Source organism: Erythranthe guttata, chromosome 13, assembly GCF_056151865.1.
Source record: "Erythranthe guttata isolate IM_541 chromosome 13, IM_541, whole genome shotgun sequence".
Lineage (NCBI taxonomy): Eukaryota > Viridiplantae > Streptophyta > Magnoliopsida > Lamiales > Phrymaceae > Erythranthe > Erythranthe guttata.
In genome coordinates this window covers 12,116,470-12,185,653 of record NC_142545.1, presented here as the reverse complement: position 1 = coordinate 12,185,653, position 69,184 = coordinate 12,116,470, and the positions used below count along the sequence as shown (strand labels likewise).

Here is a 69,184-nt window from a genome sequence, read left to right as displayed (position 1 = left end):
GTTTTCTGAATTAATCTCTACTCGTTTTCCAGGTCTAATTTCAAATTACAGGGTAAATTTATGGTAAGCGGGTTAAATTACAATCACTCGTTAATTATAAATCTTCTTATAGTTCACTCTTATATGATGTCGAATTCCACATAATCTTGTACTCGTTTTGTGTGAAAATGAAGTTTATGATACACTGCAATCTGATATTTATAAGCCAATAGCCACATCTTATGATCATCTTGTATTAAATTGTGGAGCTCGAATATGGTGAAATGGGTACAAGTTGGAGAAGATTCTACTAAATTTGACACAACAAGGATGGACGTGTAAAAAGATTCATAGTTGAGGGATATAATTACCAAAACATGAGTTTTTTCCGTAATTTAACTTGACCTCAGAGGATAGCCCATAATTTATCCCAAATTAAATAATCACTCTCATAAGTTAAAAGTATGTTAGTATTTGTTAGCTCAAAGATTTTCAACTTCCTACTTGTAACTTTTGCTTTGCTTTTCATTACCGGAGCATAATAGTCGGGACAATCGGACGTTTCATCTCTAAAATCTCTCATCCGATACCACACCACTACTTAAAAAAGAATGTCGTCAAAAAAATGCTAAAATTTTCATTGATTTAATATAGTAAACATAATATTGGGATGAAATTCGAAAGTTTTGAACACTTTGGCCGCTATGGTGCTAGAAGACTTTACCTTTAATCATATAATCATGTAACATCTAAGTATTTTTGATAGTTCGACATATGGTGTTGGATCGTTGATATAATTTAGAGTGATAAAAGAGTAGTGGACATATATATTAAAAACACTTGGCCAATATTTTTTATAAAAATAATAACTCGTAACAAATTATATTAAGTAAACATGGACGCTTGTACAATAATTTACAAACCACATGAGAGAATGCAAACGACATGCATAAATTATGTGTGACAAATAAACCTAACCTAGAAAATCTTGAAAATGCAGACTTGGTCATTTAACACCGTGCTCTTTTGCTCTACCAATATATAAATATTAATTAATTAAAAGGGTATTATTATTATTATTATCCTGCTACCATAAATAATTCAGAAGTTGTTTGACAATAATTCATTCTACGTTTCAGTAATTCAGTGTATGGAGCGTGACATCCAACCCATGGCTGTAAACAAATGACGTTTTTTGGTCCTTCAAATTGGAATATTCAAAAATTATTGAATTGCTTTTTTTTTTTTAATTAATTAATTTCTTTTGATATTTTATATATACAATGAAATTTGCAAGACTGCAACACAGCAACTCATATAAATTATAAAGTTTAATAATATATGTTTTTATTGTAAAAATAGATAATTTCTCGCGTTTTTTGTCTAAACTTCTCTTCATTTATTCATCTCAACATGAACTAATAATATTTTCTAATAAAAATCCAAATCAAAATAGCTTTTGAAATGACAGTGGACCTCGTTGACTCCTTAATATCTCCTTAACAGATAACAATAAGGTTTTAATATACATTACATTATGATTAATATATGAAAATTAAATTATAATTATATCCTCTCTTTTTTTAATCCTTATTAATGTTCGAATAGTGTAGTTCAAAATAAAATAAAATAAAGAGTAAATAGCACTAATCCCCCTGTGGTTTAAAATTTATGCACTTGACTTCCTTGTACTTTCAATATAAGCATATGACCTCCTTGTAGTTTGAACTTTGTGCACATAACTCCTTTATACTCTTAGGCCCCGTTTGGTTGGCAAGATAAGATTAGCTAAGATAAGCCATGATTATATAATTTTGGCGGGTCGACCCGATAATTTATTGATGATACCAAACATCAAATTAAGTTCAACTATTTAGTTAATCAAAGCTTATCTTGGCAACCAAACGGAGCCTTGATATAAACACATAATCCCCCTATTGTATTCCACTTAATAAGTATATCATGTTCATTAGGAAGAACGTTTTTTGTTAAGTATAAGGGGGTTATGTGCTATATGAAAGTATAAATGGGTCATCTGCACAAAGTTCAAACAATAGGGGAGTTAAGTGATATTTCCCTAAAATAATAAAATATAAAAAGTGGAAGTCCAATGACAATTTTTTTACTCATCCACGTCGACCATTCAAGACCATAGTCGACATCCTCGTACATTGCATTTAGTTATGACCTTATAAAAAAAAGAAAAATAAAACATCATTCAAAAATTTTTAGTAAAAGTGCAAGTATTTTAGATTTGCAGTGTTCGTCAAAACCTTTTACAAGCAATTAATGGGAAAAAAAAAAAAAGACAACTAAAAAAGGAATAATTTGAAAGTGAATAATACGATAGTGGGTGAGTCAAAGAGAAACAATCACGCGCACACAGATGAATAAAACTTATTTTATTTCAATTTTTATTTCTTAAAAGTCTTAATTCAATGCATCATCACAAAAAAGTAGAATATAACTGCAAGTGATTGATGTATGTGCTTAGATATATATATGATGACCAAATTAATCAAATTTGACGGCTATTTTTCCCAAATAAAACATTCCTCTACTTTTAAAATATAAATTCGTGTTAAATTACCTTCTTATATTGACATCTAACAACTCTCTTGGGGGAATTTTTTTTAAAAACGGCTTCCTGATTATTTCCAATTTATGTAGCACGAACACAGAAATGGGGATCGGATACGAGAATACGAAATATCCTAAAAATGGGGATACGAGAACTTAGGAAAAATGTATAAATATTAAAAGTATGGGAGTGTATTTATAAATATGCTTATAAATTATTTTCATGCATTTTCATACAATTATATTCAAAATAATTTTTTCTATCAACTATCAGTTTGTAATTGATCAATAAAAAATATAAAGAATCAGAGAAGCAACAAAAATATTTGAAATTTAATATCCAAACATGTTCTAACTTTTTAAAAATTGCAAAATCGTTCATAAAGTGTCCGACATGTGTCCTCAAATGTTGGCCTCAAAACGTATCCGAAACACAAAAGCATTACAAAATTGAAGTTTTTGTGCTACGTAGTTTTCAATATTTTTCTAAAAATTATTAGATTGCTATGTAGTCTAAATGTCTTTTCTTAAGTTATAAACAAAAAATACTTTATTACTTAGATTCTTCCTTTAATTTTTTTATTCCCAAAAAGAAATGGAAGCACTAGTTCATTGCATTGAATATTGATCAAGATTGCACTTTCTACCATTTCTTTTGAATACAATAGAATAATATTTTAGTTTCTTAATATTTTCTTCAAATTATTTGAAAAAACTAAGATATTGTAACTCCCACAAGGCCATAATATTCTTATATTTACTCAAAGCTTCCACTTGTATGTTAAAATCGGCCCTAATTGATTAAAACAAAAATTAACTACTTATTAAGTGCAGAGTAGATGTTATAAAGATTATGTAAGGTAACTCATACTTCCTATAAGATGGAAATTCAAAAGTACAAATTATTCTCAGTCTCACCATTGCAAAATCTCTTCATTTATACACTTAACAATGCATTTATATTCCGAAAATAGAATACAATATACTTCTTAAATTGTTCCTCCAGCTATTTTGTTTTACAAAAATACCCCCACAATACAAGCGCTGTAATTTAAGCATGTACCAACTCATTTTTTCCAATCTAGTTGACTTGAATACAAAAAAATAATTAACAAGAAATCTAAGATCGAATCGGGACTTTAATCGAAACAAAAACTAACATTCCGGTGAACATAATTTTTATCTAATTCTACATATATAATATAAAAGATTTTATTTCAATTTTAGGTTGATTGACTTGAGGAGGTGATCTCTATCCATTGATAAAATCCCAAATGAAAAAAAGTTATATAAATTAATGTCCATGTTTAAAAAGTTGTGTCATAAATGTTCAACTTTTTCATGATAGAAATTAATGATCTAGTTCCCACATTTGAGCAAGTTAAAGAGATTAGAAGATAAGATATGTGTCTCATCTTCAATCATGTCAAATAAAGCATAGGTGTTCAAGATTTCCTTCACACATGTTATGCTTATCTAAACCCCACCCAAGAAAAATAAAACTTTAAAGGCTTTCACTTCACCTTTTTTGCAGGTGACCTAATAATGAATCCCATTTAAGTGTTTGAAACTCCGCAGTTCCTTTGGATAATGCAACAAGTCATTACTATGGCCCATTGACATAGTGGCGAATTCAGGATTTTCGGCTAAAAAATTATTGGAGATCGAAGACAACAACTCTAAATATTGTTTTAGAATTATTTATTTAAAATACGAGAAAGACAAAAAATGCATAAGTATATCGGGCTAATCTATCTTGGATGAAATAAATAAATGAATGATAAACTATTTAGTTTAATAGATTTGGATTGTGTGAGTCTATTGAATATTGATGTTCACCATTGCTCAGTGTTAGATATGTCGGGTGATTTTAACCCATTGTATACAGTAGTGGAGTCAGGAATTCGAGACATGGTGGACTTAGCATTTATGGGGGTTTGGGGGCACCGCCCCTCATTTTTATTTTCCGATGCATTCACATAAAATAGTATAAAATAACTACAAATATATGAACTTAAGCAAATATAGCATAATTATTTTTGGTAGATCTGCTAAATTAAATTACTTGGGTGAACTAAATTAAATCTTTGGATGAGCTAACTATATATAGGTATAATATATAGTATACATTTATAAAAATTCAGAGTGGCTGGAGCCCACCCCATTATATTGGATAAGTACTTTAGGGCCGATCCGACATATTTGGGAGCCTGGGACAAAATAATAAAGTCCCCCAAATATTAATGGAGATAAAAATTTACTAATAAAAGTCTCATTATAGAATAAATATATTGTGTGGCGACAGCCGTGGTGTGGGAATTTCAATCCCAATGAGGGTTGGTTTCTTGTGGGCACCAAGTCAGGCTCCACTACCCTAACGGGTCGTTAAGTTACCATAATTTATATTCCTCCATCAAATACTTGTCGGGCCAAGGGATGGGAGCCCTGAGGGCGAATGATTTTGTCTTTTGGTACAATATACTGCGTATTTGAATTACAATTTAATATTTTTTTTAAAAGTAAAAGATTAGTAAAGTATGTAATAATTATTTTAATTTAAAAAATATATTCATAAAAAATATATTTATTCTATTGATAAAATAAAAGTACATTTTTTTAATATCATTCTATAACTTTGTTACTATATTCTAAATTTTAATTTTGAGAAAAAAATATTTAGTAATCTTTTATATGATAATCTCATATTTATATAGTATAAAACAAGTAATATTCTACAAAAGTTAACTAAAAAATCACAAATAAAATGTAAAATATCCAATGATATAGCTAACATTACTCTTTTTCAAGATTATAATTTATTTTTCATGTCATATTCTTCCAGACTATCATCTTCTTCTTCTTTCTTTTTTTTTTTGTTTTTTTTTTCTAATTTATTTGTGGTTAATCTTTAACTCAATCATGTTTGCATACCAATGCCTTAAAGAAAATTGTGATAGAATATTTTGCAATGAAGTCAAATTCATGCGACCTAAATTAAAAATAGACTTCAATGCTACATGGACACCATAGTGGTTGGTAAATCAATTCCATCACCTAAAGAACCAAATAATCATGAACATTTGATTGCCACCAAATCAAATTTAATTTCTATGTTTTTAAAATCTTACGAGCATTAAGCATACTTTGAAAACTTAAATACATTATTATTTTATTAGTTCCAATAGACTCATCTAAGACCCATCTGATCTGTCCAAATACTTGCTGCTTTGGGATGGGCATTTGCTAAGATCGAATGTGCAAGGAATGAAAGAAAAGTTCGGAATTAGACTGGAGTTGGCACTTCGACAGCCAAGTTGTTGGAAAAGTTGGGCCCAAATGGTCCATATATTGAGACTGGCCCAATACCTCAATTAATTTTGTAGCCCATTCCCCGGAGACAGCCCAAACACAAAGCTGGCCCAGTAGCTTAAGTCATAAGTTCATCTGGACCGTCAATTTTGAGAGGTAATTGAAAGACTTTTATTTAATTTTATGCAGAAAAACCTTAATCACATAATCTTGAAATCAAATTCATCTTAAGAATATAATCACGTAATAGAGATTATCGACATACCGTTCGCCATGGATTTCGATAGAGACGATGAACAATAGTTATCTACAAGCCGAGCCTAGTCAGGCCTCCTTCGAATCTCCTTGAGAACTTTATTCGTAGCACACCTTCTTCTCTCTATCTCTCTAATATCACAACTCACTAAATATTTCTGTAAGTGATGGAATTCTCAAATTGCGTCTGATGGTTGAGAAGAAGAGTTGTGGATTTCTTTTATAGACGAGAGAAGAGGGCCACGATTGATTTGTAATGGCAGAAGACAAATCCCACCCATCATGGTCTTTTATTGTCTTTAACGTTACAAATCAATTACCATAAAATCACCTTAATACCATAATTGAATTACCCACAATTAATAAATTTAAATTCAAAGGTTAATGGGCCATTAAATAAAAATAAAACTTACATTCTCCCACTTGGCCCATTGAACCGTTTAAGAAAAACAAGTTTTAAAAAATTATTTGACTCGGTGGGTTCTTCATACAAAACATTTGACACGTGACCACGATTTTAAAAGAAAATTAAGGTGATTACCATAATAGGTAAATAGAGTACTTTAATACTAGAACTAGTTTGAGTTATTAATGTGAATCATAGCGGTTATGTGATTCACTCATCATATTCCCTTTTATGTATCACGCCACTAATAACCCTTACTATTCTAATCCATAATTGCCCCTTTAATTTTGTCTTGTTAGGACAAATCCTGTTAAATCCAAGTATAATATGTGCACACATAATAGGAAACAGGAAAAACAGAAATATTTGATTAAATAAATTAAGTGTCAATTACATATTCATAACTCATCAAATCATGGATTGCTCAAAAGACCCATTCTAATAACATGTTCCTCATATGTCTTTATAGGCAATCCCTTGGTTAATGGATCAGCAACCATAAGAGTTGTACTTAAATTTTCTATTGACACTTGTTGTTTCTGGACTCTTTCTTTAACAACCAAGTACTTAAGATCCATGTGCTTGGATCCACTTGAATACTTTCCATTCTTAGAGAGGAAAACTGCTGCGGTGTTATCACAATATATCTTCAAAGGCTTAGCAATTGAGTCAACAGCCTTAAGCCCTAAGATAAAATTTCGCAACCATAGTGCATGACTCGAGGCCTCAAAACATGCTACAAACTCATCCTCCATTGTGGAAGAAACAATAATACTTTGTTTTACGCTCTTCCAAGAGATTGCTCCACCAGCTAGTTGGAAAACAAAGCCCGATGTGGACTTTCTACTATCTACACAACCAGCAAAATCAGAGTCTGAATAACCAATAACCTCTAATTGGTCCGATCTCCTATAAGTAAGCATGTAATCCTTTGTTCCTTGAAGATAACTCATAACCTTCTTTGCTGCTTTCCAATGATCTATTTCTTTGATATCTACCAAGTACTCCCACTGCATAACTAATATCTGGTCTAGTACAAGTCTGTGCATACATCAGGCTTCCAACAGCTGATGCATATGGAATCAATATCATTTTCTCCTTTTCCAAATCATTCTTTGGACATTGCTTTTCATTTAATTTATCACCTTTCGTGATAGGAGCATTAATGGCTGAACAAAACTGCATATTAAATCTTTCAAGAACTCGATTGATATATCCTTTCTGAGACAAGCCTAACAATCCTCGAGATCGATCTATAAAGATCTATATCCCAATAACATAATTTGCCTCACCCATATCAACCATCTTAAAATTTTTGGAAAGATAATTCTTGGTTTCGTGAAGTAAACCAAGATCACTACTTGCTAGTAAGATATCATCCACATATAAGACTAAAAAGATAAACTTGCTCCCACTGACCTTTAGATATATACACTGATCAACAATGTTTTTTTTAAATCCAAAGGAAGTAATGGTATCATTGAATTTTATATACCATTGTCTAGAAGCTTGTTTAAGTCCATATATGAATTTCTTTAATTTACAAGCCAAGTGTTCCTTTCCTTGTTTTGCAAATCCTTCAGGCTGGTACATATAGATATCTTCATCTAAATCCCCATTCAGAAAAACGGTTTTTACGTCCATTTGGTGTAACTCCAAATCATAATGAGCTACAAGAGCCATAACGATTCTAAGAGAGTCTTTCTTAGATACTGGAGAGAAAGTTTCTCTATAATCAATGCCTTCCTTTTGAGTGAAACCTTTCGCCACTAGTCTAGCTTTAAATCTTTCGATATTGCCTTTAGAGTCACGTTTGGTCTTGAAGACCCATCTACAACCGACTTTCTTACTGTTCTTAGGCAATTTGACAAGATCCCAGACACCATTATAGTCCATTGATTTCAACTCTTCATTCATAGTATCAATCCATTTACTAGAATCTTTACTTTTCATGGCTTGTGAATATGAAACTGGATCATTTTAAATACCAATATCAAAATCAAATTCTTGTAGATACACCACATAATCATCGGATATGGCAGATTTCCTTTCTCTTTGAGATTTCCTCAAAGCTACCGGTTGTGGTGGCTCTACAATATTGCCAATGATGACATCTTCATGAAGTGGTGAATGGAGTGGAGAATCATTTGTTTCAACCTGCGGTGTAGGTTGAAGAGTAACTTCATCTTGAGGGAAATAAGATGGTAAAATATCCACCCTAATTTCCTCAAGTTCTACCTTTCTTGATTCAAGACTCCCACTAACTTCACCATTCTCTAAGAATTTGGCGTTTCCAGTTTCAACTATCCTCGTAGTATGGTTAGGACAATAAAATCTGTACCCTTTTGACTTTAGTGGATAACCAATAAAATATCCAGAAATTGTTCTAGGGTCCAATTTCTTTTCATTTGGATTGTATATTCTAGCCTCTGTTGGACAACCCCCAAACATGTAAATGTCTTAAACTAGGTTTCCTACCTGTCCACAACTCGTAGGGAGTTGTTGGGACTGCCTTACTGGGAACCCGATTTAAGATATACATAGCGGTTTTCAAGGCTTCATTCCAAAGTGAAATGGGTACAGTTGAATTACTTAACATACTCCTAACCATATCCATAAGAGTACGATTATGACGTCCAGCAACTCCATTATGTTGTGGTGTTCCAGGCATTGTGTATTGAACACAAATACCACGCTTTTCTAAGAATTTAGCAAATGAGCCAGGATTTTGTCCCGACTCATCATATCTACCATAGTATTCCCCACACCGATCTGATCGTATAACTTTAATTTTTCTATCTAATTGTCTTTCGACTTCCGTAACAAACACCTCAAGCATGTCAACGACTTGAGATTTTTCATGAATTAGATAGAGATAACCATAACGAGATAGATCATCAATGAAGGTGATAAAATATTTTTCTCCACTAAAACATGGAATATGTAGTGAGCAGATATATGTATGGATTAACTCAAGAAGCTATTTACTTCTTGTGGCACCTCTTTTATTGTGTTTGGTTTGCTTACCCTTAATGCAATACACACACATTTGAAAATCAGTAAAGTCTAGATTTTCCAAAATTCCAGTTTTTACCAATCTTACGATTCTTTCCTTGGAGATATGCCCCAATCGTTTATGCCACAAGATAGAAGAATTTTCGTTATTTAGGCTTCGCTTTACGCCAACTTCCGAATGAGTGGTTAATAATGATTTTTCAAACTCATGATTCAAAGATATTTTATATAAACTATCACATAAAATACCGGAACCAATTATTATTGAATTAAACATAAAACTGAGTTTTCCACAACCAATTAAAGCTGAATAACCACACACATCCAGTTTTGACAAAGAAACCAAATTCCTAGAAAACGAAGGTACATAAAAAGTGTTTTCAAGATCCATCTTGTGACCCGTCTCTAATATGAGGCGATAAGTGCAAACAAACGCCACTTTAGATTTGAGACGGTTCCCCATATAGATGTACTTTTCACTTTCCTCCGGTTTCCGAGTTGTAAGGAATCCCTGTAATGAATTTGTGATATGAGTTGTAGCACCAGAATCAAGCCACCAAGTGTAAGAAGGAACTTCAATAAGATTTGATTCATAACATACAAAAGAAAGATGAATACCTTTCTTTTCGAACCAAGCCTTACGTTTCTCACAGTCCTTCTTTACGCGTCCCTTCTTGTTACAAAAGTAACATGTGACAACAAAAGCCTTTCCATGACCCTGACTACTTTCACCAGGTTCATATCTTTTGTTTGGTGCGAATTTCTTTCCACTCTTCACAAATTTCCCTTTCTTCTTCATACTTCCATGAGTTACAGCCAATGCAAAGTGATTTCCTTCCTATTTTAATCTCACTTCCTCTTGAATACACATACTAGTCAGCTCATTCAATTCCACTTATCTTTTTGAGTATTATAGTGAATTTTGAATGGGCCGAACTTTGATGGAAGTGAGTTAAGGATAAATTGCACAAGGAAGGACTCTTCCACTTTCATGCCAAGAGCTCCAAGTTTGGCAGCCTTATCAGTCATATTCAGGATGTGTTCCTGAATTCCCTTATCACCGCCATATTTCATGGTAGTCAATTCAGCCATGAGTGTCCCTGCTAACGACTTGTCCGCTGATTTAAAGCGTTCTTTAATAGCCGTTAACAGTTCCATAGCATTGTCAACCTCGGGAAGAGAAGTCTTAATGTTATTAGCAACAGTCATTCTAATAAGCATAAGACTAAGCCTATTAGACTTGGTCCAGGCTTCAATTAGGCTAACTTCTTCCTCACTGTTAGCATCCGTTATTTCCCCAGGTTTTTCAGTAAGCAATGCTAGGTCCAAATCCATAACACCCAAGGTGAATTGAATTTGTTCATACCATTCGGAGAAATTTGACCCACTGAGAGTCTTAATACCAGAAGCATGCGAGTATAATGAAGTAGGAATAGCAACTGAATAAAAATAGCAAATATAATAAGGTAAAGATAAAAGGATGCTCACATAAGACCTTGAGTCAAATAAGATGAACTATTGATATCACTATAAGTTCGCCTTTGGTTGAAATACAATATGCCTATTGTTCACTCTATGTTGGTGTAAATAATCTTTTATAACACCTAAGTAGGGTCTAACATAATTTATCTCATTCGTCAATTAGTCATGTTACCTTTACGTAAACATTTCTAATTGCTAAGTAATATAAATTATGACACCCTACCCAGTTCATAATTAATTAAAATCGACTATCCTTTGAGCTAGTCTCAATTTCTTAATTATGACTGTAATTTGAGAATATTATAATCTTTAATATCATGTAAATGATTAAACTTTCATATAGTTCTTATATTTATTAGATTTTACTAATCTAGGTCACTTTAGCAACTACAAGATTAGTAAATTTCATAAATATAAAACTAATAATATTGTCGTTATTTTAATTGAATGGTGTTTATGCAAAATAATAATGAACAAATTGTACAAAATATGTACCGTCATATGGATCATATAATTCAGCACATACACCTTCATATACGGTAATTATAAAACAATTTTCTTTACATTCACAGAATACATACAATTCACGTGCTTCGATAATGACAAAATTATTTCATATACATCTCATTATTTCATAATCTGTACATCTCAACAATACATGAGGCATGTAATACTTCATTTCTATTATAATAGTCTTTACTACCCACAATAATAAAATAAAATAGTCTACCATTTTGTCAGGTAATTGGATTTGACCGAAATAAGAAAAAATTAAAATACGGTAACTGAGTACAGAGTCTACAGACAATCAATCAAAAGTTTCGGAACCGACAAAAATAAAAACTAGTTCGATTGGTCTGTAAAAAAAAAAGGATAATCACGATTTTCTCGCAAAATTTGAAATATTTGTAATTGCATACAACAAAGAAATATTCCATCTCAAATATTAATTTCATGAAATCAAAAAATTCGTATAATTAACATATAAAATACTTGTGTTCTAAGATGAATCGATTTCAAAACCCTGCTCTGATACCAATTGAAAGACTTTTATTTAATTTTATGCGGAAAAACTTTAATCACAGAATCTTGAAATCAAATTCATCTTAAGAATATAATCACGTAATAGAGATTATCGACATACCGTTCACCATGGATTTCGATAGAGACGATGAACAATAGTTTTCTACAAGCCGAGCCTAGCCAGGCCTCCTTCGAATCTCCTTGAGAACTTTATTCGTAGGACACCTTCTTCTCTCTATCTCTCTAATATCACAACTCACTAAATATTTCAGTAATTGATGGGATTCTCAAATTGCGTCTGATGGTTGAGAAGAAGAGTTGTGGATTTCTTTTATAGACGAGAGAAGAGGGCCACGATTGATTTGTAACGGCAGAAGACAAATCTCACCTATCATGGTCTTTTATTGTCTTTAACGTTACAAATCAATTACCATAAAATCACCTTAATACCATAATTGAATTACCCACAATTAATAAATTTAAATTCAAAGGTTAATGGGCCATTAAATAAAAATAAAATTTACAGTAATCTCAGCCCTCCATACGACACATAAATACTCCGTCTCTCTCCCATTTCTCCTCCATATCAAACCCCAATCTGCTGCGCCTCTCCCTCTTTCTCTCTCGATTTTTCTGCAACAAATCACCGCCTCTCCCGCCGATTATGGCGTTGCTAGAATCGGATGCGAAGAAATCGCTAAATCTGTTGTTCTTTGGGTTTATTTATACCCCTCCTTGAGAGATGAGGGAGACACGAAAAAAAAAACTAAGTTATACAGCCCCTTTTTCTGTTCGATATTCCCATTTTTCCTTCGTGATTCAAGTGGGTTAAAGATCTGTGTGATCTGTGAGAGTTCTTTGTGAGTTCGGTGTATTTCTGTGTGAGAACAAGAAAAAGGGGTCTTTTGTGGGTTTTAGATCTTGGATACCTCCAAGATCTGTTCTGGGTTCGGGTTGAGAATAGAGTGAGGAGAGAGTGAGTATTCTCTGTTGCGTGTTTGGGCTAGTCATCGGAATCGTTGGATGCCTCATCCGGGATCGGTGTGTAGCTCGTGGGAACTGTGAACAGAGCCGTTGGATTCTCCTTCTCAGATCTGAAAGTTGATCTTTTGGGTTAGCATAAATAATAAATATATTGTGTAATCTTTATTATTTCTGCTTTATTCTTAGAATTGCTTGTACTACCGGACCCCTTATTCCCATAGGATTTAATCTGTAATTTATTACAGTTTATGCTTATTATTTGGTCTGTAATAATTATTGAGTTCAACGGGTACCCAACAGTTGTACCAGAGCAATAATTTATTGTACCCGTTGAACTGGCGTACAAAACTCTACCATGGGTTTTGCTCAGGTATTGTATTCTAAACCCCCTATGGTTGGTTTTAGTTTTCTTGTTTATTTGTTGGTTGCGTTTCTGGATCTGTGTGTCCAATTTTATTAATTGTTGGATCTGTGTGTCCATTAATTGTTGGATCTGTGTGTCCATTAATTGTTGGATCTGTGTGTCCATTTGTGTTAATTTAGCTGAATCTGTGATTCAATCTGTGTGTGCTAAATTTTCGTTTATTTATTCCGCTGCTTACTTGAATCGTCTTAACGATACCAAATATAGATTTATTTTTCGATTTGGTTTAACCTCTCTCTCTACACAAAAACCCAGCTTGCGGGAACCGCTAGTGCTTCCTGATCTGGTTGGGGTAGTTGAGGGAGGACTGCCAGGTCTTCGTTACTTGCTTTACTTTAATTTTGGTGTTGTTTACTTGCGCAATCGCGATTTTTTATCATGTTGTGTGTTCTGGATAATGGCTTCTATGACTGCTTATTATGTGGCTCATTTTGATGGAAAATGTGATTTTTCAATCTGTGTGTTTATGGCTAATGTCAGACGTGAAGAATTTGATGAACTTGCTTATGCCTGTATTATTCTGAACTTGAGTGATTATGTGATTAGAAAAGTAGGAAAGTATGATTCTGCTAGAAGTCTATGGGATAAGTTGGAGGAACTTTATACTGAAACTTCCTTGGCCTCAAAATTGTTTTTGCTCGAAAAAATTTTCACATTTAAACTTGACTTGAACAAAGAGATTGATGTCAACATCGATCAATTTACAAAACTTGTTCAAGATATTAAATTGACTGGAGATAAAAATATTGATGATTATACTCCAATTGTTCTTTTAAATGTCATACCGGAGTCTTACAATGATTTAAAATCTGCCATTAAATATGGTAGGGACTCTGTGACTCTTGATGTTGTTATAAATGCTTTGAAAAGTAAGGAGTTGGATTCAAAAGTGAACAAGAGCAACAAATCTTTTGGTGAGGTGAACTTTGTGAAAGGGAAGCAACAAAATCGTTTTCAAAACAAAAACCCGGCTTTCAATCAAAATGCTCAAAGTTCTTCAAATTTTCAAAACAAGAAAAAGGGCAAGTGGAATGGAAAGTATAATGTGAAACCAAATACTCCTAGGAAGTGCTATAATTGTGGTGATCCAAACCATTTTTCTAATGTGTGCCCTAAACCTAGGAGAGATCAGAAAATTGCTAATGTCAATCAAGTTTCTGATAATATTGGTGATGTTTTTATGCTAAGTGGTATGCATGCTTCTGTGAATTTTGTGTTAGCCTCTCTTAGTGAGAATGAATGGCTTCTTGATTCTGCATGTTCATATCATATGACTCCACGTAGGGAAGTTTTTTCTGACTATGTGCAAATGAAAAACTGTGGTGTTACTTTAGCTGATGGCACTAGGATAGTTGTGAATGGTAGTGGAACTGTATGCTTAAAATTTGTTTCGGGCTATGTGTTAACCTTGAAAAACGTGAGGCATGTTCCTACCTTAAGTAATAATTTGATCTCGTGTGTTGTACTTGAAGATGATGGTTTTCGTGGGGATTGGGGAGATGGTTGCATGAATATTATGAAGGGTAGCCGTTATTTGTTTAAGGCTTTGAGAATGGGAAATATGTATGTTTGTTCAGCTGAATCTTCTGCATCTGTGAATGTTGTCCAGAATGATTTATCTGAATTATGGCATAAACGGCTAGGTCACATGAGTAATAAAGGGCTTAGTATATTGCATAAAAATCAGTATTTTGGAAATGATAAAGTGTCTTCTGTGACTCTATGTGATTCATGCATTTTAGGTAAACAAACGCATGTTCGTTTTCTTGAAAATCCTTCTCCCGATCCATCTAGATGCAAGGAAATCCTAGAATATATTCATGTTGATGTGTGGGGTCCCGCCAGTGTTCCTACACATGGTGGGAACCGTTATTTTCTGTCTATTATTGATGATTATTCTCGTAAAGTGTTTGTTTTCCTGTTAAAGCAAAAATCGGATGTGTTTGATAAATTTAAAATGTGGAAAACGCTGATTGAAAATCAAATAGGTAAACAGATAAAAACACTTAGGACACAGATAACGGTACTGAGTTTTGCAACCTAGAATTCGATAATTTGTGTGCTGAATCAGGAATTAGAAGGCATAAATCTGTTGTGCACACCCCACAACAAAATGGTGTGGCCGAACGAATGAATAGAACCCTTCTCGAAAGAGTAAGGGCTATGTTAACTAATTCTGGACTGCCAAAGTTGTTTTGGGGTGAAGCAATTTTGACTGCTACTTATCTGATTAATCGTTCTCCATCCGTGCCATTAAATGGCGACTTTCCTGAATCTGTGTGGTGTGGCAAGAAAGTAGATTTGTCAAACTTGCATGTTTTTGTTGCGCTGCTTTTTTTGTTCACCATAATGGTGATAAACTTGAACCTCGTTCCGTGAAATGTGTTTTCTTAGGTTACCCCGATGGGGTTAAGGGGTATAGGCTTTGGTTGAAAGGGGATTTTGGTTATAAAACCATAATTAGTAGGGATGTTATTTTTAATGAATCTGAATTTCCTTGTCTTGTTGTCCCTAATGTGGTTATTCTTCAATCTACTCCAAATGAGGTGGAGCAATTGCCTATTAAATCCGATGATGTGAGTGATTCTGAATTATCTGAAAATCTGCAAGATCAAACTGTTGAAATTGATTTGCCTAACGTGGATGATTTGTCTGATTATCAACTTGTTAGGGATAGACCTAGACGTGAGCATGTCAGGAAACCTAAACACTTTGATGATTTTCACCTTGCCTCACATGTTTTTAATATGTTTGAATCACTAGATGGAAATGAGCCTAAGTCGTATAAAGATGCTTTAAAATATGATAAATCTACCGAATGGTTAAATGCTATGAATGATGAAATGAACTCGTTGCATGTTAACCATACTTGGGAACTTGTGCCTAAACCTGCTAATTGTTCTGTGGTAGATTGCAAATGGCTGTTTAAGGTGAAAAACGAGGTAGATTCTATTAGGTATAAAGCTAGGCTTGTGGCCAAGGGCTTTACTAAAAAAGAGGGTGTCGATTACACCGAAATTTTTGCCCCTGTTGTTAAACTCACTACTGTGCGTATTATGCTTGCTTTAGTTGCTCATTTTAATTGGGAATTGAAGCAAATGGATGTTAAAACTGCGTTTTTGCATGGTGAATTAGATGAGACGATCTATATGAAACAACCCGAGGGCTTTATAGATCCTAATAAAGGTGAACATGTGTGTTTGCTTAAAAAGTCTTTGTATGGCTTGAAACAATCTCCTAGGCAATGGAATAAGAAATTTGACTCTTGCATGCTTTCTTTGAATTTTAAACGAAGTGACTTCGATTCTTGCCTTTATTTTATGGAGAATGCTCGTGTTCCTATCTTTCTGTTAATTTATGTTGATATGCTCCTAATTAGTCCTTGCTTGAAATCTATTGATTATATCAAAAAGTGTCTAAGTGAACAATTTGTTATGAAGTATTTAGGAGATGCCAAGAAGATTCTTGGAATTAATATTGATAGGGATCGTAGTAATAACACCTTGCTTCTTAATCAAATTTCTTATGTTGAAAAGATCTTGGAAAAAATTTCAATGAATTCTGCTAAATCTGCTTCTGTGCCATTAGCTGCCCATTTTTTGCTAAGTAAGACTCAGTCTCCTTCTACTGAATCTGAAATAAATGATATGCAATATGTGCCTTACTCCAATGCTATTGGATTTGTCATGTATCTTATGGTTTGTACTCGGCCTGATATTGCGTATGCAGTTAGTTGTTTAAGTAGATATATGTCTAATCCCGGTATGCCGCATTGGGAAGCGCTTAAATGGCTTCTTCGTTATTTGAAAGGTTCGTTGAACTTGGGATTAAATTTTCCAAATCTAATAATGGTGTTGAATTAATCGGATATGTGGATTCTAATTTTCCTAATGATAGAGATAATAGGAAATCTACTACTTCTTATGTTTTTACTTTGTGTGGCTCTTGCATTAGTTGGAAATATCAGTTGCAACGTATAGTAGCTTTATCTACTACTGAAGTAGAGTACATTGCTGCAACCGAGGCTATAAAAGAAGCCATGTGGCTTAAAGGTCTTCTTAAGGAAATTGGTTTCTTAAATGGAGAAGTAGTTGTCTATTCAGACAACCAATGAGGTATTCAACTGTGTAAGAACCCGGTTTTCCAGGAGAGAACTAAACACATACAAATTAAGTACCACTTTATTCGTAACATAGTGGATCGTGGCAAAATTAGACTTGAAAAGATCCCATCCGAATTTAATCCTGCTGATATGGGTACTAAATGCCTACCCATCGAAAAATTCAGATCTTGCTTGAAAAATCTGAATTTTGAGACGAAAGGTTGATTTACTTTATGTATTTCATTTTTTTTATTGCTTTCGTAGTATAGGTTATTTATTTATGCTAATAACTTATGCACTAACTGTTTTTCCGTTGAGTGCTGGTACAATAAAAACGGCAATGATGATCACATACATTCCCTGTACCATTTGATCCCAGGTGGAGATTGTTGGAAAAGTTGGGCCCAAATGGTCCATATATTGAGACTGGCCCAATACCTCAATTAATTTTGTGGCCCATTCTCCGGAGACAGCCCAAACACAAAGCTGGCCCAGTAACTTAAGTCATAAGTTCATCTAGACCGTCAATTTTGAGAGGTAATCTCAGCCCTCCATACGACACATAAATACTCCGTCTCTCTCCCATTTCTCCTCCATATCAAACCCTAATCTGCTGCGCCTCTCCCTCTTTCTCTCTCGATTTTTCTGCAACAAATCACCGCCTCTGCCGCCGATTATGGCGTTGCTAGAATCGGATGCGAAGAAATCGCTAAATATGTTGCTCTTTGGGTTTATTTATACCCCTCCTTGAGAGATGAGGGAGACACGAAAAAAAAGCTAAGTTATATAGCCCCCTTTTTCTGTTCAATATTCCCATTTTTCCTTCGTGATTCAAGTGGGTTAAAGATCTGTGTGATTTGTGAGAGTTCTTTGTGAGTTCGGTGTATTTCTGTGTGAGAACTAGAAAAAGGGGTCTTTTGTGGGTTTTAGATCTTGGATATCTCCAAGATCTATTCTGGATTCGGGTTGAGAATAGAGTGAGGAGAGAGTGAGTATTCTCTGCTGCGTGTTTGGGCTAGTCACCGGAATCGTTGGCTGCCTCATCCGGGATCGGTGTGTAGCTCGTGGGAACTGTGAACAGAGCCGTTGGATTCTCCTTCTCAGATCTGAAAGTTGATCTTCTGGGTTAGCATAAATAATAAATATATTGTGTCATCTTTATTATTTCTGCTTTATTCTTAGAATTGCTTGTACTCCCTAACCCCTTATTCCCATAAGATTTAATCTGTAATTTATTTACAGTTTATGCTTATTATTTGGTCTGTAATAATTATTGAGTTCAACGGGTACCCAACACAATCAATGATTTCAAATATCTTCGGATTTCAAATTATCCTTCAATTACTTTTACTATGACTCTTCAAGTGAATAATAAAATAGCCGCACATGTTAAAAGTAGCACACATTCTCTGATCATGTCAGTTGATTGATGCCACATGGCTTAGGCGACTGAATCTCTCACTAGCTTGTGGTCGATCATTCTCTCGCTACAGAAGTTTCCAGTGTTTGTCTCGCTAGTGGGACTTTACTCAGGGACACCTGGTTTTGTAGAATATTAAAGACAATTGTTTCATGTGAACTTCGTATCTTACATGACTGGTTTTGTAGAATATTAAAGACAACTGTTTCATGTGGACTTCGTCTCTTACAGGCCTTTTTAGGGTAGACCTGCTTAATGGTCATAATTGTTGAAATTGATGCGGATCACCATCTATATTCTCCTCTTTCTAACATGCCTAGAGCAGAAGATGTCCTAGTGTCGACAACTAAACTATTTTTATACTCGTCATACATATTATACTATATTTTTTGCCGTTAGTGAAATATATCATTTAATATTAATATCTTCATTACGCCCCTTCAAGTGCAGACGAATTATATGTGAAGCTTTGTACTTGAAATATTTGAAATGTGTGGTGGCAGGATTCGAAACGAAGACCTTTTCATTTGGCCTGGCTCTAATACCATGTTGAATGATCATCTCAATCAAAAGTTTAAGTTATTAGTGAAATGTATCATTTAATATTAATATCTCCAATAATTTCAAGTTGGAGCATAGTTGGACTAAAATTTATAATTTTCTAGTTTTAACTTGAGGATCGATAATTGTAACGACCATAGTTATGAATCCATACGGGTAGACACTTTACGAGGGTGGGTGTCATCTAATGATTCAAGCAAGCTTAGTTCGATGTCGATATATTTAAACTTTTCTTTGACCGACGTTGGCGTTTTAACTTGAGGAGAATCGAGGTCAAATTCCACCAAATGCTTCTCTTTTACATGAACCATAATCAGTTGCCAGTTCAAACTTGTAAGTTTCTATAAGAAGAAGAGAAGTAGACTTAGTACACAATTAAAAAAAATCTACAAATATAGTTAGCTTGCAATACTTGCATTATGTTTGGATTTATGAGGGTGTGAGTTGTTTTTTGTCAAAATAAGTAGAAGAAAGATTTTTTTACGGACACTTTTTTGGAAATTTGGAAACTGAAAAGAATACCAAAAATTTCTTGCAATATTGTAAACTAATAAGAGAATTGATACCTGAGAATTGAGAGAGTAAAAAGAATTGCGAGTGAATTATTAGTGAGAAAATGAAGAGTGACGGTATATATAGGTAAAGATGGAAAAAAAAAATTGAAATCTGAATTTTTGAAATTTGAATAAATAATTTTTTTTTAAACCGGATCAATCGCCGATTCCCCCGACCGGTTCGCTAGTTTGACTTAACGGTTTACGGGGTAAGAATATGAGAAACCAGAACCGACACATAATTCTCGGGTTCGATTCCAGGTCCGGTACAGTTTGACAGTTAACGGGCCAGTTCTGGGCCTAACACAGCCCGTGGCTACATATCGGTATTACGACACGAAGATGAACCAGCCCACCACTGTAACAGTGTTGAGCCCTAATTGTTCTTTAGGGATACTCTTTCCTTGGTTTTAACGAGGCTCCATTGTAATCGTTTACATCAATTAATAAAGCTTTCTTAGTTGCCGAAAAAAAGAAAAGAATTTCAATACATTACCTACCATTGGTGATAGACAAAAGACAGCAGCGTATCATTAGATCAAAACCAGGGAGCAGTCTACATTGATTTCGTAGTACATCTAGAATATTCAGATATAAGATCATTACACAAAAGATTTATGAGCAAGTGAGGACAAGAATCGAATAACAAAGTTTCATCGTCTTCGCCTTCTTTGCAAGCGCATACGCTAAACTACTAAGCTTCCGATACCAAAACTTATCCACTTTGTTGAAGTTATGTGTAGCATATTCCAAAGATCCTCAAAAAGAATTCGGAACTTCCTAACCAATTCGTGTCGTAATTTATAAAATCAACACTCAAGACACTACTAGAGCATCAAACTGCACAACAAACGTACACCTATTCACCTATACACCGATATGATTCGTTTCCATAGTCCAAATGAAAAATATAACACTCATACGACAAACAACACAAACTACATAGAAAAAAATGAGTTGATAAATACGACCAAAATCAAAATGATAAAAAAAATCAACTCATCACCGAAACTCATTAAGCTGTACAATAAAAAAAAAACATAAAAACCTAAACCCCCAAAACTAGAATAACTGAAAAAAAAATCGTAAAACCGGCTGCTAATTACTACAAAGCCCCTTGATTGAGATCTCCATCTCCCTCTTCAAGTTTCACCTGTTCTTGATTCATGTGTGCCACGTCATACGTGGCATGAACACCAGCCAACACATAGTAAACCATCATTATCGCACTACATATGAAAAACCTCCAAATCGCCACCGCGCCGAGCGACCCTATAAGGAAAATATTCATACCGATCGACAAAGACGGCAATAACGGAACAAGCGGGACCCCCCAAACCGCGGGGGTCCTATGCTTCGAAGTCAACCCCATACCTAAAGTACCCAAACCCCACAACCCGCCCGACACACCGTACCCTACCCACCCCCTATAGTTCGAGCTCCAAAGAATCGTCACACAAAGTGACGAACCGAATATAACAAACAACGACACGATAAACTTAACCACATCGCCCTTTGGAGTAACATCCTTAACGTAGTACCTCCTCACAAGCAATGCAACCGCCATTAGCATGAATATAAATAGCGTGCTAAAAGACAAAACGCTCGACAAAACATCCAAACTCGAGAAGAATGCAAGAATGCAACTACCCGTGGTTATTAAAAGAGTTGCGTAAATCGGAGTACCGGTTTTCGGGTGCACTAACGCGAAGTATGGAGGAATCATGTGGGCCCGGGCTATTTGGGTCGTGTATCGGGCTTGGCCCATTGAGCCGACGAGCATGCTCGTGGTCATTCCTTTTAGAGCAACAATGCTCACCAAATACTTTGCCCATTTCATTCCAATTTTCTCGAACACAACCGAATAAGCTGCGTTAACATCCACCTCCGTGTACTTAACCATCATTGACAAAGCTAACGCCATTAAGCAATAAACGACAGTGATTAACGACATTGACCCGACTAACCCTATCGGTATATCCCTCGAGGGCTTCTTCACCTCTTCGGCCATATTAGCCACCATGTCGAAACCCGTGTACGACCAGTAAACAACTGCGGCTGCGGTGAAGACGCCTTCTGCGCCATAAGGGAAAAATGGCACCAAATTATCGGTTTCGCCGTGGACGAAGCCGAAGATTATGATGAATATAATTACGGCGACGCCGAAAATCGAGCTGATCCAGTTCAGCATTGAGGTTCTTTTAGTGCCTGTCATGGCGATTCCGTTAACAACCAGTAAGACCACCACGGCTAGTGGATCCAACAAATTGAACCCTTCGGCGAAAGATTCGATTTTGATTCGCAAGAAATCGGGGTTGCTCTTAATAATGCTAGCGAAATAAGAAGACCAAGAACGGCCCAAACCGGCGGCGCCGACGAGGCCCTCTAGCAGAATATTCCCGGCGGCGATGAATGCGATGAAATCGCCCAATTCGACGCGGAGATAAGAGAAGGAGCCGCCGGCGATTGGGATCTCGACGGCGAATTCAGTGTAGCAGAAGACGGAGAGTAGGGCGGACAGACCGGAGACGGCGTAGGAGAGGACGATGGCGGGTCCGGCGTGGTTGTGGGTCTCTTGGCCGGTGATGCTGAAGATTCCGGATCCGACGACGGAGCCGAAGCCGAGCCAGATGAGGTCCCACCACGTGAGGCACTTCTTCATCTCGTTCTCCGATTGTAGCTTTGACCGGACGAGCTCGTCGGCGTCGGAGGAGCGGCCGGTCAGGCGGTCCTTGAGGCGGTGGGGGGTTTTGGAGAGGGCGGAGAGGTAGGTGGAGAAGTTTTGGAAGGTGGGTTCGGGGAAGAAATCCTGTTTGGTGAAACGCCAGTAGGATTTTCCGGCGGCGGCGGCGGCGGAGGAGGGATCCATTGTTGTTGTGGTGGCGGTGGTGGGATTGAGTGGAGTAGTGAGATCTGATGAAACAATAGTAGTGTGGCCCATTTGAAGAAATGGAAATCAGAGTTTTGGGGGAAAAGGTAAGTTTGGGATTGGTAGATTATGGCGGAGGGAATTCCATGGATCGAGGGAGAGTTGGAGAGAGAGAGAGATAGAGAGAGAAAGTGTGTGTTTGTGTGTGTGAATTCAAATTGGCAAATTCGATTATACTAAAAAACAAATCAGATACTCCACGTGTAACATACCTGAACCTGGACTATATATTGGAGATACAATACCCTTCTTTTTTTCTTTCTTCTTTTTTTTTTTACTTGGGACTATATTGGAGTTAATTTCTTTTAACTTTTCTATTGATTTTTTTTGTTGATTTGATTTTAGCACAGTTAATCCTCTAAAAAATTAATACAGACTAGTAAAATTATATCAATTTAGTAAAATATTAAAGGGATTTTTGTGCATAGGTCCCTAACCAAGTATCTTTATTATTCTAAAGATTTAGAGGCTATATCTCTTTCACCAATAAACTCATCCCTTTAATATTAATTATAAATACATGAATATTTCATGTATATGACAATATTACCCCCAACCATTTATATTCAATTCTTAATTGTAACCCCAATTTAATTAATTTTGTCCACAAAAATCCAATTTTGACTTTTTTTTTTCAAATTTTTTTTGTACCTCCGGATTCCGGCGTTGACTTTTCGATTTTTTTTTTCTTTTTTATGGTCTGTTTTTTTTCCACCGCCGAATTCCGGCGTTGACCGCCGGTCTCAAGCGTTGACTTTTTTTAGTGTTTTTTTTTATATATATTTTATTATTTTTTTACGTCAGCCGCTAAATGTTGACCGTAATTGTGCTGTCACTAACAGTAAATTAACGTAATTATACTGTCAATAACAGTACATTAACGTAATTGTACTGCCGTTGACAATACATTTATGTAATTGTTCTGCCGTTGACAGTAAATTAACGTAATATTATTATTTAATTTTTTGTTATTTATTTTTTATTTTGTTTGATTTGTTGACAAGTCAACGTAATTATACTACTGTTGTTGACAGTAAAATAACTGTAAACACAATAATATTACTGTCAACCACATCAATATTATTATTTTTTAGGGTCTTTTGTTTTGTTTGAGTTATTCACGGAGTAACGTAATAATATTACTGTCTATTATTGTAATATTACTGTAAACACAAAAATATTACTATGGTTGACGGTAATATTACTGTTGTTATAGTAATATTGGTGTTAACCACATCAATATTATTATTTTGTTTGGGTTTTTTTGTTTGTTTGAGTTATTCACGGAGTAACGTGATAATATTACTATCTATTATTGTAATATGACTGTGGTTGACGGTAATATTACTGTTGTTATAGTAATATTACTGTCACTCACAGTAATATTAATTCTTTTGGCTTTTTATTATGTTTACATTTGTTGAACGGTCAACATAGTAATATTACTTTATTACACAATAATAATTAGTTTTGTTGTGTTAATATTACTGTGCTAGAGATTAATATAACAATATTATTGTGTTAAACTGTAGTATAGTTAATTTTACTGTGTTTAACAGTAATATAGTTAATATTACTGTCAATCACAACAATATTGTTGTTTAAACGAAAAAAAAAGATATTACAGAAAAAAAAATTCGAAAAAGTCAACGTCGGAGACCGGCGAAAAAAATCAGGAAGGAAAAAAAAAAGGTCAACGCCGGAGACCGGCGGTCGACGGTGGTGACGGACGAAATTGTCCATAAAAATGTGTTTTTGGTCAAAATTGAATAATTTATGAAATTTGGGGTCAAATTGAGGTTAAATTAAATTAAAGGATGAAATTTGAGCTTATTAAAGTATGAGAGGCTATTTTAGATTTTTTTAAAAATCTGGACCATGTGTGAACTTATTGGTAAATGAGTTTATTGTCTGGATCTCTTTATGAATAAGTACCCATTGATGGGCTTATTTGTATAGACCCCAATATTAAATTGGCGAACTAATAATGTGATATATTGTCATCGAGTCGGAACTCGAATAAATTATTATTTGAACGAGATTATTAATTTATCAATATTAATTTATGAATGTTGTGGTTGGAGCTAGCAGGACCCACGCACATGGCCCAATATTTCTAGAGGGGCCCAAATTTTTTTTTTTTTTTTATACGGATCGTGCTAAATTTCATACTAAAATTTACTAAATTGCATATATAAATTTAAAATAAAAAAATTCTCTCTCTACTCATATCCTCTCTAACTTCTCTCTAAAATGATTTTATCTAAGTCACTCAAAATTCATTAATTTTTTTCGTGAATAATCATAATAAATGAGTTCAGTTTTATTTAATATTTATTCTATTTCATTAGGCCTTTTTAATTATTCAATTTCATATCAATTTGATTTTTTCCTCAAATTCCAACTTTATTTTTGTTTAACATGTGACGATTTTTGTCAAATTCGAACTTGGAATGCTAGGGACGTTTTTAGTATGTGATTTTGTAAAAAAAGTTAGGGAAAAAGAAGAAGAGTCGGGAAGGAAAAGAGAAGATTTTAGAGAGATAAATATTTTTAATTATGTTCATAATTTGGTAAAAATTAGTCTGGAATTTAGCATTTCAGATTTGGTAAAAGTTTTTTTTCATTTTATTATCTTTTAGTTTATTTACGTATTTTTAATTTTACCCTTAAGATAGTTATAATTAACTATATCTTATTAATAAAAGCAAACATAAGAGCAACTCCAGCAAAACATCAAAATTGAAATATCAAATATTCATTTGATAATTAAGATAATATTTTAATATTCATTTACAATTCATCTACTCCAACTATGGTTATCAAAATTAATAATCAATTAGAATTTTTTTAGAAGTTTTATTTGTAATTACCACATGTCATTTTGTGATTGGATGTTTAGGTGGTTATTTTTTGATAACTCAATTTCCATGATGTAATTTTACTTATGAAGAGGTAGATTATCAAAATACTTACCTATTTTGATACTCCCATTGGAGTAGAAATTTTTAATTTTGGGATATCAAAAAGGTAGTTTATGGGTTTTAATAATCCATTTGATACTCCCATTGGAGTTGCTCTAATATATATGACATAATTATCCGTAACCCGTTAAACTCAGTTCCGAAGTGTAATCTCAATTTAACTTCAATTTTAATCACAAAAACCATATTTTGATTTTTTTCTTTGTTTGGACCTTTCTTTTTCCGGCCGATTTCCGGCGTTGATTTTTTTTCCTACTTTTTCCGCTTTCAGTTTTCGGGTACTTTTTATTTTTATTTTTTTTCTCTTCTAATTATTTTTTGTTTTTTTTACCTCCGCAGCTGAACGTTAACCGTAATTGTACTATCATTGACAGTAATTGTACTGTCGTTAACAGTACAATTAATGTAAACACAATAATAATACTGTCAACCACATGATCGCTGGACACAATTTAATTGGCTAATTTAATTAATCAATTAATTAATTTTATGTGTCTACATAAAATTAATTTCATCGGCCAAGTAGACAACGGATATTGTCCAGCTGGACAACTAACAGCCATATGGACGTCACGTGTGCCGCACGTGACAAATTCGTCCAACTTAACCATGAAATTTGACGGTCGAACCAAAATCGTGCAAAACTGATGAGTTTCGGGACTAATTTCGTAGGCATGACATTTTGGGGACCAAAATCATTTTAGTGATAAAGTATAAGGACGGAAACTGTAATTATCCCGAAGAAACGACATAAGAATCATATATTTGCTCACTAAGTTCGACATCTTAGTAAGACCGTAAGGGTTGGAGGACCGGAAAATTCCCATCTAGACAAGTCCATTTTCATTTTCATTTTTGCTTTAACCCTTCGTAGTAGCTCATAACAAGTTTTTTATTTACTTATGTTTTCGCCCAAGTAGATTACCGCTACTACCCTCTAGAACTCATTACATGAAGAAGAAAGATCATGCTTATTCCGCTCAAAGAATCATGACCGTCGATCCTGCGGACATTATTTGTGGGGCCCACTTACAAGCGGTCAAGATTACACATAACTTCCCCTAAGAATTACACCAACACCCGAAACAACGTTCGCATACCAAAGTTAATTACAAGTAATTACCAGGCCAAATAGTTTCATCCAACACTTCATAATATAGCAAGAATTTAATTCAGGATTTGCTTACTCAAACTGCTGCTGCAGCTAAAAACGTAGCCTCCATATCGAAAGTCAACCAAATCTCGTTGACTCTGTTCTTGAACTCAAAGGGCGAATTGTACTGAGCAACAATGTACTCGGCGGAATCTTTCGCCGAGTGGCTCTTGTCAATTGCTTCCGACCAAACAGTCCCTTCGATGCTGGAGTACAATGCAGCAGCTTGTTGACCGACATCATCGTCCATTGCGAAACCGCTGAATTGTCTTACAGCAACGTACGTCAGCCCCCATTTTTGGAGATTAAGACCTTTTGCTGATGGGGCGGTGGCTTGGTTCTTTGTCGGAACAAAGAAACTGACAACAAAAGACGACGCACAAAAGGGCCCGTCGCTCGGTTTTACTTCGGATATTACAGGAGCTGTCATTTCGATTTTTTCGTTGTTGTCGTTTTTGCCCTGGATGTAGTCAAATAGCCTGTAATATAATGATAATTTAATATCACAATTAGCACTTGAAAATCAAGGGCTCATTAACCAACCACTAAGGCCTTGTTTGGGAGTTATGATTAAGGTTGATAAACAATATAATCAAGATTTCTCAAATAGCTGCTATTATTGCACAATACTATCAAAGATATCACATTACTCACAAACCCCAAATGTAAGGTAAGTCCATATTAAATTATGGACGTGCTATTTCCACCCTCAAAATATCTTATTTCACCACCAAATTAAATATATTTCCTATTTTGCCACTTTCTTCTTCTTACAACATATATTATGTACAATTTCATAAACCTTCCACCACTAAACTAATTAAAATATTTATAAAAATACTTCGGCATTAAGTGAACAATACCTCCGTCAGAGAAAAACATCTCCAAATGTCAAAAAAACAGGAATTCACGTTCTTTGAAAAATAAATTAAGAGTGCTTGTATGGAAGCTCCAGTTTTGCTTAATATAATTTCGTTTCCTCAAACAATTTTTTTTTTTACATAATTTACTGCAGGTTGCAGCTCATCTAATATGGAAGTTTAAATCTTGTAATAAATATCTTTTTGAAAAAAAAATAGAAATAACTTAGAACACATGAGGATTAAGCGAATATAAATAAGGGTGGTGCATTAGAAATTCGAGGGGTATTTTATATATTTTTTGTGGTGAAAATAAATCATGGATAAACGAGGCTATGTTATCAATCCCATCAAGATTACCAAACGAGGGATAACTAAACTAAACACACAAACAAAAAATTGAGCGTTCTAAAATAAAATCTTACTGAAAGAAGGCAATTTTGCCAGCATCGACCAATGAAATGTCATCAATTGGCTGGGTTGAAATCCACATGCTGGAATTGTAACGCCGGATTTCGAAATCAGTTCCGGCGTGGATGACGTCGTAGGTTGGGCACTCGATGCGGTCGCATGTCGGAGGAAACACCCCAACGCCGGCGCCGGCGCCGCCCTTGTTAGCCGTCAAGGTGGAGGCGGAGAAGAGAGAGACGAGGAGGATAGAGAGCTTGAATAGGTGAAACGCAGCCATTTTGATTGATGATATTATCAACTTCAGAATTGTATTACTCTATATAAATAAATAAATAAATATATAGTGGAGCATTTGGAAATGTTTATTCAATGGCGTAAATGGTGACACGTAAGCGATAAATCACTTGGATACTAGAAATTGTACATGCCTACTAGGAATATGAGGATGAAACGAGAGTGTTCTCTCATCTTAAATTTTGTTTCACATATTTTTATTTTTGTCACTTATGTCATGTGAAATTGCACACATTTTTATTTAATTATTTAAAAAACTACAAGTCCTTAAGAATGCACCATAAATAAGAAGTTTCCATTCGTGACAATAAAACCATTCGATTATAAACAAAAAACTCAATATTTGTTAAATTATAATTAAATTATTTATTAACTTGAACTTTATAAATATAAGTTTGAAAAGATTAATGTCTAGATAACACAAATGTTAGAATAAAAAATATATTAAATTTCAAATCTATTTATAAAAAATATAATAAAAGAGTAGAATTTTTATAAGAAAAATATTTTTTTAAATAATAAAACAATTTTTGCACATAAAAATATATAATATATATAAAAAATTGAAAATTTGACCCACCTATGAAATTGGGACATGAGCGTGGACCCTGCTCGCCCAACCTGGGGCCGGCCACAATCGGTATCTTGACCACAACTTTTAGGACTCACAATGTTGAACTAAAGTCTAAAACCACATTAAAACCAGGACATACAGTAATTTTTTTCTTTTTTTTTACCAAAACGAAACCATACCATTTTCGAACCCTAATTATTTCGTTTAGAGTTCTAAAAATGAATCGGAAACCCATCGATAGCTCGCGGATCCGATACTTATTATGCCATCCTTAATTTTGACGCAAATTAAATTAATTACAGTAAAAAAAAATCAGTGACATGGTCCAAACTCAAAACTATTAACCCAACACGATCCACTTGGATCATCGATTTTAGCTAGGAGTATATATAATTTCCATTGGAGATTAGGCCCAAGTAATTGATATCACTTACTCCATATATATATACATATATATATATATATATATATATATTATCAAGCATAATACATTCCTGTAGCATGGAAGAAAGCAGGCCCGTTCCTGGGAATACGGGGGCCATAGGTGAGGTTTAAAGAACAACTGAAAACTGAAAACAGGGGTCCCAATTTTATGAAACATTTTTTATATTAATGGGTGTTCGAAATTGAATGTAGTAAAAAAAATATTTTATATTTTTTTCTAAAAATGAAGAAAATAAAGATTATGGGGGTTCGGGGGCAGTGCCCCCGAAATATTTTTTGAAATGTATGAATATAAAGTAACTAAAAATATGGACAAAAATTCAAAATTAACAATATGATTTGCTAGTTCACTTCCTCCCGTGACGTATAATTTTTATAGCAATAGACTTCAAAAATATTTATAAACTTGAATACACTAATAAATATTGATTCTTATTTTAGAATAAAAATAAGTAATTAAGATATTATAAATTAATATTTAGGGACCCCAATGTTAAGAAAATTTCAAAAATATCTATTGATCATTTAGTTTAAATTTATTTTAGAACCGATGTTCCAAAGTAATATATATATTAATTTTTTAAAAATAATTACTAATATATAAAGTGTATATTATAAAATAATTTGGGGGTCCCAAATTTTCGAAAAAATTCAGGGGCCCTAGGCGACCGCCTACTTCGCCTCCCCTCAAAACCGACCCTGGAAGAAAGCAAGACAAGAAAATTGAATTTTGTTATTTATCAGAGAGGCACTCTTCGAAGAATTTTCGATACCAAAAAAAGAAAATGAAAAAATAATAAAACAAATTTGGTGGTATGTGGGATATGAATATGAACTGTGATAATAACAATATGAATATATTAGCTGCTTATAGTTGTCTAAATTATTTATGTTGAAGGACTAGCTAGTATTTTCCATTTAATATCCCGCGAAACATTTTATATGCTGGTGGTTTGAATATTTTTTTCTCCTCGCACAAGGTACACCGTACACTTAATTGGTTTTTTACGCCGGATGAATTTGAACCGTAGATTTGAATATCGAATAATTATCCAGTAAACACACATACATACGAGTGTGTGTGTGTGATTTATTATATGTAGATTTAAGGTCCAAATCCACTCAGTTTAAATAACCAAATGTAACATCTAATTTAACTCATTCAGAGCGTGGTTAACATTAAACAATCACAATAATATCCTTTCATTTTGAATATATATATACTTCAAAGAATCATATATTACACTTTATTCTTTAACAAATCGAAATAGAAAATAAACATAGCAACAATTACACTTCTTTAATTTTCTCCAATATATATGCATGCATATTATTATTACTCTTTACCACCATGATGAAGATGATAATTAACGATGGTTGTTCGACGCAGACGAGGATTCCGCCATTTCCAAAGCTTGATCACCACTAATGTTTTTATGCGATCCAATTCCAACATGCGACGACCCTTTTACAGTTTCCGCCTCGGTTTTCTTGATTTCTTCCTCGATATGGAAATCCTCATCGATTGTCACCACAGTCATTTGTGTTCCATGCGGGCCCGGTACGACGGCTTCTTGGATCTTTACATGCTCGTCGATTTTAATCTTATCCGTCTCGTTGATAATTTTCTTCTTCTTCTTTTTGGCGCAGCAGAAAAGGGCCGCCGCAAGAAATGCAAGAAAGAACAGCCCGCCGACCGAGACAAAGACGACAATGATTACGGTAGAGTGATGATGACCTGGAGGTGGTGGTGGTGGTGGCAAAATGGGATTGGGCGGAGATGGAACGATATGAGGTGGCGGTGGAGAGATGGGATGAGGTGGTGGTGGCGGTGGAGGAGGAGGGTGATGTGGCGGTGGTGGTGGTCGAATAGGGGATTTTGGTGGTGGAGGTGCGGTGGTTGGTGGATGAGGTGGGGCGACTTTGGGCGGGGATGGAGGTGGCGGTTTTGCGTTTGGTGGTGCCGGAAAGTAGTGTGGTGGTGTAGGAGGGAAATAAGGGTATTTTTGGAAGTTTGGGACTTGAGTCATTGCTATATAGTATATATTTTCACTTGTGAAATTATATGATGATTTATGATTCATCAAGTATTGTAGCACAACTATATATTTGTAGCAAGTGAAAATGGGGGGGCTTTGTTTACTTAGCTTATGCTTAGGCTTGTTAGTTTTCTGTAACTTGACTCGTGTGCTATGTATGTGGGGGTTGTCTTTGGTTGCATTAAAATCCACTCCTTTTTATTTGAAAATTTATATGTTCATGGGGTCTATCCTATCTATTTATTTATAAACCATAGTACTGGATTTACTATTGTGAATTAAATAAGAAATTAATTTTATTTTTGAGAAGCATGTATATAAGTATTCAGACATTTAAGAAATTCAATCTAAACTACCAAATAATATAATTAATTTTGATTAGCAATATATCAAAATGAATCAAGCCTACTAAACAACGTCTACTATTGATCCATCTACATGTTATCTTTATAGTTGGACCTTCTTTTTAATTTTATTTTTCCTTTTACGAATTTCTCTATCAGCCAATTCTTTTATGGCATCCTATACCAACTTTTCTATCGATAAATTTTCTTTTTCTTATTTTTTTTTTTAATATAAATATATTTTATAACCATATGTTAAGAGTATTTATGTAATAATTTTATTTTATAAAGAGTTCATGTTAGGTGCATGTTGCACGGGCACGGAAATGGCGGGAAAACGGATGCCGAGAAACGACATGTCCAAAAAATTGAGAACATGGGAATTTAGAGGAAACTGTGTGTAAATACTATAAGTACAGAGGTATATTTATAATATGCTACATAAACACATAAGTTTTTATTTAGGGCAAATGGCAAAAAGGCCCATCATATGGGACTTAAATGCATTTTAGTCCACAAAAAAAACAGTCTCTCAATTAAGCCCATCCCCATGTCTTTAGTCTAAAATACCCTCAATAATATAATTCTTAACAATTCCACCCATTATGCTCTAACTTCCTTAATATTACACATTGACCCCGGATTTAAACAAATATATCACATTAACCCCCAAATCTTTTTTTTTTCAGAAAATAATTTTTTTTCTGAACTGTTTTTTTTCCGGCCATATTCCGGCGTTGACTTTTTTTTTTTTTTTTTTTTTGAAATTTTTTTTCCTGCTTTTTTTTTCCGGCCGGTCAACCACCGTTGACCGCCAGTCTCCGGCGTTGACTTTTTTTTTTTTTTTTTTTTTTTGAATTGTTTTTTCTTAGAAAAAAAATATTTTAATTAATATTACTGTCTTGACTACTAAATTACTGTCTCAGACAGTAATATTACTGTTTGAGACAGTAATATTATGAATATTATTTTTCCGAACAGTAATATTATTAATATTATTGTCTAAGACAGTTAAATTACTGTTGGAGACAGTAAATTAACATCCAAGACAGTAATATTAATTTAAATAAATTTTTTTTAAGGAAAAAAATTAAAAAAAAAAAAAAAGTCAATTAACAGTTAAGTTACTGTCTCCGACAGTTAAATAACTGCTGGAGACAGTAATTTAGCAACGAATACAGTAATATTAATTAAAAATATTTTTTTTAAGAATAAAAAAGTCAATTAACAGTTAAATTACTGTCTCCGACAGTTAAATAACTGCTGGAGACAGTAATTTAGCAACGAATACAGTAATATTAATCAAAAATATTTTTTTTAACAATAAAAAAGTCAATTAACAGTTAAATTACTGTCTCCGACAGTTAAATAACTGCTGGAGACAGTAATTTAGCAACGAATACAGTAATATTAATTAAAAATATTTTTTTAAGAATAAAAAAGTCAATTAACAGTTAAATTACTGTCTCCGACAGTTAAATAACTGCTGGAGACAGTAATTTAGCAACGAATACAGTAATATTAATTAAAATATTTTTGAAGAAAAAAAAAAAAAAAAAAAAAACAGTCAATTAACAGTTAAATTACTGTCTCCGACAGTTAAATAGCTGCCGGAGACAGTAATTTAGCAGCCAAGACAGTAAAATTAATTAAAATATTTTTTTTAAGAAAAAAAAAAAAAAAAAAAAGTCAACGCCGGAGACCCGGCGTTCAACGGCCGTTGACCGACCGGAAAAAAATTTCAGGAAAACAAAATTCAAAAAAAAAAAAAAAAAAAAAAAAAAAAAAAAAGTCAACGCCGGAGACCGGCGGTCTCCGGCGGTCAACGCCGGAATCTGGCCGGAAAAAAAATATTTGAGAAAAAAAATTATTTTCTGAAAAAAAAAAGTTTTGGGGGTTAATGTGATATATTTGTTAAAATCCGGGGTCAATGTGTAATATTAAAGAAGTTAGAGCATAATGGGTGGAATTGATATGAATTAGGGTTAAAATTGGGGTCAAAATTGAAATTTGGGTTAAAATTGGTTAATTGATGAAATTGGGCTAAATTGGGGTGTAAATCATGAAATTGGAGTTAAATTGGGTTTCAAATGAATTGGGGGTAATTTTGGTATATATAAAGGGATTTTCCTTATTTGCAAATAAGTTTGAATGGGGTGGATTTATTTGAAAGACAAAAAAGTTAGATGTCCCTATTTTAATTAAGTGCCCTTGTCATGGGCCTATTTGCCATTACCCCTTTTATTTATATATATATATTCTTGTTATATTTTTTCATACAAATATATTCAAAATAAATATTATTATCAATCATTAATTTGTAACTGATCATTAAATCATGTAAATAATTAGGGAAATAACAAAAAATATTTGGAAATTTGTTAATCAAACACGTTTCTAATTTTTCAGAAATTGCAAAATGACCCATAAGGTGTCGGTAGGTATCCTCAAGTATCGGCTACGAAACATCTACAAAACACAAATACATTAAAAAATTGATGTTTTCGTGCTATATATATATAGGTTAGGTGAGTTAATAATCTATTAAGAAGGTGGCCGACTATAAGATGTTTGCATGCTCTAAAAAATATTTAGTACTTGTTTTCTTAAGGGCATCTCCAATGGAGTCTCTAAACTCCATTGGGCTGCATAATATAGAAATTCTGCACCAAAATCCAACACCAACAAGAAATTTTAAGGGGCTCTAAATTTTCAGATTTTTGCAAAATATGCAAACTTGGTTCTAAATTTAGGTATTGCTTTAGAGACTCTGATTTATTGGGACCCAGCTTCAAACAAAACAAAATTTCTTGAATTTAAATTTTGAATTTAATTTTTTTAAATAAAAATAAAAATTTGAATGATTTGTAAATATGACCGTTGGTTTTCAACGGTAAGAAAAATAATGAAAAAAGCATAAATACCCTCTAATTGTTCTTCATCTTCATCTTCATCTTCTTCATCTTCTTCTAAATCTCCAGATTGTGAGTTTTTTTTCTCTTCAATAGTTGTAGAAATTGGAAACTTGGTTGGGTTTATGGCAGAGAATGAAGAAATAAGAAGTATAGGGGGCTGGGATTTACTTCAGTTCTTGAAGAAATTAGGAGCAATTTTTTTTGTGTTTTCTCTCTGTCATGGCTGCGTGAATAAATTGGGGAGTTGCGTGAATAAATTGGGGAAGAAGAGGGATTAGGTTTAGAAGAGAGAAAAGAGGAAAAAAAAAAAAAAAGGAAAAAATACGTGTGGGTGTCAAAGCGGTGCACAATTTGTGGAGATTACAAATCTTATATTTAATTAGTTACTAAAAAATATTTAATTAGTCTTATTTTTTTTTTTTTTAGTAATTAGTTTATTTTGTTTTAAAGTTTAATAAATTTAATTTTTTTATATTTAGTTTAATGACTTATTATTTAATTATTTTGTAACAGTAATGGAAGATCTCGAAGGAAGTTCAAGGGGTCGTAATTTTTCTTCTGAAGAGGATGCATCTTTGTGCCGAGCTTATATAGCGATTAGTGAAGATCCACTTATTGGAAAAAATCAATCAATAACTACAATGTGGAAGCGAATACAAGAAAAATTTCACGAGTTGGTTCCTGATGGAGGTGAAAACAGAACAGCAAAAAGTCTGAAATCCCATTGGACGAAAATCAATCAAAGTTGTACAAGATTTGCTGAATGTGTTGCTCAAATAACTTTGAGGCCAAGAAGCGGAGCAAGTGCCATTGACAATGTGAGTGTTATTTATGTTGTGTTATTTTTATTTCTTATTTAATATTTTATATACTAAATGTTTGTTATTTTTGTTATTCACAGTTGGATGACGCTAGACTACTATACCTTAGTAGTGAGCGCAAAAATTTTAACTTGGATCATTGCTGGACAATTTTACAAGATGGCAAAAAATGGAGGGCTATCATCGGAGTTCAATTCTCCCCAAGTGCAAATATCACTTCAAGTCCGAACCTATTTTCTAGTCCGAGTGAAGGAGGGGATTCGGTGCCGGAGACCCAAAATTTACCTGAATCATCAAACACCAACGTAAGGCCGATGGGGCACAAAAAAGCTAAGAAACAAAAAGATAAGGGCACTGTAAATGATAGCACGAGACAAGCTGATTCAATGGCAAAAGTAATGAGGGATTACCAAGAAAAATTTGAGATTAAAACAGATTTCAAAATTATGATGACGAGCAGGTCCTCAGTTGAAACTCCGGAGAGGAAAGCATGGTTGATTGAACAACAAAATGCCATTATTGCAAAAAGGTCATCTCGTTCACTGAATTTTGACGATGATGTCTATCATCCCGAAATGCCTCCATCTGATTAAGTATATTGATGTTCTTTTAACGGTTTAATTTTCTGATTATCGTTGATTATCTTAAATGTAGTTATTTTAATTGTTAATTTGATTTTTTAGTAATGTCTAATAAGTTATTAATATTAATGTTAATTTTTTAAATATATAATTTTAAATATTAAGTTTACAGACAATCAATTAAAACGAGGATTAATATGGTTGACCCAAATATCCCTTAAAATACAAGGAACAAAACAAAAAAACAAGACAATGAATAACCATCTTACAACATGATTACAACAATAAAAATTAAACATTCAAATTTCCATCTCGATACTCTTTCCAGACATGCTCGACGAGATCATTTCGGAGCATAAAATAGCGATTTGTATCTGTAAGTCCGGCACGGTTGCTTAAATATTCTGCAATAGTTATCGGGTCTCGATCAACAGGTTGCTGCTGCACGTGCTCGACAAAATCGTCACCTTCTTGATTGCGGTTGTCTTCCACGATCATATTATGAAGAATTATACAACATTTCATAACTTCACCAATTTGTGCATTGTGCCATAATCGACAAGGTCCTGTAATAAACTCAAATCGTTGTTGGAGAATGCCAAATGTTCTTTCAACATCCTTTCGATATGCCTCTTGCAACCTCGTAAATAATTGTTTATCGCGTCCTTGTGGATCGAGAATTGCTTGAACAATAGTTGACCAACGTGGATATATACCATCTGCTAGATAATATCCTTGCTTGTATACTCTACCATTTATAGTAAACTGAATATCTGTGGCTAGACCTTCGACAACATCATTGAAAATAGGTGAGCTATATAATACATTAAGATCATTACACGCACCTGGTGGACCAAAGTATGAATGCCAAATCCAAGTATCATATGATGCTACGGCTTCAAGTATTATTGTAGGTTTGCCATGGCGCCCAGAGTATGTACCAGCCCAAGCGGTGGGACAATTTTTCCATTCCCAATGCATACAGTCCACACTTCCTAGCATTCCAGGAAATCCCCGTTGCTCTGCTTTTCTAAGTAGTCTTACCATGTCTGCATTGTTAGGTCGTCGAAGGTACTCCTCTCCATACACTGCATTGACAGCACGACAAAAATGCTTCAAAGTATCTGAGGATGTGCTCGCTGCTATTTTTAGATACTCGTCAATTGCATCTGCAGGATATCTGTAAGCGAGTATACGAAGTGCAGCTGTCATCTTGACATGGGGTGAGAAACCTTGATTTCCGGAGGCATCCGGTTTTTGCCTAAAGTAATCGTCAAAATTCACAATATCATTCATAATTCGTAAAAATAATTCACGCCTCATACGATTTCTAGTTCGAAAATATTCAGGAGGATATAAAGGACGATCTACAAAGTAATCATTCATAAGTCGCTCATGCGCAGCTCTTCGATCCCTTCTTATGGAAGTCCGGCGTGATGATGTTCCTCCATGTTGTGTTTTGCACTTTCCCTGCGAAGCCAACATGAGTGATTGGTATTCCACGTACATCGTCGTCATCATTGTGTGGCCTTGGTTGTCGTCGTCAGAGGAGGAATTATCACTTCCTTGCTGTGCCATTTTCTTTTTATAAAACAGAAACTGAATTGTATATAGAATGTGAGGTGATTGTGTATAGAATGTGTGGTGATTGTGTAAGGGGTGAGGAGTACCATTATATAAGAAAATGAATAGATAATAGATAAGAATTGGATGGCCAAGATTGAACATGAAAATTCAATCTAATGGATTATAGTTGGATAAGATAATGAAAATCTGAATAAGATCATCAAGATGTGGATAAGATGATTAGATAAAAATTTGATGGACGAGATCAATTGAAATCATATCCAGTGGTTGTAGTTCAATATTTCAGATATTTTCAGAAATTTTCATTTTTAGGATCAAAATGTGTATTAAAAATAATTAAGATTGTTTAAATAAAATTTAACTGTCTACAATCTCGTATATGAATAAAATTTGAGCCATAAATAAATTACTACATAAAATAATCCGCAACATGATTTAGAGACTCGAAATTATAGAGCCCTCCCATTGTGGATTTTTTTTTTTTAGAGACCCCAAAATTTTACTGGGTCTCCATTTGGGTCTCCAAAACATAATTTGGAGACCCAATTTGAAGACTCTATTGGAGATGCCCTAAGAGATCTTAAAAAGATGGAGAGCTAATAATTTTTTTTTTAACCAATCTGCATTAAGAGAGTTGGTACCTAATCTTTACTAATAGGGTAACGGTCTAGGGTTTGAGTTCTCCCCCCTCCCCTACATCCCCTTGTAATGGACTTAAATTTACTCAAAAAAAAAAATAATAATAAATAAATAATTTTTCTTTTTTAATAAATCGCATATCTCGACTTTTTTTTTTAATCAAAGACCTTATATGCTTCATAAATAAATAGTGGTGTTATTTCCAATTTCAAAGTATTTCAATTCACCACAAAAAAAAAAATATATAAAATATCATGAATACTCCTCGAATTTCTAATCCACTACCCTTCCTTATATTCGATTAATTCTCACGTGTCCTAAGTTATTTCTATTTTTTTTTTTTGCAATGAAATATTTGTTACAAGATATTCAAACTTCCATATCAGATAACGTGCAGATTATGTAACTTTTCTTTTTTGAAAAATTGAAATTATATTAAGCCAAACTGGTCAATTCTCGAGGAAGTTCAAGACCTTCCAGACAATCATAAAGTCCATGACCTACCATACAAACACTATTAATTTATTTCTTCAAGAACGTGAATTCCTGCTCATTTTGACATTCGGAGATGTTTTTCTCTAACGAGTGTATTGTTTATTTAAGGTGGAGATAGTGGGATTTTGTGTTAAAGATTCCAGTAAAAAAATGTGGATTTTTTTTATAAATACTTTAAGTAGTTTAGTAGTGGACGGTTTATGAATTTGTACAGAATATAGGTGAAAGAAGAATAAGGGGTAAAATAGAAAATATTTTTAATTTGATGGTGAAATAAGATATTTTGAGGGTGAAAATAACTCGTCTCTAAATATAATCTAGGGTAAATTACAAACACCCCCTAAGGTATGATCGATAAAATTACGAAAACCCCCCTCCTGTTTGGGTAATTACAACAATCCCCCTCAACTATAAATTTTCTTACACCTCCACCCTTGCGGTTTCAAGTTTAGTGGAATCTTCTTGATTATATAGAATATTATCACTTTTGTACCCGTTTTATCTCATTCGAGCTCCACATTTTGAAGCAAGATGATCATAAGATGCGTTTTTTGGCTTGTATATATCAGATTGTGATGCATCAGAAACTGTATTTTTACACAAAACGAGTATAAGCTAGAGACATTCCAAGGAATCTAGTTGAATATTGACACCATAAGGATGGAGGTGTAAGAAAAAATCATTGCTGGCGAGGGTAAATGTAATTATCCAAACAAAATGGATTTTTTCGTAAATTAATCATAATACAACTTTGATTAGATAATGGTGACAGGTTACTTTTTGTAATTGTCATTGTAACAAGTCAAATACTATAATTTTGACGGGTTAGTTCCATTTTCCACATTTAAAATGTAGTATTATGGCAATTTACAACCTCGAAAGAATTTAATAGCACTTTACACCTTTAAACACAATAAATAAACCACAATGCACGATAAATTGAATATTTAAATTTAATGAGGGTAATTTTACTTATATAGGGTTTTCTTTTTCCTCCTATATAATTTCGAGCGTACAAAATGCAAAAAAACAAAAGTTACAGTGAATTACTGAAAGAACTATATTTCTTTACTAAAATAAATAAAATTTTCTCATTAAATTGTTCTATTGTCGGATTTTTTATTGTAATTAGTGAAAATATTTGGAATAAAATATAATTTTCAAATAACTTTGTAACAAAAGTTGAAGGATTTTTTAGTTCTTTTTGTCTTTTGTAAAATATTTTTTTTGTCAATTTTGTTTTAAAATATTGATGAACTGTATTTTATTATTGCATATTGTAGTTTCGAAAGGGCTTGTGAATAAACAAAAATGATTTGCCATTTGTCATTCTAAAAAATATAACTAAAAATATTGAATTGCATTCAATAGCTTTTAAAGATTCATCCGAGGTCCGTTATGCATGATTTATTGTGTTTTGAATGTGCAAAGTTCTACTATTTTTTTTTCAAGAGTACAGAGTGCCAAAATATTATATTTCAAGGGTCCAAAATGGAATTAAGTCATACGAGCTTATATTGTCAAACACTCCTAAAATTGAAAATGACTAAGAATTAAAAACAAGATCTAATTTTACCTAAAAGCCTACGAGAAAAATATTCTAAGACATTGAGGTTTTTGCCGCTCAGGGCACTCCACCCAAGGGGGTGGTAGACTCAAGCCTCACTTCCAAAATTTTCCCCACACACACATATATATATGGGGCCTTTAGCAATAAACATCTCGAATGAATAATAAATGGTGATATGTATCTTTCTTTGTGATAACTTCCTAGAAATTTTAATTTCAATATTACCCTTCAAAAATTATAAATCTCCTACCCAATAATTCCTCCCACTTCCCTTAATAATGCCAATATAATAGGGATTTCCCCCACACAATATCCTACCTTAATAATGCCAATATAATAGGGATTTCCCCCCACACAATATCCTGCATTGTAAAGTTTTTTTTATTTTATCTCATTATGTCTTTTTAATATATTATTTTTGAATATTTTTAAACGAAAAATTGAATCTTTTCCCCGATAAGTCTATTACGCCGAATATGACTATACTTGAATATGACTATAGTCTAATATGACTACATGTGACTATATCAAATGTAGTCATATTATTTCTTTATATTGTCGTTTTTTACATTTTCAACTTAAAAATTCCGATTATATAGTGTAGTACAGTCATGTTTACCAAATTATATAAAAAACGAAGATTGCACGAAAACAATTCAATCAAACAAACATCCACAAAAAATACAATATGAATCTTATTATTACAAATGAGCTTCAAACGAGAAGATAGAACATATTCGAATATCACTACAGTCATATTCAACAATAGTCATAGTCATGTTACTGTTAATTCTGGATGAGAGAGTTCTTCAGAATGCTCACACATGTCCTTGTTAATTCCTCTTGGAGACTGTGCGGCAAATTCAATCAAAATTGCAGCAACAAGAAGCAAATCTATATGAACAGAACTTGAAGTCATAAAACAAAAGGCAATGAGAAAAAAAAAAGAAAGAGATGCAATAAAGAGGAAACAAACCAAGCTGTTCATGTCGCAAACAGCGAACCGAAGAGCTGACTCAGTATAGCACCAGCTCCAATAAATCCGAATAATCTTGAACCAGACTGAATTCAAGAGAGTTATTGTGCATATAATCAAAAACACTAGCTACTAGACAGGAAGGTGATGGTACAAACCTCACTATCCATCACATCAATTACTCTCTCCCATGTTGAGGAGATAGTTCTGAGATTACGTAGAGCCACCTGTACATATTTAAAAAAAAAAAAAAAGAGAGAGAGAGAATACAGAGAGGCAATTATTAGAAATTGCACTAATTTTCCAGATCTGTATGTTCAGATCTAGAGGAAGAGAAAAAATAAAAGAAATCAATTCATACAGAGAAAGAGATTTACGTGGAGACGAAGGAGCCGGCGGCAGCGGCGACAACGAGCGGTGACAGTGGTGGTGATGTACAGATCTGGAAGAAAAAAAAAAGAGATCGAGAGAAATAACGAATAAGAGAGAAAGAGATTTATGTGAAGACAAAGGTGGCGGCGGCGGCGACGGTATGGCAGCAGCGGCGGCAACGTGGCAGAAATGACGGCGGCAGTGGTGAAGGACAGCCGAAAATTCTGAAGAGAGAGGAGAGATTTAGGTGAAGAGGTGGAGAAAAAAAGAAATGAACGTGATATAGGTGGATGCAAATAATTAGGATTTAGGGTTATTAGTAGTTGAGGGTACTTTTGTCTTCCCACACTAGTCAGGGGGGTCTCACTAATTAAAAATAAAATTTGGGTGTCGTCAAAAGTCTTTAAATGTATATTGGGTTTAGTTCAAAATATTTTCCATTTGAGGGGTGTATTGCATATTTCCCCCTATATATGTGTGTGTGTGGGGGGAAAAAAATGTAAGTGAGGCCTGAGTCCACTTATTTATTTAGTCTCTTCAATAAGCTTCACTTATTTTTAGTCCACTTACTCAAAGCCCCTCATCTCTAACTTGCCTTCATTTTCTATTTCTCAACTTCGTTATGTTTCTTGAAAAAGAAAAAAAAAACTTTGTTCCCACAGCTGCACTAATAGCGGTTAAATTGCCAACCACCAGCTATCATTTAGCATTTGACAACTTCTCTATCATCTTAATTTTCAGATTGTATATCAATTAAAAATCGATTGTCAATTTGATAATATATCGACTTGATATTCATGTTTTTTAAATTTTCATAGCAATTTAGCTTTCGAGATTCGCTTTGGTATTATCTTCTGAAAGTGGAGGAAAAAAAATTCATATCAAATTTTCATCTTAAATTTCGTAGCTAGCAAAAATATTTTCGGGGACGTTGCCCCCGAATCCCCGTGTGTTTAAGCCCCCCCACCAAAATTTCTGACCTCGCCACTACGACTGGTTGAAGAATTAAAAGAAAAAAGGCTCGTTGTAGGTATTGGAACGAACTCGATAACAATGACCAGCCATTGTAGTTAAAGTTTACTAGTCATTAGTTAAGGTGTTTGGGCTCTTATACGCTTCAGTCCCTCAAGGACAAAAAAAAAGTATAGTGCCAAACATAATAGTCGACAAATTAAACAAAAAGTATTATTTCCAAAAAAAAGAGTTAATATTACCGTACTAACAAGGCAACTTAGTAATATTGCCAAAGAACTCATTAATATTGCTAAAATAAAATGTTGATGTGTTGACCGATCAACATAATAATATTTCAAAAGTAATTAATAGAAATTCAAAAAGAAAAAAATATTGTTGTTATGTTGACCGGTCAACACAATAACATTGTCGAAAGCGAGAAAAGAAAAGTCAACGCCGGTCAATAATAATTGGTGGCATTCCATGGTAAAGTTGGTCATTATAAACAGTGAAATTGCGGTTAAACTAAGTTTTAAATTATGAAATGAATGTGTTTAGAGGGGTATGCGTAATTTATCAACATAATGCTCATAAACAATACGTAACAAATAACAATCAACGAATATTTTTGCGAAAAAACATATTTTTTATTAGGGTAAATTACAACCACCCTTGAAGTTTGATTAAAATATGAAAACCCCTCTCCTCTTTGAGTAATTATAACCACCCTTCAACTATAAATCTTCTTATACGTCCAACCTTATGGTTTCAAATTTAGTGGAATCTTCTAAATTATATGAAATATTAACACTTTGTACTCATTTTATCCCATTTGAACTCCACATTTTGAAGTAAGATGATCATAATACGTGTTTTTTGGCTTGTAGTTATAATATTGTGGTGCATCAGAAATTTTATTTCTACACAGAACGAGTACAAACTAGAACACATTCCACGAAATCTAGATGATTATGTTGAATTAACACCATAAAGATGGACGTGTAAGAAAAAATTACAGTTGAGGGGTAAATGTAATTATCCAAATAAGAGGGGTTTTTTCGTAAATTCACCATATCTCATGGGTGGTTGTAATTTATCCTTATAATTAATTGTGGTTGTGAAGTACCTATCACATTTGTCAACATATATATTTTCATAAGTCAACTATGAGATGGAATTAAATTTTGGCTAGAAATTTCAAGGAATGATCGGATAATTTTCCAAGCACGAAACCATATGAGCTTAATTAGACGTAAAATAAAAGAAAACAATATAGTTTCTCGAATTGGTTAAGAGTATAACTTTTTTTCTTTCAATTATCATCCGTCTGAAATCATCACCATTTGATATATTATAGGGTTAAATAAAAAAACACCCCTGTACTACGTACTTTGTATCATATACACGCTTTGTACTACACATTAATACAAAAAACCCTCTATCGTACTTTGTATCATATACACGCTATGTACTACACATTAATACAAGAGAACCCCTCTACTCTGATTTTCAAAATCTGACGAAAATACCCTTTTCTGTTTATTTTTTTTCTTCTAAATTTTCATTTTATTCTCTATTAATTTTTTATTTTTTCCTTCTTTATCTCAATGGAACAGTTTTCCACTTTCTTTGTCAATGGCATCTTTGTAAAGAAAAACTACACTACAAGAAAAACTAGTTTCAGTGACCAAATTCTCAGCGACCATAACTAAATGGTCACTGAATATTCACATTTAGTAACCAAAAGTAATTTGGTAGCAAAAGTCGGAAGGGTTAAATCCTTTTGCGACCGGCGAACATTTGGTAGCTATAAGTGGTCACTAATAGTTATACATCTTGTAGCAACTAAAGTAAAAGTTTGTAGCGACAATTTTTATGGTCACTATAACTTAGTGTCAATAGCGACCAATTTTAAGAGCAAATTTTTTTACGGTTGCTACAAGTCTTTAATTTAATTATTAACAACCATCTAATTTTGCTAGTAACCACTTTAATTTGGTTGATATGTAACTACTTATGAAAATTTAATCAATTTGGTTAGTAATTTAATTTTTAAGCAAATCAAGAAAAGAAAAAAAAAAGATGGAGGGCGAAAATGCAAATAATTATGAAATTCTCATTCTTTCGTTACACGCATTTCTTTCCAATTAATATTGATGTTATCCCGTGCATCGTACGAAAAGATGTTAGTGTTAAATAAATACCCTAGTATCCTTTTTTCAATTATATTTGAGTTGTTCACACGAATTTGAGTCGTGATTATATGTTATTTATAAAGATTTGAAGATAATGGAGCACCACCATAGCACCACACATAAATATCTTACATGAACAATTCTGAGACTGAATTAAACTACATGTTAAAATGATTAATAATAATATACTTGGAAAGTCAACTCTTTAATTATACTGCTATTTGTATATTTGAATTATATTAAACATCCTGCACGGACCATTTGGCGATCGGACGGAGCAAGTGAACTTCTGTTAATTGACGCAAATTCGAGTATGTCACACATGGTCATCGTTCTAGTGTGATTTACACCTCTCATATGGTTTGCAAACGATTATACAAGAATATATTTTTACCCAATGCACATATACATACAGTTGACTGCATGTTTCTTCGTTACTAAATAAATAATTTATTTTATTACATAAAACATAGATAGCACGCAAAATCTTCAAATGATTTTCCTCGACACTTCTTGCATATTAAATTACAGATTAACTTGAATCACAAATTTGCTGGAGGCTGACTTTGTATTTTTTTTAATTGCTATTCATATACGTACGGGTGAACAAGTCAAAATAATCCAAGGAAATTATTGCATCTATAAAAGACAAGGTAATTAGGTTATATTGCAATTATTAATTCTTTCAAGGCTATCTATTATATTACAATATTTGCAAAATGTTTTGTTGCGTGCGAACCAGAGGCCGGAAGGAGCGAGATCTGCCGCCACCGTCGCCGGTGAAGGAAACGGCGGCCACATATGATAATGAAAAGAAGAAAGAGAAGGACGGAAATATGGTCGTCTTGGCCGGAGGAGCCGCTGCTGTTGTCGGCGCAGCGGCTGTTACGGCTGCTGTTGTGGTGAGTGACGAAAAAGAAAGTAGCGACACTGGTTGTTGTTGTATTGGTGGTTGTGGTTGTATAGGTGGCAATAACGGAAGCGGTGGCGGCGGCTGTGGCGGTGGCGGTGGCTGCGGTGGTGGTGGTTGTGGTGGTGGTGGTGGTTAATATTGGATATTCTCTTCCATCTTTTATTTGCTCCTTAAAATTGCTTGTAAAGATTGTAATATATCTTATCATAATAAGGCATCATTATGTATGAATAAAAAATTCGTGGTTTTGAGTTTCATTTTTGAGATGTGTTGATTGTAAAAAATTGTACCAAGTTCCCCCTCTACATTGCATTTTTATTTTTCATATTGTAAATTAATAAATGTATTGGACTTAATTGAACAAAAAATGAATTTTAAATGAGTTCAATTAATTTTGAATAAGTTCACCTTGTGTTCTAAAAAACTTGCACCAAACTCCATTATGTTACAAAAAACTTGCAGAATTCCCTTGAGAGTTTACGGCATTAGACTATTAATTATTAACAGAAAAGGGGATTTTATAGAAGGGAAAATAAAACAAAAGACGATTTTACGCAATAAAAATAACAAATGGACGTTTGTGCAATTTTTTCATAGCACATGGGGGGATTTTATGTTGTTTATCATAAATTTTGAGGTTGTCCTAATTATTTAGAGTAAACTGCAAATACTACCCCTGTGTTATCTTGAAATAGCGAAAACCCCCCTGTGATAACTAAACTAGCAAAAACCCCCCTGTGAAATTTAGTCAAAGGCAAAATCCCCCCTAGCTGATTTTTTAGACTTGAAATGACAAAATTGTCCCTCAAAATGTATTTATATATATACATATTTTATGTATATTTATTATTTTTAATTTGTTTGTTTAGAAATTAAAAAAAAATAGTAAACAACTAAATTGATTATTTTTTAAATAAAATAATTAAAATATTTATAAAATATAAGAATTTATTAATTGCAAGACTCCAGGGGTATTTGTGTCTTTTTATATCAAGTCAACCCTCAAATAGTTCCATAGGGGGGTTTTTGCTATTTAAATAATTTCACGGGGGAGGTTTTTGCTAGTTTATTTATCACAGGGGGGTTTTTGCTATTTCGAGATTACACAGGGGTAGTTTTTGCAGTTTACTCTAATTATTTACTCTCCGCTTTAGATCACTTGTCTGACTATGAATATTTTTGCCAGAAAATATAAGAGATTGATAAAAAGATAATGAGAAAAATTGAAGGCGTGTAAGAAGGTTGCGGCGGCTATTATTTGACGGGGTTAAAAAATCTTGCCCTTTAAACTTAGGGCCATTTTCACTTTGCCCCCTAAACAAAAAAGGTTGTATGAGCGAACACCAACTGCATTTAATATTTTCAACTTAAAATTGTATTCGATTTTACAGTGTAATATAGTCATATTTATCAAATTATATAATAAAAGACTATTATTTATGAAAAAAAAAATCCATCAATATCATTGTAGATTAGAAAAAACCCTACATATCTTATAGGGTAAATTACGCACACACCTCAGAGGTATGCTTAAATAATTTTAAGGTCCCTGTGGTATTGATAATTACACTTACCCCCTGAAACGTAGTTAGAAGCTCTAACAGAATAATGCATTTAATACATTATTCCGATAGGGTTCTAATGGACTATTACTTTTAGCTAGTGATGGAGATAACATAGAGTTATGGGGAGTTATGGGGTGACATGGCTCTCTCAATATTTCTTAAAACACCCATAACTCTTTGTTTTCTCCACCACTTCCTGAAACCAATAGTCCGTTAGAACTCTATCGTAATAACTTATCCAATGCATTATCCCATTATAGTTTATAAATATGTTTTAAGGGAGTGAGTGTAATTATCGATACCACGCAGGGACCTTAAAGTTATTTAGGCATACCTCATGAGTGTGGGTGCAATTTACCCTATCTTATATATGACAATACATGACTATTGACTACAAATGACTACAGATGACCGACTATATATGACTATAAATAACTATGTACGAAAAAAATCCATCAACATCGCTGAAGATGCATTCTTCTCCGTTTTTTGGTGGGCCCCACTTTGCTGCTCTGTTTTTGTGAAGCTGATGTGAAGAAAGTACAAAAGATGAAAAGAATGGAATTATTTTCCAATATTATTAGAAAAAAAATTAAAGGAGATAATTACAGCAATAACTACTACGTCCACATAATCTCGTCTCATCGCGCAATTTTCATTTCTTGAATCCTCTAATCCTCTCATCGTGCATGAAATCAAGCAAAACAGAGCTCTCACATTTGGGGTATTTCGAATCATCTTCAAATAAATACAATAAATAAAGTGAAAATTAGAGAAAAACCCCCCATCTAGGAAATATATTTAAGGAAACATTCCCTCCCAAAAATAATTAGAGAAAACCCCCTTAGCTAATATTCCACACGTATGATATTTTCATTATTCCAAAACTATCCTTAATTGTCGTTTACTATACTCTTTCAAAACCCAAGTGGGTTCACATCACATCGCAAGAGACGAGTATAATCTTCCTACTCAAAAAATAAAACATCCCAAGGGGTGAACATCAACCACCAAAATAAAATAAAAAAAGGGTAAAATCGCGCACGCGAGACCCCAGAATAAAAATAGAAGAAAAAAGAAGAAGATAAAACAAAAAAAACAAAAAAGGAAAAAGCCGCGCACAAAACACCTTCAAGTAAGGCTTGGGCCCAACAAAGCAAACCCAACCCAATACACGACATATAAATATAGGTTTTACTCATTTTATTAAGGTACGTCCAATTAACTGAGCAATACTATTAACTGTATTATCTGGACTATTTCTATGATCAACACGTCTGACTTGAGCGTCGGAGGGGTTTCTACCGGATCAACCCCCGGCTTAGCTCACGTGTTCTATGATCGCAGGTACCTCAGGATCATCAAGTTGTCAAACTACTGATCCGCTTTGCTCTCCCAGTTCATTTTCTACACCACCCCAGGTAATCTAAGTAATTAGCATCATCATAATCTATTTGTAATACCTTTTGCAAACACCACCTTACCCCACAAACATGTTTATCCAAAATTAAGGACGAATGTTGTTAATTGATTAAGACTAATTAAAATATAGAAAAAACAAAAAACACAACTCTTAAATTCATAAGAGTAAAGACTTGAATACGAATATACGATGAGGCAAGACTAAACATATATAACGATGATTGAAATAATCAAATTCTGAGATTGTCAATGCTCTCTAAATTATTATATGATAATATATAGTTGCAACCTCAGCTCCTATATGTATATATATATATATATATATATATATATATATATATATATATATATATATATATATATATATATATATATATATATATATATATATATATATATATAATATCTGTATATATATTTATATTTGTAAACATGTAGTCCCCACGCAAAATTGTCAAATGAATTTCCCCGAAATTTGCAGCACATACACAAACTTAGATAAAAGTTTGCCTGGAGTTGTTCTAACATTAATAAAACGTACGAACAAGTCCAAATTTCACTGCAGTATATTTGTACGTTTTGTAAAGCTCTTATACATAAATATATTTAAAAAATGTTTTCTTGTCTGCGAACCAGAAACAAGAAAGAGGGGAAATCTGCCGATCGAACTCAGCCGCCACCGCCGCTGCCGCCAGCGGAGAAGAAGAGCGCGGGCGGGAAGAAGGAAGTGGGTGGTGATGATGGTGGATTAAAGGACGGAAACATGGTGGTGTTGGCCGGAGCAGGTGTTGCTGTCGCCGCTACAGCTGTTGCGGCGGGGGCGGTGGTGGGTGCCAATGAGAGCGGTGCCACCGCTGCTAAGGGTTGCTTTTGCGGTGGTGGTGAGGGAAGAGGTGGTTGTCTTGCTGTTGGTTGTGGTGCCTGTGGTGCTTGAGGTTAATCACTAAGTATATATATATATATTTGCAAGCATCACTAACTAGTTGTTAGTGAGAATTGCTTTTTAGATTTGTACTGAAATAAAGCATAATGAATTTATAATTACTTGTTGTTTTTAATTTTCATTTTTCAAATGTGATAATTGTCAAATTAATAAAACAAGCATCAAATTAATATTTAATATTCCATTTTAAGGTTTTGCGGGAAAGTTACATTTTTCGTCCTTATACTTTACCCACTTTTTCAAAACTGTCCCTAAACAATTTGGAGTTACAATAGTCGTCCTTAATCATGCCTTTTTTTTAACAGAATTGGTCCGCCGTTAGTTTTTGCAGTTAAGTTGGATGGAAAATGGTATGTGCTTCTCACATGTCTTCAATTTACAACACTACATGAAAATGGACTTTCAACAACACGCATTGCGTCTTGTTAAAACATATTTTTTATAATTATTATTTTTAATTAAAATTTAATAGAAAATCGAAATCACGTAAATTCCAAAAAAATCAAATCGTTTCGGAAATATTGTTTACAAAATCAAAATATAGTTTAAACATTTAAAATATTGTTCCAAAATCGACATTTTTGGAATTCAGTTAAAATATATCGTTTCAAACCAATATAAAAAACCCGATAGGAATTGGGGAATTAGAAATTTCCATTCCAATTTTCACCTCTAGTCAATTCCCAAAATCCCAATTGTAAGACAATATGTCGAGTTTTAAATCATTCAATATAGGTGAAAATTGGAAAGGAGTTTTCTTCTACTTCCTAGTTTGATCGATTTTTTTTTTTTAAATAATATTTTTATTCAATTTCCAAAAATTCCGATTTTAAAACACAATATTAGTTTTTTAGACAATATTATGATTTTTTAAACCATATTTCTGAATTTAGTTTGAAACAAATTGAGTTTTAGATTATTAAATAAGGGTGAAAATTGGAACGAAGTTTTCTTACTCCGCCTATTACAATCAGATTTTTATTTTATTTAAAACAATAATTTTCGTTTGGATTCAAGAAATCCCGGTTTTAAAACATTATATTGTTATTTTAGACAATACTTCTAAAAATATTTTGAAACAATTTATCGAGTTTTACATTATTAAATTAGGGTGAAGATTGAAATGGATGTTTCTTATCCCAGCTATTCGGATCGAATTTTTATTTTATTTTCAAACAATATTTTCATTTGAATTCCAAAAATTTTGTTTTTGAAAGCAATATTTCATTTTTTTAAAACAATGTTTCAATTGTTTAAAGAATATTTCTCAAAATATTTTAAAACAATATATATCGATTCTGTTTTTTTGGAATCTATATAATTTCGAATGTCAATCAAGTTTAAATTATGAAAAATCTGTTTTAACAAGACGCAATGCGTTTTGTTAAAAGTCCATTTTCATGTAGTGTTGTAAACTGAAAGCACATGCCATTTTCCATCCAACTTAACTGCAAAAATTTACGGCGGACCAATTCTGTCAAAAAAGGCATGATTAAGGACTACTAATGTAACTCCAAAACGTTTAGGGACAGTTTTGAAAAAGTGAGTAAAGTATGAGGACAAAAAATGTAATTTTCCCAAGGTTTTGCCATTGGAGTTGCTCTTAAGAGATTTTAATTTTCTTTCTTAATAAATCTAATATCTCGACCTTTTTTTTTCAATCATAAACTTTATATGCTTCATAAATAAAGTGTGCTATTTCCACCTCCAAAACATCTAAATTCACCATGAAAACTACATAAAAGATCATGAATACCCCTCGACTAATCCACCACCCTTCGACTAATCCACCATCCTTCCTTATACTCGCTTAATCATTATGTATCCTAAGTTATTTCTATTTTTTTTTTTTTTTGCAATGAAATATTTATTACAAGATATTTAAACTTGGACAAATGATAAATATGCCCATGGCAAGAGTACCCAATTAAAAAAGGGACATCCAACTTTATTTTTCCGGCAGGTCAACCGCCGTTCCCCGGCGTTGACCTTTTGTTTTGAAAACTTTTTTATTCTTAACAAAAAATATTTTATATAATATTACTGTCTTGGCCGGCTACATTAGTGTCTGTGCCAGTAATATTACTATCGGAGACAGTAATTTAACTGTATCACTGCGTGCAGAAAACAGGGCTTCACTGACGGAAATTTAGCGACAACAACGATTGTCACTATGTACTGACACATTGCCGAAAAATTGCTGACGAACGTATAAATACTTGTGACATATTTAAAGTTCGTCGGTAATCTTTTGCCGATCTTGCGACAACACCATATTTTGTTGCTACTCCGTCGCCGATCTTACGACAGAATCAAGTTTCGTTGGTACATTAAAATATTATTTGTTATATGTTTTAGCTAAGTAAAAAATGCAATATTTGTTCTATTTTAAATATTTTATTAATTTAATATAAATTAATGTATTCCTAAATATGCTTGGAAAGAATATAACATTAAAACTAGGGGTGAAAGTTGGATCGATCGGATCGGATTGGGAATAGCCTTTTCGTAAAATTTTCAGAAAAATCAGAAATACAAAATCAATTCCAATTCCAATTCTAAAATTTTCGGAATCTAAAAATTCATTTCAATTCCAAAAGGCTTGGAAATTTTGGAATTTCGGAAAAAAAATCGGAAATCACATAAGCTTTAAAATTTCAAAACTTAGCCGAAGTTTTCGAAAATGTTCATAAGTTTCCGAAAATATGAACATGCACGTCGATAAAAGTAAAACTAATTATTAGTAAATTTCAGTTCAAAAAAATAAATAAAACTAAACACAACATAATATCCAATAAAACTTCTAAAACAATTTATTATCTCAAAATCCTAAAACAAAACTTATAGGTGTATTTTTCGGAAAAATAAGTATTTTATAATATATATTATTTATGGGTGTATTTTTCGGGAAAAACCGTAATTTTTCGGAATTAATTTTGGAAATTAAATCGGATCGAAAATCGAAAATTCCAAATTTATTTTATATAATTCCAATTCCAATCCAAAAAATCCGAAATATTCGAAAATTGGAATTTCGAAAGTCAGAATGAAAAAAAGTTGTTCAAAAATCAGAAGTTTTCGGATCAAAACCGGCAAAAATTGGAATTTTCATTCCAACTTGCACCCCTAATTAAAACTCTACAAATAAATAATTATCTAACATAAAGTCTTTGGTTTAATTATCTAAATAATTTTTATAATTTAATATTTAGAATAAGAGAATTCTAAAGTTTCTTTCATATTTTAATTTATATTAAAAACTAATTTATAAGTCATTAATTAATTGAATTAAGATAACCCACACTAGATCACACGAAAAAAAAAACGAAAAATAGGAAAAAAAAGGAAAAAAGAAAAAGATGAAAAATAGAGAGAGAAACTAAATTCCCTAAGCAGGGCGTACGACCCAATAAAATAACAAGCTAATTTATAAGTCACTTGTAAATAAATAATATAAGAACTTGTCTAATTGTATTAGTTAAACCCTAACAATTAATCACACAATTACACACGTCACCTTTGCAATTCAATTTAGAAATCACCTCAATGGGGTGGGGTGCATCGTAATGAAGGACCTACAATTGAGGTAGCATCAAATGATTATTCTGAGCCTCAATCTTGTACGGAACCTAGTCGTTCATCTAGACCACCAAATCAAGGCAGTCATGCACCTAATGATTCTCGTGAGCAGCTTTGGATAGAACCAGAAGGATATGGATGATACTTCTTGACTCTTCTCATAGTACATTCTCATTACTATAATTTGCGTTGGTCCTGCATTTTTTTCGCAAGTGTTTTTTTGTGTTGGACGTCTTATATTATTTCTTGTTGTTGTTGTTTTGACTTCAGCTATTGGTTTGATATCTTTGATGACTTTTGTGAGTGGTTTTATGTATGTTTTGTTCCTTGACTTTACTGTATATATTTTCCCTGGTTGAGAATTTGCTTTTCTGACATTTATACCTATCTAAATTTTAATGTTTTAAAATGACATATTTAACAACATTGAGGTGGCTTGAAGAATCACACATATTCTAAAAGGTTTTCTTGGACCGTGGCACACTCGGAGAAAGGTTCCTGAACATGCTAAGGAAAATATGTATGGCAAAATTAAAGTAAGTAGTTATTTTTATATAATTTGGTATTTGTAATTGCTTATATGTTTATCTTTTTTTTTTTTTATATATTGTTCAAGAATAATTACTTGCTTGAAACATGATAGGAACATTTTCAATGGTTGCCTGAGCATGAGAGTGCTATAAGAAAGTCATGGTCATTTTTATTTGGAAAAAACATGAGCAACATGTTTAATTATGCTCGAATATCTGCCATAAATGTGCTAACTTAGATGATCCATCAAAAATGAAAAACAATGGCCCCAAATGGTTGAGTGTTGATGATTGGAACAAACTTAGAATCTCTTAGTATTATTTTTGTTCTTTTTATTTGTTTTATCTTGATATTTAGAGCATGTACATTTTATCTATCTAGCAACTATTTGTATTTGATTAGGTGGATTTTGAGTTTCTTTGAACATACGTTGGATCGTTATTATTTTTATAAATATGGGATTAATGAACTTTTGATATATTTTGCGGCAATTTATTTTTGTTGATCTACAAATTTTGTGGCACAGGTTTTGTACATGCAACACTATTTTTAAAAATAATAAATATAATATTTATAATAAATTATAATATTGACCAAATATTCACCGACTGAATATCGTCAGCGATATTGGACCACTCGTTGATGAATCACTGACGGATTGTTTGTTGGCATATTGGTTAGTGATCATCGACAATATAATCCGTCAGTGAATTATTTGGACGAAATCCACCGACGAAATATCCGTTCGTAAATCACCGACTGAAGTTTTATTTGAATATTGGTGACCGATAGCCAACAATAAAATCCGTCGCTACATTTGGTGAATCACTGACGACATTGTTGTCGGTATATTAGTTCGTACACGCCCTGGGCGCCCAACTTGGGCGTTCAATTAAGGTGTAGCCGTCCGATTTGGGCGTTTAATTTAGTGTTTTGAATGGTAAATAGCAATTTTCAAACCATAAAAAACAATTCCATTTTTTTTAATACCGATGGGTCTAGCCCATTTTCATTAATTAGTGATAGGTCCATCCCTTCTTTCCAAATTTACCCTCTCTCCAGCATTTTAGTCCCATTTTCTTTTCTTTTTTTTTTTTTGTTTTTTTTCCGTTTACTTTTTAACAAATTAAAAAAATAAAAAATAAAAAAAATGAATTAAAAATATATCTTTTTTCAGAATTGAATTAAAAAAATCAACTACAATATTTCCGAAAACTACTATAATATTTCCGAAAACAACTAAAATATTTCCGAAAATTAACTATAATATTTCATAAATCAACTATTTATTTTTTTCTTTTTATTTCATATTTTTCCATAATCAACTATAAAATTATCGTAAAACAACTGCAAAATTGTAGTGTGCAACAAGTTTAACAAAAATTGAAATGAACTGCAAAATTACTAAACTAATATTTTTGTCATTCTTTCTCGGATCAACTATACAAAATCAAAATCAACTATAAATTGGCAAAATCAACTACAAAATATCGAAATCAACTATAATAATTTTTGAAACAACTATAAAATTTTCGAATCAACTACAAAAAGTCGAAAATAACTACAATTTATAAAAATCAACTAGAAAAGAAAACACTCCAATTGCAACAAAAACTACTATATAATCTAGCAGTAACATCTACAAAAACATGATCTTCCCAATCCACGGGCGAAAATCCTTCAACTACAAAAAAAAAATCAATTGAACCACCACAAAATGAATAAACTCTGCAAAAAGCTTTCGCCTCGAATCCCATATTCTCTTTATGAAAGGTCCGAATTTTCTCCCCTCGATTTTGCAGTTGGCGCTGAAAAATGAATAAGCATAAAATTATGAGTAAGCTAGTAAATTGCCGGATTAAGAAAATTAAATAAATCGACCATAAGTATCCAAACCGACTATAAAGCATAAACAATAAATCAATATACTCTCTCATGCTAATCAACTATGAAACAGAAAAATCCATGAAAAAAAATACTAAATCAGCAATAAACTTCATTAATTCAATTACAAAACAAAACTCCGTCAATTTACTAAAGCAATAATAAAATTCCCTAATTAAACTACACACAAAAATCTATGAATATACTGAAACAACAATAAAACTACAACTACAATTATGTACATGCAACATAAAAATCACCAATCTTAGACAAATAATATAAAACAAAATTGAATCAAAACGACAATTAACTCACCAGAGATAATTGATCTACTGTCGATGAAATCGTATTGCCTCTCCAAATCATCGAGAATTGTAGCGGCGGATGGATCACAGAACCGGCATCGGAGATGATTGAGAGGGATCTACAACCAGATTTGTCGCAAGGTTCCGATGTTGTAGTGGCGACGGCACTGTGAAATCGGAGATGGTGGCCGCGGCGACGGCGGTTGAATCTGTGGAAGATGGGATTGAAGAGAGAGAAAAGGGAGGCTAAGAGAGAGTGAAAAGAGAAAAATAAAATAATAGGTTGAAACGTAGAAATAATTAGGTTAGTTTGAATAGGTGAGGTGTAATATGGGCATAACAATTAATAATTTAATAAAATATTAGATTTAGTTATGATTAGGGGGTTATCACTAATAAAGTAAAAGGGGTGAATCCCCTCTAATATATCCTAATGTATTGAGGGGTTTTCACTAATAATCCCTCTCTTCTTTAAACTTCCATATCAGAAAACGTGCAGATTGTGCAACTTTTTTTTTAGAAAACAAAATTATATTAAGCTAAACTTGCTAATTCTCGAGGAAGCTCAGGACCTTCCATACAGGCACTATTAATTTATTGGGGCTCTTTGATATAACTCCTCAATACTTCTTTTAGTAGGGAGATGTCCAAACTATTTTGCACCATTTGAGAAAAAAACCCACTCCAAATTTCAGCCACTCATTTTTCCATTTATGTCCCTCCACCACCTTACACACTATCCCCATGAGACCATGACCCATCAGGCCGTGTCTTTCTCTCTTTTTTTTTTTTTTCTTTTATATATATTATTATTATTTTATTATTATTATTATTAATTAATTTTTTTTTTTAATTTTTTTTTACTTTTTTTTCCCTTTTTTTTTAACTTTTTTTCTCTATCAGGTATATTATCGACTATGAAGCATATTAAATCGACTATGATGAACTATAGTTGATTAAGGAACCGACTACTAAAAATAACAAATCACAACTACGAAAATGCAAGTCAACTATATTTTACAAAAACAAACAATATACAAACATTATAATTAATTTATACAATTGGAATCAATATACAAAAAATCCAAAAAAAATATTAAAAATTAAAAATTGGAGTCAATGAAGCATATTAATCGACTATGATGTGAAGCATAGTCGATTGAGAATCTGCTAATAAAAATAACAAATCACAACTGCGAAAAAATGCAAAATCAACTATATAATACAAAAACAAAAAATATACAAACATTATAAATGATTTATACAATTGGAATCAATAAACAAAAAATCCAAAAAAAAAAAAAAAAAAAAATTGGAGTCGATCAACCTTAATCGACTGCGAGAGCATAGTCGATTAGCTTAATCAACTATGAACATGTACATAGTCGATTAAGGATTAACCTGAGCGGACTTCCTCTACCGCCGTCCTTCGCCCAATCTTCCCAGAAAACCCTAGTTCTGCCCCCCTCATCATCACACCATCACCATCCCCACCTCCGCACTCGAGCATTCTTTCTGTAGAGTCAATTTACAACATTTATTTATTGAAACACACAGTACATATAAGATAATTGGAGCCCTAGTGGTGTTAATAATACATCAGAGTAAAAGATCAAATTCCATACATTATTTGTTTCCTTCGCCCAACCAAACAAATTGTTAATTTCAGATTAAAACATTAACATCATGACAAGAGTTAGAAACACAGTGGGTAGAGTTTTCAACTTACTTTTTCATCAACTAAAAATTTGGATCCGAAACAATTAATTACCTACAATATGGGTTTGATCTGTTCAAAATTATCAACAATTTACAATAAAAAATGAATCCACATACATAGTGGGTAAGGTTTTCAACTTACTTCCCTTAATGGACCACACATCAGCCCCCGTTCCAAAATCACCACCACAATCGACAGCGAAAAGAGGAATTCTCATCATGGATCTACGATGGTGAATAGTGATATGCCTAATTGGCCCAACCCAATGGGCCTACAAATTATTTACCTACTGGGCCACGAGCCCAATATCGAAGACCATTATCACCAAGGCCCAATCACCTTCAAGTAAGGTTTGGGCCCGACAATCTCAACTAAGCTATAAATAAAGGTTTGAACTCATTCCTTAAGGTACGTCCTATTAACTGAGCAATACTACAATACGTATTCTCTGGACTATTTCTATGATCAGCACGTCTGACTTGAGCGTCGGAGGGGTTTCCGCCGGATCAACCCCCGGCGTAGTTCACGTGTGTTCATTTCGCAGGTACCTCAGGATCATCAAGTTGTCAAGCTACTGATTGCTTTGCTCTCCCAGTTCGTTTTCTACACTACCCCAGGTGATCTAAGTAATTAGCATCATCAAATAGGTTTCTGGACGCGAATGGATACGATGAATAGTCTAATTTCCTTCTCCGATGACAACAGACTGTTGTTGCTCCGAGCAGTCATAATATATGTCGGTGGTCCGGGCTCGCTTGAGCGCCGCCAGGGCATAGGCCATAGAATATCTGAGGCTCGACGACTCGGCGGTGTTGTTTTGGAGTTTGGTCGCCGCTGCCATGGGAGAATTTCGTGTCTTCACAAGTGGTTAGATCGGGAGAGAAATAAGAGACGTAATTTAAGAGGAGAGTTGTGAGATTAGGTTTGTGAAAGGGCATATTGGGAAATTTAATTTAAGAGGATAGTTGTGTCAAAAACAAAGGGGTTTTCTCAAATTATTTTTGGGAGGGGTTTTTTTCTTAACTACATTTCCTACATTGGGGTGGGGGGGGGGGGGGGGGGGGGGGGGGGTTTGCTAATTTTCCCTAATTTATTTCTTCAAGAACGTGGATTCCTGCTCTTTTTAACATTTGAAAATGTTTTTCTCAGACAAATGTTTGTTTATTTAAGATGGAGATGGTGGGATTTTGTGTTAAAGATTCCAGTAAAAAATGTAAATATTTTAATGGTGCACGATTTATGAATTTTTACAGAATATAGGTGAAAGAAGAATGCTTAAAATTGTAAAAAATATATGTTAACTTGATGGTGAAATAAGATATTTTGAGAGTGAAAATTAACACGTCTCAAAATAAAATCTATAATACATAAATACCATAAAATATTTCATTATATTGTAAGACTATTCTTCACATACCGATTTTTACCGTACCACAATCTTTTAAAGGGTGTTTGACTAAGCTTATTTTAAACAGTTGATAAATTCTTACGTCTGATAAGATATATTTAGACTTGATAAACTGTTACTTCTTATTTTTAGGGTTAATTTAGAGTTTATAAGCTTTAAAACATCTTATAAGCTTCTTTTAACATCTTATAAGTTTAGCCAAACACCCTCTTAGTCAAAACAAAAAAATCTATAAGATACATGGCAAAATAATTATAAGAGTTATCATAATAAACTTAATATAATATAATCTCCATTTGTATTTTAGTGAAAATCAATGATGCCATTTAAATCTCAAAAGTTTATCATGAGCAACTTTAATTTTATTAATAAGATAACAACCAAATATATTTCTAAACATTTAAATAATTTTTCCATAAAGTGACAATTTTAGTGGGAAAAAATACCTAGATTTGGGTCCAAAAAGTCTGGATACTTAATGGATTTATTAAACTTAATTATATTAAATAAAATAAAATAAATTAATAAAATTAATTAATTAAATAAATGGTAACTATAACTATCAAATGAGCTGGAAAAATTTCCTAGGGTTTACCAGGAGCAACCTTATTTTTATTAATAAGATTAAATAATTTTTCCATAAAATTAATATTAAGTAAAATAAAAATTTTAGTAGGAAAAGATACATAGATTTTGGGCTAAAAAGTCTGGATTTAATATAATTAAGTTTAGTTAATTAACTAAATAAATGATAATTATAACTATCAAATGAGAGGAAAAAAATTCCTAGAGTTTATGAGGAGCAACCTTACATTAATTAATAAAATATCCGAATTCCTAGGATTTACCAAGAGAGAGGGGAAAAGGATATGTAGATTTGGGAAAAAAATAAGGATAATTAATTAATTTATTAAACTTGATTGTATTAAATTAAACTAAAATAATAAAACCAATTAATTAAAATAAATGATAATTATAAAATCAAATGAGTGGGAATAGTTGTCCTACGGTTTATTATGAACAATCTTCCTTTTATTAATAAGATTCATTCCCAAAACCTAATTTCACTCAGATATTAAAAAAAAAGGGAAGAAAATGCACTCCACCTCCTAGAAATTTCTCATTTTTTCGAAGTGTTTTCCCTACAAATTAAAAAAAGAGACTCTTCCTTCCAAATTTTATTCTACTTGCACTTTGCCTAAATTGACACTCTCCGGCGTACTTTTCATCAGTATTGTCATTTCTCTATTCTCTTGAATGGCATTTTTGTCCTTTCACCATTCCCACCCAAATCCTAGTAAGCTGGACGAAAAACACCATCCATTAACTTATCTCATAACAAAATAACAAAAATAGGGGTTTTTCTGTAAAAACTTTGTGCAAATTATGATTTCAAATTGCAAGAATCTTGAATTTCTTTTTCAATTACAAGCTATTACGGTGATCCCATCCAATATGTTTAAGAATTATAAGTTGGAAACGGAGAAAATGAAAGCACAAAAAAAATAGAGGAAATGTATGAAACCCACAAAGTCAATATGGAATTTGTGTGAAACCAGTTGTGTGTGTGCGCTATCATTCAATATATTCATCAAAGTTCTTTGCATCATATTACCACAGAAACATTAAGTTTCCATGATTTTCGTGGTCTAATAAAATGAGAAGAAGGTTGAAATTACAAAACCCATAAATTGTAGCTCAAACAATTGAAATATCAAACACAAAGAATGAAATCATGCACATAAATCTTATCTTTGTTTAAAAGCTTTTACCTTTGGAGAGAAGAAGCCTAACTTTGAAGAGAAAAACATAACCCTAATATACTGGAAGGACGAAAACGCCCTTCAAGTGAATGGAAAAATGACAATACCGGTGAAAAATACGCCGGAAAATGTCAAGTAGTACTGGCGCGTGCATGCAACTAGAATAAAATTTGGAAGGAGGATGGTCTCATTTTTTAATTTGTAGGGGAAAGTGCGAAAATGCAAAATTTCTATGGGCGAAGTATATTTTGTCCCAAAAAAAAATATTCCAAACCATAATTTACTCCAATTTCATCAATCAATAACCCTAATTCGCTTTAATTTCACTCTCTTCACCTTTTGACCTCTTTGGACTGACTTTGACTATTTTTTAACTTCCAAGACAATATTGTTGCGTTCACCGACTATGTATTGATGTGTTGACCGATCAACACAATAACATTGTCGGTCATCGCAACATCATTGTTGGTCAATGCAACAACATTGCTGGAATTTTTTTATTTTTTTTCTTGTTGCTGCGTTTAGTGGTTAAAATTGTAACATTGTCAATCAACACGGTAATATTTCCAAAATAATTAATAGAAACTCAAAAAAGAATTATTATTGTCGATCAACACAATTATATTGTTGGAAGGAAGAAAAAAAAAAAATCAACGCCGGTCAAAAGTATTCGGTGGCATTCAATGGTAAAGTTGGTTATAAACAGTGAAGTTGGAGTTACACTAGGGTTTGGAATTATGAAATGAATGTGTTTAGAGGGGTACGCGTAATTTATCAACATAATGCTCATAAACAGTACGTTAGGGGTGGATTCGGTACGGTTGCCAAACATTTGGCTCGATACCGTATACCTACCGTACATTGTGGTATTGAAAATTTCATACCGTTACCGTACCAAAATGTTCGGTATACCAATGTTTGGTACACCATTATTTTCGGTACGGTACAATCGGTACGTGGTACTCTACCGTACGTGGTGATTGTATCAAAAATAAACAACAAATGAGCTAACAAATATGTAAATCTCAATTGAAAAAAGTTCTAGTGTATCTAATTTTCTAAGAAGGCCCGAGTGTATAATCATGAATAATAAACATAACTTGCTTCAATGAAACAAGAATATAAACCCAAATAAATATGGTTTAATGGAACAACGACTAAGTATATCTTAAGTACTTGATTATACTTAATAGTTAGTACATACAATAAATACTTTACTAATACTATACATAAATGTATATGCATGTAAAAAAAATATTCATCCATGAAATATAATAAAATTAGGTTGCAATAGGTAACATACATGACAATTTAACATAATATATATGTCCAATTATAAAATTCAACTTGGTCGGAAAAACAAAATACACTACCACTAACTTAAGGTAAAAATAATTGTTGCAACTCATAAGCTTCCAAGTAAAAAATATAATTACAAAAAATTATCGAAGTAAATATCTTAATCGAATTATAAAATATAAATTGTGGTACGGTACGGTATTACCGTGGTATTAGAAATACAATAACGCTACCGTACCATATTGTAATGGTACGGTACTAGTACCGTACCGTAAACATTGGTAACCGTTCTTTCGGTAATTTTTCAATATTTTTTGGTAGGTATACCGTGGTACATGGTAATTGGCATTTTTTTTCCAGCCCTACAGTACGTCGTAATAAGTAAGAGCAACTCCAACCCATTATTACCAAATGAGGTTATCAAATACTCATTTGATAATCGGGATTACACTTTGATATCTCTGATCTGCACAACTAGTGAACTCCAACCACTAAGTATCAAAAAACAATTATCAAACAAATTTATGATTATTTATATATTATTTATTTTTTAATCCATTTTAAATAACCATACAAATCGATTTTTCTGGTAAACTATCCTCAAAATCAATATTAATCAAGTTTTTACCTTTTCAAAACAGAAAAAAAAATTATATATACATAGAGATTATTTTTTTCCGTGGAACTTTGTTGAAGCTCTAGAAAAAAAAATTATGTTAAGATATTTTTGAGAATTTTTTTTCAGTGGAAATTTGTTGAAGACGTAGAGAAATTAATTTTATTCTGTTGAGATTTTTACGTAAAGAAAAGCAAACTCAATTCTGTTGAGGTTTTTCTTTTTTCACCTGCTCCTATTTTTTAGGAGAATATTTGATAATTATTTATTTGGGATGTATTTTTACTTTCGGATGAGTTAGTTGTCAAAATAGAACTCTATTTTAATAGCCCATTGGAGGAGAGAGTTTTTAAATTTTGGGAGTCAAATGAAGGTTAAAGGGTTTGATAACCCATTTAATAACCCATTGGAGTTGCTCCGACAACCAATGAATATTTTTGTGGAAAAAACATATTTTTAATTAATTAGTGGTTGTCAAGTACCTATCACATTAATTGTCGAACAACATATAAATTTTCACTAGTCAACTATGACATGAAATTAAATTTTGGCTAGAAATTTCAAGGAATGATCGGATGATTTTCCAACCACCAAACCTTATAGAAAGGCTTGGAAAATTTAATAAAGTCTAAATATTACGCCCTCTGTGCCAAAATATGTGTCGCTTTAGGTTGTTGCGCACATATTAAGAAAACTAATAAATGTGTGTCGATTTCAGAGAAAAGTATATAGAATGACTAAAATATCCATGTTATTAATGTTGTTTTCATTAATTCTCAGTCAAATACTCCCTCTGTCCCAATTTAAATATCGTTTTGGGTTGTTTTGCACATATTAAGAAAATCAATAAATGTGCATAGATTATAGTAAAAAGACAGATAAAATTACTAATATATCCTCGAGATTAATTGATTCTCAACTAATTAATTAAGAGTGATTAAGGGTAAAATTGAAAATAATGCAATTAATGCTTAATTGAAAATCTAAAATGACAAATAATTTGGGAAAAAAAAAACTCTCTAAAAAGACATCTAATATGGGACAGAGGGAGTAATGAATAGTAATAGGGGTAAAATTGAGAAAATAGTAATTAATGCTTCAAGAAAATTCTAAAGTGACAGATAATATGAAACCACAAAAATCCCCCAAAGCGACAGTTAATTTGGAATGGAGGTAGGGAATATATTTTTATATATAAAAGAATTAAACGCTTCTAAGCTAACTTTAATGTAATTTTGTAATTGTTTTTTTTTTCCAACTATTTTTTTAATTTTAATTTTCATTTTTAATTTTTTATCTCATAGGAAGTTGGAATTTGGAACTACTTTCCGCTTTATTTGTTATTATTCTGCATTCATTGTTGATAACAGTTTTGTAATGCATGGTAACCTTTTCTATTTATTTTTTTTCTTCTAATTTTCATTTTATTATTCTCTATTATTTTTAATTTTTTTCTTCTTTGTCTCAATGGAACAGTTTTCGGCTTTCTTTGTCAATGACATCTTTGTAAAGAAAATAATAATTATTTTTTGTTGTATTAATTGTTTCATTGGTTTGACGATCATTTTCATATTATGAAAATTAAATTCATATCATCTTTTGACGAGTGAGTTTGTATTATCAGATTTAATTTGTATTAATATTGATGTTATCCCGTGCATCGCACAGAGAAAAGCTAGTGTTAAAAATGAAGAAGCAAGCCGTAGCATCATTCTTTTAATTATACTAGCATGTTTTCCTAGTACGATGCATAAGATAGCATTTTAAAAGTCAAAATAATGATTAATTTAATACATGAAAACAACAATTATAATAAAATTCATTAGTGATATTGGTAACAACTTTGACATTTATACATATTTAATAATACAAACTCATTTCGTATTCCATTAAGGTTTCTTATAAAATTACCCTAGCGTTTCTGTCTTTTATATATAAATTTGAGTTAGTTACTTGGTTCACATGAATTTGAGTCGTGATTATATATGTTATTTATAAAGATTTGAAGATAATGGAGCACCACCATGGCAGCACGCATGAATACCTTACCTGAATAATTCTGAGACTGAAACTACTTGTTAAGATGGTTAATATTAATATAATTGGAAAGTCAGCTATTTAATTATAATGCTATTTTGTATATTTGAATTACATAAAACATTCCGCAAGCGATGATCTAGTGGTTAGAGCAAGTAAAATTTGTGTTAATTAACCCAAAATTCGAGCTTATCACACATGCATGGCCGGTTCTGAAGAGAGGCGAGGTAGGCGGGTCTCAGTCGCCTAGGGCCCCCGGATATTTTTAAAAATTTAGGGCCCCCGAATTTTTACATACTCTTTATATATTAGCATTTATTCAATGTCTTTTAGATTATATATATAATTATTGAGAACCCTAATTCATAAATAAATATTAGATTAACGATTGTTACTTATTTCTAAATTCCTATAACCAGGGCCCCTAATGTATTGGTTATTTATTTTGATAAATATTAAATACTCACTTGTTTTAGTGCTATTTAATACATATTTCACAAAAAACTAGCATTGAGAGTGGCTATATACCTTGCAAAACACTACACCAAATAAGAGATTTTCTAACAGCACAAATTTAAGATTTCTAACGGATAATTGCCGTTAGAAAGTTCTAACGGATATATCCGTTGGAAGTATAGTTCATCTGTTACTATTAATAATAGCATATTTGTTTTTATTTTTTAAGTGAATTAATAAATTGCTAACGGGTTGTCTCCGTTAGTAATAAGTAAACTTTATATATAATTTATATTTAAATATAATTAGTATTCAGATTAATAAAAATAAAATAAAATAACATATTTTTCTTTTTTTTTCCTTTAAAATTTAATCTTTCCTTCTCTCTCCTTAATGAGTTTTCATCTTCTTTCCTTACACGTTTCTTTCCCCTAAAAAAAAAGTTAAAAAATCAATTCTCAATTTCTCCAAATACGCTTCACTCTTCTCTCTGTATCGAACTGCCGCAAGTCCTCCCTCTCGAACTGCCGCAAGTCCACCGCGACCCATCTCTCTTAAACTGCCGTAGTAGCTTCCAATCGACATGAGAAAAGGTGCGTTTGGTACTAAATTTCGTAAAAGGGGATTTTAGTGTACCCTTATGAATAGAATATATTAATATGAATTTATTATTATTATTTTTGATTGTATGAATAATTAATCAACACAATATTTTGGAATCACATGGGTTATATTATAGGGTTTTTGGTGCCTATATGAAACAAGGCTTGTTGGTGTCTATATGAAACAGGGAATCTTGCAAGTATGCGTTTCGGTTGAACAATTTTGTTTAATTTAGGTCTTAGGAATTATGAATATCCTCTTTCTTCTAATTTCTCTTGAAAATTTATCCCTAATTTATTGCTCAATATTATGTAATTCTATATTGAGGATGCAAATTCTTGAAACAAATTCATGTTTTATATAGTTTTGCGCACTAACAAGTCTTCCTTGTTTGGGTCATATCAAATTTATATTTTACTGTACAGTGATCTAAAAATTCTCGTGTATTTGAAAACAAAATATTGGGGCGACCAGAAAAGCATAAATAACACATTACTTACAGCTGCAAAATTTTCAAAAGTTTGCTAAAAAAATAATAAGTATGTAAAAAAAGAATTAGACATTGATACTAGACAAATCGGGGTAGAGTCTTTTGACATAATAGAGTTGTGATTTTGTGCAATTATAAGGATCAAAGAAAGAAGGATCTTAATGAACAAAACCAGAAAAATAGAAAAGCGTCGGTGTTCTCTCATTGTCTTGGTCGTCGAAGCTATGCTCAAAAGGAATACTTAATGGTTTGTATTATTTCATATAATTATCCCTCCGGTTTATTCCTACCTAACTTACTAAATTTATTTTTTAGCTCCAAGAAAATCCTTCGAAACCGATTTGTCGTGCTGAGAAATGGTTGGCTGCACATGAGCACAAGGATGGAACAGTTCTTGAGAGTGCTAAAGATAAATATGCAAGTGAAGTATTTCATAGTTTGTAACATCTTATTTTAGTTTCATCTTTTTTTCACCAATTTCATATTTGATATGATAGGAGCAAGTGAAGCCGCTACTAATAAAAGAAAGTGTCGAAGCTCTACTGGAGAGGAATGTACGGAGACTTGGGAAGACATTGATAGTGATGAGATAGCGGAAGTGTTTGGAAACGAGAAAAAAGGAGGAGTTCGTGCAGTAGGTTCCTACATATCGAAAAAGCAACTTACTCATCTTTCGGTAGCGAAGTCAAAGATCGAACAAAAAGATAAAGCTCTTAAAGACGCTAGTGATGAGAAGGCTGGAATACTCTCGAGATTTGACGGCATCGAAGGTATGCTTCTTTCGCTTTTTTCAAAATTGGAAAAAATGGAAAAAACAAATGATACACCTACATCTTCAAGTGAGCTTGGATCAAATTCTGTTAGTCCTTCTATTTATGCTACTCAACACCTAAACAATAATTTCCGCACCCTTGGAGTAGCACCAGTCCCTCCAACGATTACTGTTGTTGAAAATCCTCGAGTCTATTTATTTGATAAGTTCGGTAAAAAAATAGCAATTGGGCATATGGTGACAGATGGTACATCTAAGACATGTCATTTCAAAAGTGTTGGAATTAATGAAAAAAAAATATATATAGAAGAAGTGATTGATCCTAATGCTCGATTGTGGGATCTTCCTCAAGGTGGTTATGATACTTTGGCCGGCTTTGTTCAAGGCGGGTATGTGATTTGGTTCGAGAATTGGTTAGCACCTGTTTGAGCTTGTGTATTTTATTTTTAAGTTTGCTACATGAAACTTTAGTTAATGTGAACCAGCCATGGATAAATTTTGTAATGGTGAATGGTCCATATGGATTTTTTGTACTTTTCATTGTACAACAGTATTTCTTGTAGGAATTAATTTTCAAGAAATGCTTATACTTCTAATTTTCTGTGTATTATTTACTGTGATATTTGTTATGGAGAATGGTTCTCATGATTTGTATATATGTTATTGAGTTAATAATAATTGCGTGTATATATATATATATATATATATATATATATATATATATATATATATATATATATATATATATATATATATATATATATATATATATATATATATAGAATTGAATGAATTAGGAATTAATAAAAAAATAACAAATATTACAATAAAAACCATTTTAATGAATATATATAATTATTCGTTTAATCTGCTAACGGATATATCCGTTAGTAGGGTAGATATAGTGTTACATAACAAAGCGTTACAATAGTAATTCTAACAGATACATCCGTTAGCAAATATATTTATCCTAACGGTCTTATTTATTTACCTAACGGATATATCCGTTAGTAATTACAAAATCAAAATTTCTCACGCACTATTTCTAATGCTTTTCCGCCGTTAGAAATATTTATACTAACGGATATATCCGTTGGAAAATCCCTTATTTGGTGTAGTGAAAACGAGTCAACATAGAGTCTATCATCTTTTTAGAAAAAAAATAGGTTTTACAGTTGATTGTAGAAGGGCCCCATTTTTTAACTGTCTACAAATCTCGTCTAGGGCCTATCAGGAACAGGCTTGCACACATGATTATGCTACTATGATTTACGCCTCTCGTATGGTTTACAAGCTATTATACAAAAGTATAAGTCTTCAAATGAATTTCCTAGACAAATTCATTTATCTACCCAGTGCACGTATACGGCAGGCCGCGGCCTGTGGGTTGCGTTCCTTCATTACGAAATAAATAATTATTATTTTTTTACATAAAAGATATAGATAGCACGCAAAATCTTCAAATGAATTTCCTCGACACTTCTCGCACATTAAATTACGAGCTAACTTGAACAAATTTCCTGACAAATTTGCTGGAGGCTGGCTGACTTAGTATTTTTTTCTTAATTGCTATTCATATACGTACGGATGAACAAGTCAAAATCCAAGGAAATTATTGCATCTATAAAAGGCAAGTTAAGGTTATAT

The 69,184-nt window shown here is 32.7% G+C and overlaps 5 protein-coding genes across 5 annotated transcripts; 1 reads left to right on the top strand and 4 right to left on the bottom strand.

Moving 5' to 3' along the window:
- Window positions 1–21,041: 21,041 nt before the first annotated feature.
- CAT8 (cationic amino acid transporter 8) lies at window positions 21,042–23,215 on the bottom strand. Its single transcript, XM_012991449.2, has one exon. It carries the CDS (start codon window positions 23,033–23,035, stop codon window positions 21,200–21,202), a length of 1,836 nt encoding a protein of 611 aa, XP_012846903.2. The 5' UTR covers window positions 23,036–23,215; the 3' UTR covers window positions 21,042–21,199.
- Window positions 23,216–26,959: 3,744 nt separating this feature from the next.
- Window positions 26,960–28,867, bottom strand: HBP1 (SOUL heme-binding family protein). The gene is made up of 2 exons (XM_012991438.2): window positions 28,446–28,867; window positions 26,960–27,639 (listed from the first exon to the last, which is right to left on the bottom strand). The coding sequence occupies exons 1-2, from the start codon at window positions 28,706–28,708 to the stop codon at window positions 27,195–27,197; spliced, it is 708 nt and encodes a 235-aa protein (XP_012846892.2). The 5' UTR covers window positions 28,709–28,867; the 3' UTR covers window positions 26,960–27,194.
- Window positions 28,868–30,930: 2,063 nt separating this feature from the next.
- On the bottom strand, window positions 30,931–31,831 carry LOC105967332 (uncharacterized). Its single transcript, XM_012991934.2, has one exon. It carries the CDS (start codon window positions 31,825–31,827, stop codon window positions 31,111–31,113), a length of 717 nt encoding a protein of 238 aa, XP_012847388.2. The 5' UTR covers window positions 31,828–31,831; the 3' UTR covers window positions 30,931–31,110.
- A 3,257-nt stretch (window positions 31,832–35,088) lies between these two features.
- On the top strand, window positions 35,089–36,532 carry LOC105957145 (glutathione S-transferase T3-like). The gene is made up of 3 exons (XM_088812572.1): window positions 35,089–35,110; window positions 35,555–35,859; window positions 35,943–36,532. The coding sequence occupies exons 2-3, from the start codon at window positions 35,557–35,559 to the stop codon at window positions 36,453–36,455; spliced, it is 816 nt and encodes a 271-aa protein (XP_088668698.1). The 5' UTR covers window positions 35,089–35,110; window positions 35,555–35,556; the 3' UTR covers window positions 36,456–36,532.
- A 91-nt stretch (window positions 36,533–36,623) lies between these two features.
- Window positions 36,624–38,191, bottom strand: LOC105957146 (uncharacterized). Its single transcript, XM_012981075.2, has one exon. It carries the CDS (start codon window positions 38,169–38,171, stop codon window positions 36,735–36,737), a length of 1,437 nt encoding a protein of 478 aa, XP_012836529.2. The 5' UTR covers window positions 38,172–38,191; the 3' UTR covers window positions 36,624–36,734.
- Between the last annotated feature and the right edge of the window lie 30,993 nt (window positions 38,192–69,184).

Bases quoted from the DNA above. Each gene is read 5' to 3' on its own strand.
- LOC105957146 (XM_012981075.2), bottom strand. From the start codon at position 38,171: ATGTTCAATCTTGGCCATCCAATTCTTATCTATTATCTATTCATTTTC.
- LOC105967332 (XM_012991934.2), bottom strand. From the start codon at position 31,827: ATGAATCATAAATCATCATATAATTTCACAAGTGAAAATATATACTAT.
- LOC105957145 (XM_088812572.1), top strand. From the start codon at position 35,557: ATGGAAGATCTCGAAGGAAGTTCAAGGGGTCGTAATTTTTCTTCTGAA. The intron at 35,860-35,942 runs GTGAGTGTTATT...TGTTATTCACAG, and splicing joins GAGCAAGTGCCATTGACAAT to TTGGATGACGCTAGACTACT.
- CAT8 (XM_012991449.2), bottom strand. From the start codon at position 23,035: ATGGGCCACACTACTATTGTTTCATCAGATCTCACTACTCCACTCAAT.
- HBP1 (XM_012991438.2), bottom strand. From the start codon at position 28,708: ATGGCTGCGTTTCACCTATTCAAGCTCTCTATCCTCCTCGTCTCTCTC. The intron at 27,640-28,445 runs GTAAGATTTTAT...ATTATATTACAG, and splicing joins GGCAAAATTGCCTTCTTTCA to GCTATTTGACTACATCCAGG.